Source organism: Canis lupus, chromosome 34 (assembly GCF_003254725.2).
Source record: "Canis lupus dingo isolate Sandy chromosome 34, ASM325472v2, whole genome shotgun sequence".
Lineage (NCBI taxonomy): Eukaryota > Metazoa > Chordata > Mammalia > Carnivora > Canidae > Canis > Canis lupus.
The window spans coordinates 11,039,954-11,110,969 of record NC_064276.1 but is presented as its reverse complement, the minus strand read 5'-3'; the positions used below and the strand labels follow the sequence as shown (position 1 = coordinate 11,110,969).

General features: G+C 52.7%; 1 long non-coding RNA gene across 3 annotated transcripts; it reads left to right on the top strand.

Moving 5' to 3' along the window:
- The first annotated feature begins 17,692 nt into the window (after window positions 1-17,692).
- On the top strand, window positions 17,693-30,669 carry LOC112662777 (uncharacterized). 3 transcript variants are annotated; one of them, XR_003138819.3, is made up of 4 exons: window positions 17,693-17,976; window positions 23,226-23,357; window positions 23,934-24,145; window positions 25,775-30,669. It is a non-coding gene; the product is annotated as an uncharacterized LOC112662777 (long non-coding RNA). The 3 variants fall into 3 exon arrangements; XR_003138820.3 differs by lacking the exon at window positions 23,226-23,357; XR_004812061.2 differs by lacking the exons at window positions 23,226-23,357; window positions 23,934-24,145.
- Window positions 30,670-71,016: the final 40,347 nt, after the last annotated feature.

Sequence of the window (71,016 nt, the reverse complement as noted above, 5' to 3'; positions counted from 1 at the left end):
GTACCTGAGAACAAGCAGGATAACTCAATTATCAAAATATGTCTAGTTGATATCTATGGGATACTGCTCACCAGCTTGCAGGATACATATTCTTGTTAAGGACACTTACTAACATTGATCATAGCCTGGCCCATAAGACAAGTTTCACTATGTTTTAAAAATTCAAATAATAAACATTTTCTGACTACAAGAGAATTAAGATAAAAATAAATAGCAAAAACTCACCTCAAAAAACAACTCTCCAGATATTTGGAAATCAAGCAGTACTCTTCTAAATAACCTGTGCATCAGAGAAGAAATCAAAATTTAGAATGATTGAAATCTAAAACTATTTGGAATTGAATAATATGGAAAATAACAAGATTGTGGGATTCACCTAATGCCACACTTAGAGGAAAATCTATAGCCTTTAATGGATTAGAAAACAAGGGTGTTTGGAAACCAACAATCTGAGTATCCTTCTGGAAAACTCAGAAAACAGAAAGTAAATTCAAAGTAAGCAGAAGGAAGTAAACAATAAAATAAGATAGAAATCAATGAAACAAAAGGCCTGGGCACAGTTCAGCATTCAGAAACCCAATTAACCAAACTGACATAAGAAAAGGAAGAAAACAGGGATGATCCTGCATCTACTAAAAAAGCTGGATCTGTATTTAGAAAGGAGATAGCACATCCATGTGAATTCACTGGTGTAATCCACTAGATACTTAAGAAAGAAACAGCCCAAATATTAAATGAACTCTCAGAGAATAGGAAAGGAGAAAAAAATTCCCATATATATATTTTTTGACACTTACACAAAACTGCTAACAAATCCTCATGAAAATATGAGAGGAAAATTATAGACCAATTTTTCTTGTGAAAAAAGATGCCAAAAAAAAAAAAAAAACCAACCCTTAAAGTCTTAGCCAACTGAAGAAAATGTAGCAATACTAAGTAGAAGAAGCTGGGCTGAAGAGGCTCTGCATGATTCCAACTCTAGGATGTTCTGGAACAGGCACAGCTATGGACACAATAGAAAGATTTTTGGGGGCCGAGAGGGTGGAGACACGAAAAAGGCAGGACATGTAGGATGTCTAGGGCAGTGAAAATACTCTGTGTGATATCACGGTGGTGGATGCATGTCATTCCACATTTGTCTACACCCATACAACGTCCAATGTGAAGAACCTGTCCAAGGGCCAACACGAAGAACCCATATAAGGTCTAACATGAAGAACTCATCCAACATGAAGAACCCCTACAACATCCGACATGAAGAGCCTGTACAAGGTCCAACATGAAGAACCCCTCCAACGTCCAACATGAAGAATGGTGATGTGCACTGCAGAGTTTAGTTAACTCTATTGTGTAAACATTGGCTCAATGACTGTAACAATGCACCACATTAATGCAAGACGTGAGTAACAAGGGAAACAGCTGGTGGAGAAAAAGAGGAGGGTATGGACGGGAACTCTCTGTACTTTCTGCTCAGTTTTTCTGTAGACCTAAATATGTCTTAAAAGATAAACTCTAAAAAATTATTTTTGAAATCTGTTGTCTTTCTATGTATTAGCAACGATCAGAAAAACAGTTTTTTAAAATTATTTTTATTTTTTAAAGATTTTATTTATTTATTCATGAGAGACACAGAGAGAGAGAGAGAGAGAGAGAGACATAGGCAGAGGGAGAAGCAGGCTCCATGCAGGGAGCCTGACATGGGACTTGATCCCTGGATTCCAGGATCATGTCCTGAGCTGAAGGCACTTAACCACTGAGCCACCCAGGCTTCCCAGAAAAAGTTTTTAAATATTTACACCTGCACCAAAAAATGCGAAAATAAGTGAGAACAAAATCAAATCAAAGATGCAGTCTTTTACAAAAATGCACACAACATTGTTCAGAAAGAAATTTAGAAGTTCTAAAGGGTGAGAGATATACCATGGTCATGGATGGGATGCCTAATGTTTAGTGATGTTAATTCTCTCCAGGTGTAACCCAGGTGAGACTCTCAGCAGATCATGTGTGTATGCAGATGTGGAAACATCATTTCCAAAATGTACACAGGAACACAGAGTCAGTAATAGACAAGATAACCTCGAGGAAGAGCAAAGTTGGAGGAGACCCCCACTGGCAATGTGACATATTTAACATTGCGACCATCACCCTGTTGGCTCTTGAAGAAAAACAGGAAGAAAGAGGGGACCTCCAGAAACACATTTGCGTGTAGAGACACTTGACTTACACCCACAAAACGGAAATGCTTGGTGGCAGCATAGATGCAGAGCAGTGTGAGCTGGTCGGCATGCATATGGACACACGGACACCCAGTGACACGCTGCTCAACTCCTGGTGTTCATTGAGCACACGTGTGTAGGTGTGTTCACCAAAGCACACAGGTGGGAATGTTCACAGCCTCATCCCGAGGCTGCATTCTGTCAGTGATGGGGTGGGTAGATGAAGGCGGCGTGTTTCCTTGGTGGAATCCAATAAACAATAATGATAAAGAACTTGCAGCCATGCAGCATCCGGGGAGATGCAGGAGTGAGGTGCAGCGTGGGGAGGGGGAGCCGAGTGTGCACCCCACTCCGCCATGTGCTTGGCAAAGCCGAGTGGTGGTGTCTGGAGGGGCCAGGGTCCCTGCAGGGGTTGTGCAGCAGCTGCCTGGTGCTGTCACTGTTCTGGTTTCGATCTGAGCTCTGGTTATGTTGATAAGGACACACACGGCCACTGTGTATCACAGCTCATAAAAGTTTTCTTAAAAATACAATAATATTTTAAAAACAATTGTGCTTGAATGCACTTGGCAGCTAAATAAGTGTTTCAAAACCTACCATTACTTTAAAACTGCTGTGATTTCCCTCTACTCTGGGTGAAAGTAAACCTGTTTCCATCGATAGCATGATTTGCTAAGCTCTGAATCAATATGGTCTTGCTGCGCGGACCAGCTTCCTGGGTGTCAGGGGCAGATGGGCTGATGAGGCTGTGCATGGCCAACCCCTGCTCCCATGTGATGTGCCAGGACCACATGTGCCCCAACGGCCACCCCTCTGTGGGACCCACGGGGAGCCTGGAGGGCGTCAGGGTGAGATCTGCCTGTGGCACCCAACCTGCAGCAACCTTTGTGAATTTTTGGCAACTTCACCTTCGTTTCCTACAGAACACAACCCAGGGTTTCTGAAAACACAGCCAAGTTCATCCAGCCGAGTGCTCTCACACAGGATCAGTGGTGAGCGGGGCCTGTCATCACTGCAGACAAGGACTGGGTAGCATCCCTGGGCGCTGTGGCTTGCAGTGCAGCCACAGGACGGGTGAGCACAATGTGCAAGTTATATTTTTCCCCTGTTTTTTTTTTTTTTTGTGTGTGTGTGTGTGTGTGTATTTCAGTTGTAACAAGACGTACCACCAGAGAGCACAGGACAAAAGTGTGTGTGCACATGGTCCTGTCCTGATGATGGGCAGACCCGCCCCCCAATGGCTGCTCGTCTTGGGGTAGGGGAAGGTGGCTGGGGGACAGTGACCCTACTGATGTCCGGGCCAGAGAGGAAGGAGCAGCCGAGCTGTCAGTGCACGCACACGTGGGAGCGTTGCTTTAGTGTAAAACAGCGCTCCCACTTGTTACTCAGAAAAGGGAAACGTGTCCAGAAGCCCCCTGGGGTTGTCTCTGCAGGGGTCAGCAAGGTGGGGTGCCTGGGACACTGCAGGGGTCAGCTGGACGCCGAGACCTGCACAGATGCAGGCTCCAGGGGCCTTGTGACTCTGCCTGGGTGTCTCTGTCACCTGGTCCCACCTACTGATCTGCCCCTGCTGCCACCTGCTTCTGCTTGCAACACTCCATGTACATGGGGCATTTGGTGTGTGCAGTTCTTATGACCAGTTCCATCCCCATGTCCTCAACCTCATTACACACAGGTCCACGAGGGAGCCATATGGAGCCATACCTACTGATAGCTGGCCCCTGGGTGCCCAGTGGAGTCTCATGGAGCAGACTCCTGCCCTGGCTCCCCTGGGACCTGGGACACCCTTTGTCTCTTGAACGGTCAGCATTCCCTACCTCCGTGTCCTCTGGCCTCTGTCCCCATGTCCCCTCATCTGTGGACGTGTCAGCCCTGGCCACAAGGTCTGGAACTCCGTGAAGATGGAGTTCTGGCCAGGTTGGGGGCCTGGAAGGTAATGGATGGAAGACACAGAGGAAGAAGGGGACGGAGGGACACTTGGTCCCAGGAGAGGGAATTTGCCGTGGGAATTTGTGGTGGCCTCGGATATTTCATTTAGACCTGGCCGATCTGTCTACAAAGGGGCTGGAATCTGGGCCAGCTCCAGGGAGCATGAGCTTTAGCTGCCCACCTTGGCTGTGCGGGCACTTGCGGCCGTCTTGACCCACGTTTACCTGTCAGGCCTCGGCGCTGGATCTGCTTTCCCACGGGACGTGGTCCTCAGTCCAGGCTTTGGCCCTGAGTCTGGCCTGCTCCTGCCAAAAGCCTGAGGGCATGAGCCCTGATGGCAACAGTGTGAGCAGCAGGTCCAGGGCTGGACAAGGCTGAGTCACTGCAGGACAGTGCTGGCCAGGGGCCTGAAGCCGGTGCTGTTCCTGGGCCCTGAGTTCTGTTGCAAGTAATTTGCACTGTTTAGGAGAAGATCGTTTGAATTGTGAACTCTCTCAAGTGTTCATTTAGTGGAAAATGACCAAGTTGTCCTGCCTTGAGTACACACGGTGGCATAGAACTGGACCAGCCTCCCTCAGCTCTGATAAGAAGATAAATTGCTGGACACCGACATCCAGTGTCTGCTCGGCTCCTTACAGAAGGAAGCTGGGGGGATGCCAGGAGGCACCCAGACCCAAGGCTTGTCTGTGGGAGTGGGCAGGTGCATCCCTGGCCTGGTCCTGAGACCCATAGCAGGGGGAGCAGCCCCCGTTGTTATCCCTCCCTGTCCTCTGCACTGCCACAATTAGCCCACTCACCGACCGCATAAGGGGTGCCGGAAGCCATCCTGATGCCCATCCTTGCCCCACCCACAGCCAAACCCAGATCTCGACTTGAAGGACATCTCCAGTCCACCAGCATCATCACGGTGTTGACTGTGGCCATCGGGGCTGCAGCCAAGTCTGCTGCCCACGAGGACACTTCCAGCCCAACAGAGGGTGGGAAAGCAGGGCTGCTGAGGACTAGGAGGCCACTATCTACATTTTAAATTTAATTCCAAGTACCTCCCTAAATTTTCACTCCTGGCTACATTGAAAGGAGGGCCTGTGGCATAGCCGTGAGGACCCGTTTCAGCTGCAGTGGACAGAAATCCACAGACACCAAGGACTTACCCAGAGATGAAACCTAGCAGATAGTCCTGGCCTAGCTGCTGAAGTGGCTCACAGCCAGGGAGGACCTGCCCCTTGGTTCTGTGGCTCTTCCTCCCCGACTGGGGGGTTGGCTCCATGTTCACGGTGTGGTCCTCATGTCGCTGCAGAAACCACACAATAAAGAGGAGGAAGCTGCATCCCATCCTCCAAGGACACTCACCTGGAGACACATCCTTCCTCTATGTCTCCAGCCCCTGGACGGCACCCAGTCTCTGGCTGAGTAGATGCCTGGTGGCCAGGAAGGAACCTGTCCAGATAAACACTGGGGATTATCTCATAGAGAACAAGGAGGGACACACATTGCTGGACAATTGGGGGTTCGCCACATACCCATTCTCTCCTGCCCCCAAGAAAAGACCCAATGATTGCAATCTGAACATGAGAAATTGTGATTTTAATTTGCATTTTGTTGCTTAGTAAAGCATTTGTGTACTTCCCCACTTGCCATTGGCTATCGGTGATCCCTCCTCTGAAGCTTGTTTTCCTATTGCAGATCTGTTCTGCTTGTTGGATTTTCAGAGTTCTTTACATATGTTGGACCACATTTCTGACTGCCATGTATGTTGCACACTTTCCTAGTCTGGCTACTGCCTTGTAGAAGTTTCCAATTTCCACGTGGTCAACATTATCAGTGGTTTGTTAGGCCTTTTCTTTTAGCATCTTATTTAAGAAGGACCTAATTCCCAAAGATTATAAACCTGCTGTCTTCTATTTGCTTCTAATACAGTTGTAAATGTCTCAGTGTTTAGGCCTGAAAGTATTTGGAGTTTATCTTTGGGATATACTTTTCTCCCCCCAAAGGTACAGTCATTTACCAAATATAATTTATTGAACAATCTATCTTTCCTCCTCCATGGATTTGGAAGTCATGAAATCATGAAATAAATTCTCATATGCACATCAATCTGCTTCACTGATTTGTTTGTTCTACAATTGTACAAACTCCTTAGTTGTCGGTTGGGTACTCTTTATCCCTTCCTGTTTTGCTTTTGTCAAGTATTTCTTGGTTATTTTGTAGCTTATTGTTCTGTGTGAATTTTGGAAATCTCATTCTGTTGAAATTTATGGAATCGACACTTCACATGGCTGAGCATTTCCATTCATGAACATTGTATATCTGTTCAGTTACGGAAGTGCTCATGTCCCAGAATGTACTTTTTCTGTCGTGTTTCACTAAACACATGAATTAAAACCCAAGAGACTGAAAGGGGACTCCTGTTTTACAAATGAGGGAGGAGGTGGTTAAGTAGCAGGTGCAGTGCAGTGGCTGCTTCCTTCAGAGACGACAATCATTGATGCTACCCAAGCTGCTGGTTGTCACTTGTCCCCTGTGTCTTGGGGCTGGCCAGAGTCTTGTCTTCCTGGATCACACTTGTCACACACAGGTGTGTTTCTACTTCCAAGGCCTCACAGTGGCCATTCTGGCAATGCCCAGAGACACACATCAACAGGGACTCAAGCTTTATGAATTTCACAATAAAAAGAAAGCAAACACTATGAATATATGACAGAGGAGCCACAGATGAGAACACATCATCTGAAGATTAGCTTATGGGACACCTGGGTGGCTCAGTGAGTGAGCGTCTGCCTTCAGCTCGGGGCATGATCCTGCCCAGGGTCCTGGGACCCAGTCTTGCATTGGGCTCCCTGCATGGAGCCTGCTTTCCCCTCTGTCTATGTCTCTGCCTCTCTCTGTGTCTCTCATGAATAAATAAATAAAATCTTAAAAGAAAATGAAGATTAGCTCTTCCCTCCCACCTTTGTGGGGAGGCTGCTGGTGGGACCTCGACATTTGTAGCAGATGTTTGTCATTTTGGCTTTTTTTGCATCCAATCCCCTTTCTGCATTTGGGAAACCCAGCCCTGAGGCCTCATGGCACAGGCATCCCCGAGTGGAAACTAGGTCAGCAGATGCTTGCTTTGTACATCCTGGTGGCCTGGGGGTTCCTGGACCCCCACGACTCAGATTCCTGTGGGTTTGTGGTCAGTGGAGGTGAGACGTGCAGACATGAGTTCCAGTAAAGGTAACACCCGGCCAGCTAGGGAAAGGACCCAGGGGTGGCTGGGTGGGTCGGCTCCCTGGAGACCCCTCCCCCTCACTAGCTGCCTTCCTGTGGCATGGCTGGGGTCCCACAGGTAAGGGGTCCTGGAATCTTCATATTTTTGTGGCTTTTATTCCTTATATTTACAACTTCCCCCTACCTGTGCCCTGCCAAGTCGCTGGGGTTTGGGCCCCACATGACCCTGGTCCAGGAAGCTCCCACCCAGGGGCTCCTGCCATGAAGGTCCGGCATGGCCTGGGGCTTTCCAGGTATAGGACGTGCCCCCGCGTCCCCACGTCCCCCGCCCCCTCCCATACACACACCCTGAGATCTGGGCGCAGAGCAGAATCCATTTTAGGAAGGGTGGCTGGGTCACTGGGGGCCCTCAGGGTCCAGGGGCTGAGGCAGGACCTGTCTAAGCAGCTCCTGGACCCAGTCCTGGTTGGCTTTCAGCCTCCCACGTGCTCTTGCATGCTGAACCTCACTTTCCAGTCTTGCCGGAAAACCGGCGGCTACCTGATGTCCTTCGAACGGCTCCAGGGCGTCCGAGTTTGGGCAGAGCTGTCTTTCTGCTGCTCACAGCTGGCAGCTGAGCCACACAGCTGTCCTGAAATCTTGCACGCCCTTGCTGTTGGGTGGGCTGTTGACGGCCGCTGTGTCCACGTCCTGATCCCCGGAAACCATGAAGGTGACCTTTCTTTAAATAGCAGAAATGTGATTCAGCAGCTGTGATTAAGTTAGGGATCTTGAGATGGGAGATAATCCTGGATTACCCCGCTGGCCCCAAATGCATCCCGAGTGCCCTGAGGAGAGAGAGGCAGGAATATCAGGTGCACACACGGGGGAGGCCATGTGACGGTAGGGCAGGAACCGCAGGGACGCGGCCACAGCCCAGGGGCTCCTGGGGCACCAGGAGCTGGAAGAGGCAGGAAGGAGGCTCCGTAGGGCCTTGGAGAGAAGGGGTCTCCAGGTCAGAATGCTGGCCTCCAGGCTGGGAGAAGATAAATCTCCATGGTTTTGAGTCACCAGCACGCAGCCACTTGTCCCTGTGGCCCCAGGATGCTCAGACCCACCCCCTGGAGAGCCTGCCCAGCCCTTAGGAGGGTGACTTCCCCTCTGAGCCCAGCGAGCCCCCACAGCCCGGCATGCCTGCTACCTGGGCTCTTCTGAAATGACATGGGTGCACAGGGTGGGTGTGTTGGGATCCCTGGGCTACAAGGCTAATCACGGTGTTGGTCAGTGTGAGTGGGGGCTCTGCTCCTGACTCCGTGCCCTCAGCACCCCCGTTACTCTCTCCCCATCCATGTCCCAGGGGCCTTGCTCCCACTAGGGCTGGGCTGTCTCGTGAGCCGTGATTCGGGGTGGACACAGGCAGGGTGCTGAAGGGCGGAGGCAGACCTGGCCTCTCCCGCCAGTGGGGTGGTTCACTCAGCCTGTGCCGAGGCCTCACGTTTCTCCAGACAGTGGGTCTCTGAGCGTCAGCTCAGGCCTCCCAGCACCGCTGCTGACATGTGCTGAGAGTGTCATGGTCTCATGGTCTGTGATGCTTGGAGTGGGTCTGGAGAGCCAGCCACACCTTCCTCACTACGGAAGATGCTGCAGATCTACTGGGACCCAGTGGCCGTCAGAGGAGGGCAAGGGTCAATGCTGTGGGCAGCTTCCCCGATGTGGGGACGTTCAACAAGTGCGTCCTGAGTTCCAGGTTTGGGTGGTTCTGGCTCCGGGTCTCTGTGGTGGGGACCAGAGCCCAGCTGGGCTGGAAAAGGGGGCTGGGGCTGAGAGCAGCCAAGGGCTTGTGCTCGGGCTCTCCCGGGGGCCTCCCATGAGCCTTGCCATTCCTCCCAGGCTGGCCTCCTCAGGTCTCAGCCTCTGTCCAACGTCCCTTCATGCGGACTTGTCACAGCACCTTCCACACGGTGTGCTTTCATTCTTAGCTTATGTGGAAGTGTTCTGACGTCTAGACAGTAAAACGCACGGAAAGTAAGTGTTCCGCTCATTTCCTGTGTGTACGTGGACCAACGCCATCACCCCAGGTCACCCCTTGGCTCCAGTAACCACCACCCTCCAGAGGAGCCACTGCTGTAAGCTTGATCACACTAGATCAGTCTGCCCGCGGGCGAGCTCCGGTGGATGGACTCAGGGCATGCACCCCCCCAGCCTCCCGGTGCTCATGCCTCCGAGGCCACTCCCATGGGGAACAGGGCTGACCGTTGTGGCCTGTGTGGGAACGGCTCAGCAGCCAAGGCCCCTGCCAGCAGCCCTGCGTGGTCTGCAGCCCCATGTGGCCCTGGGAGGACGGCAGCCCTGACCAGCTCCTGCCTTACAGCCTCATGAGGGACAGCCAGCTAGAAGCCATCTGCATGCCTGACCCACACAAACTATGGAAGATAATGAATGTTTATTGCTGTTTTGAGCTGCTTTGGGGCAGTTACCTAGCAGTCAGTAACACGGGATTGATGCGCAGTCGGCGGCTGCACGTCTGTGGTGGCTGCTGTGGGCCCTTCTTTCTTCTGCTCCCCCCCCCACCCACCATGTGAATAGATCACAGTGTGCTCACCTACCCTACTGGGGTGTGTCAGGCTTTGGCGATCATGGGTGAGGACGCAGCTATGCACATTCCCCCATAACCTTCCCTCCTCTTGGCTGCATATCTAGGAGCGCGATTGATGGCTCCCAGGTCACGTGTGCTTTTGGTTTTATAAGAAACTATCAGATCCCAAAGAAGATGCACCGCTTGACATTGACACCATCAGGGAGAGAGATCTGGTTGGCGGGACTCAGGGTGTGGTGTCCTCAGTCTCGACTGTTGCAATTCTATGGGGTGTGTGGGAGGACACAGGACGATGCAGGGGCGACAGGCTCTGGAGGCTGTGGAGAGCTACCCTCAGGTGCCAGTGATGTCCCACCAGTGCTGCTCTAGGGCTCCTGCTACATCTGAACCTGAGATTTCCCCTGGGCCTGCCAGGCCGGTGCCTTGGGAGGATGTGGGACAAGACAACCGTGTAGGGTCAGTGGGTGGGGGGCTGCGATGGGGTTGGATCAGCAGGTGCTCGGTGGCCAGGCAGGGAATGACAGGGGGGCAGGTCCGAGGCCACCTCCTCAGGTGCTGAGGGGGGTGGGGACTCGGTCCTGAGAGTCCCTTCGGGGACACGGGAACTCAGCGCTAACCACAGGGCCGCTCCTCCTCGAGGCGGGCTGCAGGGCACGGCACAGCGCGGCAGGCATGCGGAGAACACGCCGGGCGTCCGCTGGGGCTTCCTTCACACCCAGCAGCCCTGCAAACATGTTGTGACAGTACAGTCAGCGCGGAGGGGCCCGTTAAAGATAGAATCGTCCCACAGGAAGGGAGGAGATGAAACGGTGGGTTTTAGGGAGAGTGGACAGTGTCACAAGTTTCCTTATTACAATGGGTTCGGCAATGCACATCTTCCTCTACAAACCCAGCGGGCACTTGTGGTCATTTCTAAATAGTTCAGAAGAAAGAGCAATGAATCAGGGTCACAGACATTTGGAGCTTCCAAAACAGTCGAGTATTATAAATTACAGTCTATTTTAAATAAAAGGAGACGGTTGAACTCAGACGCTTCTCCACGGCGACGTCCCGGCCAATAGAACTTCCTGTCATGGTCAGATGAGCCCCACGTGAGACGGGTACTGAGGTCCTGATCCAGGGCATGGTCTTTAACACAGTGAGTGGACGCAACGAGGCCGGAAGGTCCCAGAGCCTTGTCTTTGCAGAGGACGTTGTGTGGATGCCCCAGGGGCTCCCCTTTAGGGCACAGAACAGCCACACCTGCGGCAGGACGGCCTTGCTGCCCGGCTTGAAGTCTTTACCGTCCTTCCCGCTCGTTCACCAGAAGCGTCAAGGAAGGTCCACTTAAGACGTAGACACAATCGTGCTAAGTGGCTAGCCTGAGACCGTCAGGGCATTGGAAGATTATAAGGCTTTGTAACGTAAGTTCAGACATCGCTAGCACTGTGTCTGCAAGACAAGGGATGGCCCCTGTCCCCTGACACTGACCGCGTGCCTCTGGTCCCCAACTCCTGCCTACTTCTCATGGATATCTGATTTCTCTAGGGAGCAAGCACTTAGAGTCATCTGCAACCCACAGCTCTCGTCATGGGTGCGTTACTTCCCATAGAACGGGTTCATTTTCAAGGAGAGAGAGGATTCCATTCTGACAGTCCGTGTCGTGAGTGACAAGGCAGGTGGCAGGTGGCAGGTGGTGGAAAGTAGCCTGGACAGGATGTGGGAAGCCCAGCCCCCTGCATCCCTGGGAGGTGAGGCCGGAGCCGGGGCCCCGATGATGACCCCACAGACCCCAGATGTCCCTCAGAGACACAGGCGGCCCCTCCTGCCTGGGACTATCTTGGTTTTTCCATGGAAGACCTGCGTCCTGGGAAACCTCCACGTGCGTCAGGCGCAGCAGGACGGCGTCCGGCGCAGCAGGACGGTGGGTCCGACTAGCTCAGAGCCAGCCCGGTCTCGGGGGGGTGGGGGGAAGCATTGCTTCTCTGATGTTGGAACCACCGCTCTGATGCTCTCCGGCCTCCAGAATGGTGAAGCTCCAGAATGGGCCGTTTCCAAGAAGCCTCACGAAGGAAACACTCTGGGACCAGAGTTAAGTGGATTTTAATTAGCCTGAAACCAACAGGGAGCCACTCACTGTGTCAAACGCTCAGTGACCCAAGTGGTCTCATTTGGGGGACGGTCCCCATTTCTTCTGAGATGAGGATGCTCTGCATCTCCTGGAGGGGTCGCTCTGGCTGTCTCGGGGCAAGACCCCACACCCCCTCTCCTGGCCCCAGGACTCTGGGAAGGGTAGGACCCCAGCTCTCCTTGACTCTGCCTGGGGCACTGGTGTGTGAATGCCACCCTGTCCACGGGAAGTGTTCCCAGAACAGCAGGTGTCAGGGCTGCACTGATGGGAAATTCCAGACACACTTGTCGCCCCAAAGCCCTGTATTATAGAGACGTCACTATTGATCTGATGTTTGCAGACGCTAGGCAATCAATGTGTGATATTAAACGGTCAAATGAGACGCCTGCGTCCCCCTGCCCCGAGAACTCATATCTGCAGTGCTGCTTCTTAGGGAATGCAGGGAGAAGAGAGAGGTTGCTCAGGACCCCGTAGACCCCTTAGCTGGCTGCGGGCCTCTTGGAGCTGTAGCACATGCTCGCTTATATTTTCTCTGGAGGATGATACCTTGTCCTAGCCACAAACTTTCTTCCTAAAGTGTTGCAAATAGAATGTTGGGCAAAAGTCAGAGATAACAGGCGCACACGGAGGTGACATCGGGTAACAGATGGAGAGAGCTCCAATAACAAGTTCACACCCAAGTGCGGGACAGGGGTTCCTGGGGGCAGATCTCCATACGACACTTGTGACATGGCTCAGGGGCAGGGAGGATGAAAGAGGCAAGATGGAGAATTCCAGGAGAGAAATAAAAATTACAATAAAGGAAATTCCAAAAAAAAAAAAATCACAAAAAGCACAATTTTTGGACTCAGTGGATGGGTTGGGCGTAGTTGAGACATCTCTGGGAAGACACTGGTGCCCTGGAAGCAGCCAAGGGGAGTTATAGAGACAGAAGACACATGGGGCTTGGGGTTCGGGGAGGGGATGCTTGACTCTCTGGGGTGCCAGGAAGCAGGGAGGATGCAGCAGTGTCTGGAGACAGGAGGGCTGAGGACTCAGCTGGGACAGCAAACAGGTCCCCGCTCCTCACCCTCGGGCATGTCCCCGGCCCTCTGCACAGACCCGGACCCCCTGCAGGTGATCCCTGCTCCCCAGTGGGATGTGGAAGGTCTGGGGGAGGCCACGGTGCTCTGACCCCTCCCTCATTGGTACCGTTAGTGGTGACTGTGCTCTGAATCAGTGGGTTTGCCTCAAAGCTCGGAGTTTGAAACCTAATGCCCTCCCCAGAGATGGTCTCAGGAGTGGCGGCTTTGGGGGTGAGGGGAAGCCTCACTGGGGTTGGGGTGGGGAGACCCCATAGTGCCCCTCGTCCCCCCTGCATGAGGGGACATGGCGAGAGCCTTGCCTGGTGGGCAGGTACCCGTTCCTGATGCCAGCACTCTGGCCTGTGGGGAACAAGGTGAGCTGTCCTCAGGTCTGTGGGTCTATGGGTCTGTGGGTCTGTGGGTCTGTGGGTTTGTGGGTCCATGGAGCTGCGGGGCTGTGGGTCCATGGGGCTGTGGGACTGCAGGGCTGCAGGGCTATGGGGCTGCGGGGCTGCAGGGCTGAGGGGCTGTGGAGCTGCAGGTGCCTGGTTCCAGTGGACGTGTGGCTGCAGAGTCGCTTCAGGCAGCTTTTCCATGAGGAGAAATTTCCCAGAGCCGGGTGCCCTCAGGGTTTGTGTTGTGTCACCCAGGCTGCTTGCTCCTGCTCTTGGTCACCTACACAGCCTGAGGTTGCCTCTGAGTTTGGCAACAGGAGATGGCCAGGCCCGATGCCCCCTGCATGTGACCCGGAGGGCGGCCAGGGGCTCGCACTTGGGGAGACAGGGCTCCTTGCCCCTGCTAGGTAGATGTGAGGTGGCCCAGTGCACATGGAGCGGGGACCCTCCTCTGTCTGGGGGGCATTCAAGGAGCCCATGGCGACCCAGAGAGGTAACTTCCCTCGGGACACAGGGCGTTGAGATTCAAGGCACACTCGACACAGGGACTCTGAGGAGCTCCGCCCAGCTGCCAAGACATGGGTTTGTGCTTTAATTGCTAGAAGGAAGTTCGCGGTAGCGTTTGCCTGGAATCCACGGTGTGCGATGCACATGGGCATCCCGTGCGGTGGATCCTCCCCCTGCACCCTCACGTCTCCTTCTCGGGGGGAAGCCGGCTCCATGCTCCCGCAGTGGCCAAGGGTCTCCCCCGGGACATCTGAAACCAAATCCGAGTGAATTCCACCACTGACCTTTCGGCTTGGGTCTGACTCTCATGTGTCCTGAGGACACAATCCAAGGAGCACGAGGTGCTTGGGTCATGGGGAAAGGCTCTGGGTTTCAGGAGGTTCGCTGGCTGCTCAGAGGGGTCCCTGAATGTGACCAGCTCATTGCCATCCTCGAGGGACTGTGCTGGCCTTCGGGGTGACGGCAGGCAGACTCTGGTCCCACCTGCTACACGCCAGCGGCCCCCATTCCCAGCTTGACGATTTTGGAAGTTGCCGTCCTTGTTGGGGCCGGTCACCCTTCTCTCACCTGGAACCAAGGGGAGCGAGTGTCTCGCATCTGCAGGGAACACCTCCCCCCGTCCCCACCAGAGCCAGCCTCCCGCTGCCCTCTCAAGGGGCTCCCAAGGTCCTCCCTGGGTCACCCCGCTCCATCGCCTCGGCCCTCGGGGCTGCCCGGCTGCCGGCTCTAATGTTCTGGGCATAATCTCCCCACCCGCGGCTGCGCACCAGAACCCTCCCTCCCTGGGAGCATCCTCCCCGTGCTCCAGGCTCTCAGACACCTTCCAGCACACAGCTTCAAGCTGTAAATCACCGGCCCCCACGGTTGGTTTTGGGGATTGCTGGAGACAGCAGTCCTCTGCCTGGGCAGCGACGCCGGCCCCACCCGCTCGAGGCGGCACCTGCTGTGCTGGGCCCCAGCCGCTCCGCGTCCGCGGTAGGCAGGGACGTGGGTGCCGACGATGACAGTTCCTGACGGGGACAGGGTGGGGTCCAGGGCGGCACCACATGCCCTTGGTGACCGGCCAAGGCCCAGCTGTCGGAATCCAGGGCCTGTTGAAACCCGACTTTCCTAACAGTTAATTCTGCTCTGGAGCCTGAGCTTCGGGGCTGTAACTCGGTCCTGGCCTGGACATGTCGTGGTTCTGGTTTATTCCAGTGCAAGAGTGCTGTTAGCAAGTTTTCCAAGTGACAAAGCACAGGACTGTCTGGTGCACACGGTTCTTTAGAGCCAGGGTCCGTGCTCCAGGCACAGCCTCCAAGGTGCGCCCCCTTGCTTCCTGTGATGGGTCTTTCTCCCCTCGGCGACGGCCGAATGCTCGCCTGGCCGTGACACGTTGCTCCAGTTACACTGACTGGCTGTTGTACCAGCCGCTGATCCTTGGCCTGTCAGGACGGGCGCGGTGCGCAGCAAGGCGGCCTGAGTCATGAGTCAGCTCTGGGTGGACGGCGGCCTGTGAGTGATTTAGGGGGACAGCCCCATCCAGCCCTGCACACAAGCACACCCCCCTCAACCCCAGACACACCGTGAGGGTTGACTCCAGCGAGGATGGGAGGCCACGCCCACTGGGCAGAGCGTCGGGGAGCGTGAGGTCCTGCTGGACACTCCTCAGCCCATCCCCGCAGGGCTAGAAGAGGAAGGCGGGTGAAGGAAGGCCGCCGTGGGCCTGGGGCCCTGGACACACGCAGGGGCTGTCCCACCCGGGTCGGCTGCCCCTGCCCACCTGCCTTCGCTCCCTCTCAGTCTCTGTCTGCCTGTGTCTCTGTGAAGCAGGGATGATGGCACCCACCCATCGGGGTGGCTGCGGGCTTTCCCCAGGTTCTCAGGCTTGCTGGGCCCCTGACTTGTCCCTGGTTCCTGAGGCCTTGGGACTCTCAGGGCCTCCGGGCATCCTGACCCCAGTCAGTTCTGCTCATGAAGGCCTAGACTCCAAACCTGGCCCCATGATTTCTCCCATGCCTGAGCCCACGCTCACTTTGCCAGTGTCCATGACACCCAAGGGGGCCGGGTGGGCGGAGAGGGGGCTTTGACACAGCAGAGGAGCAAGAAGCCGCAGCAGAATGACCTAACTGCCCCTGCTTAGGGGGACACAGCTGCCCACTGGGCCACCTGAGGGGGGACACAGACATCCACCCCGGGCTGGACCCTCACCACCTGCAAAATGCAGGTAACCACATCCGCTTGCAGCTCCGCTGTCCCGCCCACCTGAAGGCCCCTCCTCCCGCAGAGGCCCCTGTCTCCCGGTTCCTCCAGGAGGGAGACCCAGCCCGCCCCCAGCCGCGCCCCCAGTGGCTGGGCAAACACATCTGAGAGACAAAGGACTTTGGGTAACCAGGGAAACGCTGTGTCAACACTTTCTCACCTGATTCAAGCTAATGAGCATTTTTCCTTTCTACTTTTTCACTGAAACACTAAAACACCCAAGAAACCAGAACGTGTAGACAAATAAGACTTTGACCCAGGTGCAACATGATGAGGTTTCAGCCCTTAGCAGCAGCCGTGCAGGGACCCCAGGACGGCTGCCCCGGCGGCTCCTGGAAGCAGGGACTCGCGAGGCCTCAGTCTCCCGGCGGGTTCTCCCCTGCTGCATCTCTGGCTGAGCCATCCTTGCCTGGCCTGGGCCCCCCGGTGATGCTGGGGCTGCTCCACCCCAGCTGAGAGGGTCCCTGATGTCATGAAGACGGTTGCGTGGGAGCTTCCACGTGGGGGGGATCTGGCCCATCAGCGTGTCTTCTCGTCTTCTCGCAGCTCTGTTGTCTCTGAGCCACAATGCCGGCTGGCCTCTGGCTCCCAGGTCTTGGGATCCCTGGGCTGCCAGGGCCTGGGGTGCACCCAGCTTGGGTTTCCTGTTCCCGAAAGCCCTCCAGTGACCCCAGGGGGCAGGAGGTGGGGCCCGGGATCTCTCAGTTCACCCAACAGCTCTGCTCATATTTGTGTTGATTTTCACTGATTTTGGATCTCCTGGGGCTGGTCACAGCCGTGCCACACTGCTGCTTAGGATTTTGTTGGGACAAAGGTTTTGGCTGAGAGGGTTGTCGAGGGAAGGGGGGAGGCTCTGTTGTCCGCAGCTTTATTCACCTGGAGCCACTGAACTCTGGTCATCCTTCCTGGGGAGCCACACTGCGTGTCGTCAGCTCAAGGCAGACATCGAAGGCCGCGCAAGAAGGGAGCAGAACAGGCGGTGTGGCCACTGAGGGTGTGAAGGCCCCACAACCCACTGTCCGCAGGCCCTGCCCCTTGTTGATGAGCATCTGCTGAATGGCATTGTGCGCAAGGACAGTTGGTGCTCTTCTCGGGGGCGCCTGGGGGCTCCATCGGTGAAGCGTCTGCCTCTGGCTCAGGTCATGATCCAGGTTCTGGGGTCAAGCCCCGCGTCAGGCTCCCTGCTGCTGCCTCTGCCCCCGCCCCTCCTGCTCATGCTCTATGTCTTTCAAATAAATAAAATATTTAAAAAATGCTAATTATAAATATTATTATTAGGTTCAATTGTCCTCATGTGATTTTATTTTGTTATTTTTTTAAATAAACGGCACCTGAAAAATGACTGTGCTGTTGTGTAACAGAATAACCCACGACAAAGGCATGTAATAAAGGAAATGATGACATAAAGGACAGATTTCTTGGAAATGTTTTCACAACCTGCTGACTGAGCCAAGCAGCGAGGGTGTCCTGAGTGAGAACTCTCTGTCTTCGTGCTCCGTGCCTGGGGTCAGCGGCTGTGAGCAGCTGTGCCTCGATGGCCAGCAGCCTCGGGTGGCGCACCTGCGGCCTCCAGCGGCGGCTGAACCTTCACATTGTGAGGAGATTCCCACTTCTTGGAGGATTCGCGAACTTCCTCAGCATAGGGTAGGGACACGGCCTTTCATCTCTCACTTGGAATCTCCCCCAGAACCAGAAGTGACTCCAGTTAGGAGGACAACTTCTATGCCGGAAGGTGAGAGAAGTTTTCTTTATTAAAGTCATGTGGAAATCTATACAAAAAATAAAAAATAAAATAAAAAAAATAAAAAAGGAAGGAAGGAAGGAGGGAAGGAAATAAGGGCTCTTGTGATGGTGGATTTCCTGTGTCGACCCCACTGAGCCATGGGGCACCCAGATGTTTGGCCATATGTTATTATCCTGGACGTGTCCATGAGGGTGTTTTTGGATGAGGTTAGCATTTGAATCGGTGGACTGAATAAAGCAGATTGGGCTTCCCGGTGTGGGTGGGCCTCATCCAGTCAGGTGAAGGCACACAAGGCGTGAGATGGGGCTCCCCCTGCCTGCCTGCCTTGACCTGGGACACTGGTCCTTTCTGGCCTTTGGAGTTGAAACATCTGGAGCCCGCTGGCGTTCAGACTGGATCCCGTCGCTGGCCCTCCGGGCGCTCCAGGGTGCCGCCTGCGGGCAGTAGGACTCGTCGGCCTCCTCAGCCGGCTCCTACGAGGAATCTCTAGGGGATTCATCCTGTTGCCTCTTGACCGGGGACTCTGACGGACACACTGGCTTTTTCCTGTGCTCGTCGTGAGTGCTTCAGAGAAAACAGCAGAGTCTGCTCCCAGGGAGACAGGAAGCCCACGGGGGATTCAGCGCACCTGCATCAGGCCCCCCGGGGGGGGAGGGAGGTGTGAACGGTGTCAAGTGCCTCATCTATCACCCAGGTGACAGTGTGCCCACCATGGCTCTTCTGAGGATTTTCACCTGGAGGGAAGTGGCGGATGGCCTGGCAGGAGCAGGCAAGTGTTCACCAGCCTGAGGGCTGGTGATGTCTCCTCATTTGTGGGGTGGAGAGGACATGAGATCTCACTCTCACTGGGACCCCAGGGTGGCTCCTGGAGGCCCTAGTCTAGTCCTTCCCTGTTTCCCCTGGTTGGCCTGATGGCCCAGGCAGCAGGTGGACCTGGGGAAAGTCTGCTTGCTCGTTGTCCCAGAGCAGAGCCCTGTGCCATCGGTTTGGCCAGAGACCCTGGGGGGCTGGTGTGAGCAGGGCCTGGGGGACCAGTGGCTTCGAGACTTTGCACACGGGGCTGTGCCTGTGCTCTACACTCAGGGCGTTGCCAGCACGCAGGTGAACAGGACCATGTTATGGTGGAGTCACCCACCTCGGTCTGTAGGCGTTGGGCCTGCCCCCTTCTACCAGCCTTCCTGGAGGTGGGGTGCCCATGCCTGAGCTGCACCTCTACCTGTTCTTGCACCTGCACCTCTACCTGTACCTGTTCCTGCACCTGTAACTGTATCTGCACCTGTACCTCTACCTGTATCTATATCTGCACCTGCACCACTACCTGCACCTGCACCTGTACCTGTTCCTGCATCTGCACCTCAACCTGCACCTGCACCTCTACCTGCACCTGCACCTCTACCCTGTGCCTGCACCTGCACCTCTACCTACACCTGCACCTGTACCTGTGCCTGCACTTGCACCTTTACCTGCACCTGCACCTGTTCCTGCACCTGCACCTGTTCCTGCACCCACACCTATACCTGCACCTGCACCTGTATCTGTGTCTGTATAGGCAGCTGTGTCCGTTCAGCTTCTGTGTCCTAGTGCATCTGTCCCCTCTATGCTCCCCAGATGCTCGCACATATCCACCGCCTGCCCGATGGGTTATCCCCAGCTCTCTTTTCAGAGAAAAGTTCCCGGCCTTTCCCAGTGCAGTGTGTGCCCTGTTGGTCTCATCCTGTGGCATGTGCCTCCTGGTGGCCGGGGACTCTGATGGACACACTAGCTTCGTCCTGTGGCATGTGCGCCTGGAGGCTTGTGCCGTTGGGCAGGTTTCCCTGGGCCTGCAGGCCTTCTCTTTCTTCGAGTTACTTGTTCGTACCTTCTGCTGACTTGTCTGTTTCTTGTTGATCTGTGGGAGTTTTAAAGATGAGGGCAGAGGTACAGACTTGTGTGGAAACTCCGGAAGCCGCTGGTCCTCCGGGGCTTCACTGATGTTCTGTACTTACATTTCCCAGCGTGGTGCTTCTGTTTAATTCTGGCTTCCGCTGAACTATTCAGGTCACTCAGATGTAGGTAAATCTGGTCCCCTCTCATGTTCCTCAATCTGTCAGCACACGGTTCTGCTTTCTGCTCGGGGAGATTCCTGACCTTAGAGGAACCGTGTGTGGAGCCAGGGGGGCGGGACAAGGCGCCACAGCCGGCTCTGGGCTGATGGGGAGAGCAGACTGGTGCGGTCAGCAAGGCCTGCAGATGGTCACCCTCACCCGCCGTGTCTGAATCAACTCCCACCTGCCTCCCCAGCCCCAAACCTCCTTCCATCTCAAACCTGCTGGGGTGGGTAACACGTGTCCCCAGGTTGGCCCCCCATGATGCTCTGCTGTGATCGGCCCAGGCCAGTGGTGACTCGGCCTGATTCAGTGGCCCATCAGTATCTGCTGGGAGGGTCTCAGCAATGACCCCGGGACAGCAGTGTGGGAGAGGGGCTGCTGGCCCCTGGAAATCCCCCTCAGCTCCCCAGAACCCCCACCCACCTGGACCCTCAGGGCCCAGGCATGCCCCCTCTGCCGGCAGGCCTCCCTGGCTCCTCTGAGGTTGTGCTCATGCCCCCAGAGGGCGCAGGGGAGGGTGGGCAGCCCGAGGCAGCTCCGTGACTTATGCAGCCCCCAGCACTGGGGACACAGCCAGCTCCGGGGATGGGAGCCCTGACATACTGTATGTATCTGTCCCTCGACAGGGAGGAGGAGGTGCTGCCCCAGGGGCCTCAGTCCCTCTGGATTGTGGGCCCCCAGGGGGTGTCTCACCTGCCAGCACTTGGGTGGGTCTGAACCCTGGCAGATGTGTGGCAGGCTTGTGTCTCTGCGTCCTTTGTGAAGCAGTTTCTGCTGGCAGTGACCCTAAGATGAGGAGCTGCTGCCGGAGGACCACGGGCCCAGGACCATGCTCTCTATGACCACAAGACCCAGGATGTTCAGTTATGGCCTCAGGGTTGATGGGACCTCAGCCAAAGCCCTGGGCCCCCAGTCCCAGGGGGCGGAGCTGCCCCTGGGCCAGGATGGGGACTGGGTCGGGGAGGAGGCAGGAAGAAGGCCCCCTTGGGCCGGGTCTGCTATCCCCACTGTGGCCCAGAGCAGCAGAGCAGCCCCTGCTCCACCTCCTGCACCCCAGCATCCCGACCCCCCCAGCTCTCCTGGCACCAGTGTCCCTGCCTGGCTGCCGTTTCTGGATGATACAGCTGTTTTGTGCAGGCCCGTCCTCTCTGTTGGAGCTTTTAGGCGGGAGGCCATGTCTTCTTACCTCTGTGGTTGGGGGAGCTCCCGGGACTCACGGGGCCACTCCCCTCACCCTCACCCCTGCCCTGGGTGAGAGTCCACCTGCCCCTGGGTGCCAGGCTGGGTCATCCAATGATGTTCAAGGGGCCCCTCCTGAGCTATTCTGGCTTTTGGGTCCTGGATGCTTCCGAGGTCAGAAGGCCATTTCGGAGCAGCCTCTGCGTGAATTAAATCAGTAGGGAGAGCATCCTGCAGGCTGTGGAGTAGCTGGCTTTGCCTCCGCTGATGCTGGGGCCCACCTGTGCACCCTGGGGCCCCCATCAGCACGGGGTTGGACTTCTGTCTGTGAATAGGGCTTGACCTGCCACAGAGATGTCCCGATGATGGTGAGGACAGCGTCATGCTCCCTGCTGGCCTCCGGCGTCTGTGGTGGCCAACACACAGGAGGAGCGTGACAACGTAAGGCCCCGGTGCCTGCAGGCTTCAGGAACAGTGGATGCCTGCAGGTTGTGAGTGCTCCCTCTCTGATGGATTTGGCCAGGGCCGACTCATCCCTAGTCTGTCACGTGGATGCAGAGCCAGGAGGGACCTGTCTGGGCAGAGGGCACCTGGACGCTGGGCCTCATGCAGGTCTCATTGACTGGTTTGGCTGTCGGCAGCCCTTGGTTCCTTGCTCTGAGCCTGTCCCTGGCTCCTCGATAGCCCTTAGAGCGGTGGCCACTGCAGGCAGGAGGGTGGAGGCCCAGGGTCCTTAGATGGCAGCTGTGAGCAGGATGCCCGCTTTGTCCTCTTCAGGCCAGGCCACAGGGTGCTCGTTCTCCTCAGCAGAGTTGGGCACACGCGGGGTCCCCAGGGCCCACTGGTCCCCTAACAAGCCTGAGGAGACTGTCGTGTGGGTGCAAGCAGGCATCACCCCCGATGACCATCGACAGGTCCCCTGGTGCCGCCCCGGGAGGGGTGCATCCCACCTGCTGCCTGCATCACCGGCTCAGCAAAGTGAAGTGAACCCGGAAGACTCAAGGTGGGGCCAGCCCTGTAGCGGGCTAATGCGCCCTTCAGGCCCCCGGACCCAGCACCAGGCGGCCAGCCTCACTAAGGCGCTGAAGGTGGGGCCTGAAGGTGAGGCTGGACAGTCTGGGCAGGAGGCCACGGTGTGGTCGGCAGCAGGCAACCCATCCGCACTGGGCCCAGGCTGTCGCAGTGCAGGGAAGGTGGCCTGAGGGGTGCAAGTTGGGAAGGAACTGCTGGAACCTTCTGCTGTTGTCCCATCCATGCTCAGGTCAGCCCTGTGGTTACGTGGATGGGGTGCCTGCATGGCCACAGCCCGGCTGCTGTCCCTGGGGGTCCGGCTCTGGCAGGATGGCAGGAGTGAGAGCACCATTCTGGATGGGGCGCCGGGTTCCCCACTGGTGCACTGGGCCTGCCAGGACAGCGTGCTCAGGGCAGGTGCCCCCTATGCGGACATCTCCTGGAGGTGGGAAGTCCCAGGTCAGCTGTCAGGAGCGGCGTCCCCAGCCTGCCTTCTACAGACTACACGTCCCTGGTGTATAGATGGCGGGCTCCTTCTGCCTTCTCTCTGTGTGCTCTTGGGACGCCCCAGTCCTGTGCGATCCGTGCCGCCCTCACGACCTCCCCTTTACCTGATTGCCTCTGCAAAGCCCTTGTCTCCAGGAGATAGGACTTCAGCGTTTGGGGCACACAATTCAACCCATAGCACAGGTTGTGAGAATGTTGAGAAAGAGGAGGTTTTCAGGTGCACTCTCGGGGGTCCTGAGGGTGGGGGAAGCGAGCCCCAGTTGTCCGAGGGCCCTGTGGAGGAGGTACTGGGCTGGCACGGGTCCTCAGCACTAAGTCCTGCCCCTGGCAGCTGAAGACTATCCCCCCTGCCCCCATCACTGCCCCCGCCACCCCAGCATCCTCACGGGCAGGTTCCTTGAAGCCCCCTCTCCCCGCCCCCACTGGGAATGCGCCTTATCCACCCTCATACAGGTCTGGTGTGCTCTGTCCCACGACACGCAAATGGACCTCAGAGGAGCAAAGCAGCCGGGATGGGTTCTCCAAGGCCTCTTCATGACCCCTTGGCCTCTGGGTCCTGGAACCTGACTCTCCGGAGAAGTGAGGGTAGGCAGGTGCCCCGGGGCAGAAGGGTCAGAAGAGGACACACCAAATCTGGGTCCCTGCTTGGCTCTTGCTTCATGATAGCTACGGGAAGCAAGGAGCCTGGAGACACGAGTTTTCTGTGAGCAGACTCCCCAGTCACCAGGCACCAGCCTCCCAAGTCAGGAGCTCTGGCCTGGGCTCCTTCCTCGCGACCCCGTGGTCCTGACACAGCAGCTGTGGACGTGGCTCCAGGCTGCCGGGGGGCAGGGCTGACCTGCTCACAGTTCACAAGCAGGCTTGTCTGCATCATCACTCCCTGGGGGCTTGGGGGGTCTGGAGCCCCAAGAAAATCTCCCAGAGTCACAAAGAAACACACTGGGGTGGGGAACCCAGGTGCCCAGAGCCCCCCGGTGGGCCTCTCTGGAGCAGTTCACCCTGGAAACGAGGGGATCCTCCTGCACGGTAGGCGCTGAGACTCAGGGAGCGGTGGTTCTGTTGAGATGACTCGTAGTACAAAAAACCCTGGAGAATATATATATATATTCATGTTTATTTTTTTTATTTTTTATTTTTTAATTTTTTATTTATTTATGATAGTCACAGAGAGAGAGAGAGAGGCAGAGACACAGGCAGAGGGAGAAGCAGGCTCCATGCACCGGGAGCCCGATGTGGGATTCGATCCCGGGTCTCCAGGATCGCGCCCTGGGCCAAAGGCAGGCGCCAAACTGCTGCGCCACCCAAGGATCCCCTATATTCATGTTTATATTGATGAACGAATCCATAGTCTCCTACCCAGAGAACATTACCAGGTACTAATTTTACTAATTTTTTTTTTAAAAATGGTTTTATCATGTTTTTTAATTTAAAAAAATTTTTTAAAAAAGATTTTACTTGTTTATTCATGAGACACACACACACACACACAGAGAGAGAGAGAGAGAGAGAGAGAGGCAGAGGCACAGGCAGAGAGAAGAGCAGGGTCCATGCAGGGAGCCGGACGTGGGACTCGATCCTGGAACCCCAGGGTAATACCCTAGGCCGAAGGCAGAGGCTTAACTGCTGAGCCACCCAGGTATCCCCCCCACCCCAAAATGGTTTTAAAAAAAATCTTTAAATGGGGTCATGCTGTTCATTCTATTTAGTAAGTCGCAAATTCGCAGGATGTGTCTGCGCATCTCTGTCATTCCGTGTGCGTCTCCTGACCATTTTCAGGTGTAGGTTTAGAATGGGGTGTTGGAGAGGAAGTTTAAGATTTAAAGCAAGCCTTAAACTGTTATGACTGGCTGTCACTCCTCAAAGTTAATTTTTCCCTTAGTTGTAGGGTTTATGGTCCTAATTGATTTCGACTTCAAATCGATGCCACAGAAGCCCCCCACCCCCACCCCAGAACTCACCTTCTTGAGACCCTGGGGAAGCTCTGCTTGTAGCGCCACCACCCGGCCCCAGGATCAGGGGTGAAAAGTGGTTCCATCTCTGCTCCTTCCTGGAAAACAGGCCAGCAGGCCAGCCTGCAGCAGTGACCTTGTTCCCCTGAGCTTGCCTCTGCCCTGGGGTCCCAGGGAGCTCAGGACTCTGGCTGCATAGAGCCTGTTCCTCTGGGCGAGTCTATCCCTGCAGGGCTGCCTCTCCATCCAGGAGACTCCAAGCCTTCCTGTGGGGTGACCAGTGTGCCCGGGCAATCATCTGGGGGCTGGTCACCGGGCTGGACAGGACTCTGGAGGGGAGAGCGGTGAGTAGGGCTTCTTTAGGAACTGTTGGGAGTGAGGGGGTGGGCGGCAGAAGGAAAAAGCTCCATAAATAAGGCTGCTCCATGTCCGGGGTCAGGCACCCAGAGGTGAACAGCGGGCTGAGACTAGGTTTCCCACCCAGGAGGCTGGCTGCATCGAAGCCAGGGGGCAGGGGTTCACTGGGAACTAGGGGCCACCCTCATCTCAGCTTAGCTCATTTGCTCATCTCTCCTGTGGTTGAAAGTGGATTTTATGAGAAATTGTGTTAAAATAGCAAAAGTCATCAAACCCCGTGTAAAGGGGTTGCTGAAAATGGGTGTTTGAGACCCTTCTCCTGGCCTGCCAGCAGCTGAAGTATCCTGTACCATGCGGATGGACTCACGGCCTGCCTGGCTCGGCCCTGACAAAGCCACCCCTATGGGAGATCAGGTCCTAGGGACCCCAGCCTGGCACCCCTGCCCCAAACCCCAACTCTGCATCCACTCTCCTTGGCCTGGTAGGTCAGAATCAGGGTGGGTGGGCCTGCTGGCCCTGCACCCTCTGACACCCCCAGGCTTCCTGGCCCGGAGCCTGGAGCATGTGTGCGGTGGTGGAGGGGTCAGTGCACACATGCAGACATGACACATGGACAAACGTTGCTACGTGCCGTGGGTCAGGAAGCTTCGCTTTGGTTTGATCTTTACTATGGAAACCCTTTGCCCTGCAAAACAGGTGAGAATCTGCGTTCCCTCTGGAGTTTCGGCGGGGTGCTTAGGCTCCCCCCTGGGCGCCCAAACCCACCCCAGGAGCTTCTTTAGACACCCGAGGTCAGAGAGAAAGACGGAGATGAAAACTCTTGGATTTAACAACAGATGCTGGAACCTTTGACAATTCAAGAAATACTGGAGTGAAACGAAGGCAGGCCAGCGGAGCCTGGAACTGCGGGCACACCGTGGGGGAGGGGCAGACAGAGGGCTCATAAACGAGGTGGCCGCACGTCACCCTTCTCGCCAGAACGTGCCCGTGGGGTCACCGCCACCTACAGAGACCTCAGATGGCACCTGCTTCTCCTTGGGAGTTAGTAACACGTCAGCAGAGTGCTGCAAGTCCTTGAGCAAAGGCTGTGTCAGCTGCAGGTAAGAGTCCACATGCCCGTACTCTTTGCTGGAAGGAACTTGGCAAAAGTACAGAAGCCTCGAATGTGCCTACGTATGGCCTGCTGGGAACGTCTGCCTGAGGACGGCCTGGGGGTGGGCAGTGTGGAGACACACCTGCAGCCGCCGAGGGCCCAGGACCCAAGAATACCTTGCCGTTTCAAAGGCTTGTTAGGCCAAAACCGGAGCAGGAGACGGAGACCACATGGGCCGCCAAGCCTACAGCACCTGCTCGCTGGCCGACCCCTAGTTTGTGTGGTGAGTGGACAGCGAGCCCCGCCGAGCACTGAGATGTCACTGCAGCGGGACCACCCAGGGCGCACACGTCACAAACCTCGTGCAAGTCGCTCAATAAATCTTGGCAAATCCACGTCCTGTCACATTTGTCGAGCATTACAAACGGTGTTTCTGAAGACACTCCAATAACTGGGATTGGCACCATGTTAGAGTTAATGCAGAGTCTGAAAATATATTTGAGTTAGAAAACAGCTTCATTCCAATCTTGTGCTGAACGTTTTATGTAAGTGGAAAGTTAGGAAAAAAAATACGTGAAGATGTTAATCATGCTGTTCACCGAGACATTTTCAACCTAATCCCCGTTTCTCAGTTATTTCTCATGTGGGCTCTCTGACCACATGAACCCCGTGTGTGCAGACACGGCACGCCGGGCAGGGCCAGTGGGTCCTCGGGAGGGGGGCACGGGTGTCAGCTCAGCTGGCCGCCGACCCCCCAGAGCCACTGCCCCTAGCGAGAGTGGACCCCCACCCAGCTGGGGCCCTTGCCCCTCCACCTCGCCTTCCTCTGCTCTGCAGAAGGGACACATTTCACGAGGAAAACACTTCTCAAGAGCTTGTCACACCCAAGAAGTGGCTTTGTGGAAAGAAGACAAAGCCCCCAAAGGGCTAGCCTTGGTGGATTTATGTGTTTTGGACAAAGGAGGATACATTTCAAGAGAAGTGACAAAGCAGAGGGAGCGACAGTCCTGGAGGGCACGAGGGCAGGAGCAGGGGGACTGTGTGCTCGGGGACACGGGGACATTGGGGCCTTGATCCCGTGACTGACTCCTCTCTACAGCTGGACAGTGTGGCCGGTCAGAACACCTGTCCTCGGACGAGGAGCCCTACAGGCAGGACCCCTGGTACTGCCCCTTCCTGGCCCCCCAGGCTCCCCGTGGTCACTGCGGCTCCCCAGCCTCATCCCTAACATGGCCCTAAGATTCGGTCAGCTGGGGCCGGGAAGCTGTGTGCCTGCTGGGATGTGCAGAGGCCACCTTTGAATAAGAATGTACTGGAAGGTTACGGGGGACAGGACGTGGTCACTGGGGAGGGCAAGCATGGACGGGGTCCCCACCTCTCCAGGCAGGAACGCAGGTTCCAGTTCTGGAGTTAAGGCGCTGCAGGCCCGGCGCCGCAGCCAACACTCCCCTCTAGTGGACAGCGTCCAGGCTGCACGCGGTGAGGACGCACAGGCTCTCAGGAGGGGCCGGGGGCTTGGCGCCTTCTTCCTCCGAGGCTCCAGGAATAGCCTGCCTGCAGTCGAGGCCACGCCAAGGGGACAAGGGACAGGACGCCAGTGGGGGCTGCCTCCTCTGGCTTTCCTCGCCCAGCTCCATCTGCCAGCAGAGCCCCATCCTCCAGTATGTGTGTGAGCGAGTGTGCACATACCTAAGTGTGTGCAAACATGTGTGTGCACATACCTGTGTGTATGCATGTGTGTGTGCGGGCTTATGTTACTGTGCGTGCATCAAGTGTGTACATGCTTGTGTGTGCTCATGTGCAAGCATGTGTGTGTGGGCTTATGTGGTTGTGCGTGCATCGAGTGTGTACGTGCTCGTGTGTGCTCACGTGCAAGCATGTGTCTGTGCATGCACATGTGTGTGTGCGAGTGTGTTCACAGGTGTGTGTATGTTGCAGGGAGAACACACGAGAGTGGAGGATTTCTGGGGTGCCTGTCCCCCTCACTTTTCACGGCAGGGGCAGGACTCTGGGAGGCCAGCCTCTGGGGTGGGGCTCCGTGCTCCGTCCCCGGGGCAGCAGGGGGCAGCAGGGTCGGGGCCCCCAGAGAAGGGGCCAGAGAAGCCTGGCAAGCGCGGGGCCAGCGTGGTTTCTGGAAGGCCCACCGCCCTCTGCAGGGCTCAGCGGTTCAGTGCGACAGCGGGCCGCCGACGGCCGACAGCGCCCCCTGGTGCCGCCTCCCACCCGCACGGGGCCCACGGCCGCTGGAGCTGGAGAGCCCGGGGAGGGCAGGCGGCCGGGCAGGTAGGTGCTGGGCCCCCGCAGGTGCCTGGACAGGCCCACAGAAGGACAGAGGAACAAACAGACCTCTGGACACAGGGGTCGGCAGACCACGGCTGGAAGCTTTAGTAAGAACGTTCCTCTGTGTCCCAAAGACTTGTCAGCCCCGCGGCCTGCAGTCAGCCCAGGACTCACTGGGGAGGATCGGCCGGAGGCTGCTCCAGACCAGTGAGTCCCGGGGGAGCCGACATGGGGGACAGGCCGCCTGGCCCCAGGAGCCACCAGACCTGCTTCGGTTCAATGCAGGGAGATGAGGAGCTCAGTGATGGGCCAGGCTGGAGTCAACGAGGGTTCGGGGATGGGGACAGACCACCCGGTGCCCATAGGGGAAGGCCAGTGCCATCTTTTGGGGTTTACTTTATAAATAGTGTTGTGCACCCCTGAAGCTGGTAGCCAGGTAAAGTCACAGAAGGTCGCTGGCACCCCAGAAATCGCCATGCTCCCTCCCAGTCTTGGGAGGCACAACTATCATCCTGAGCCCTGTCATCATTGCTGAGCTTTCCCTTCGCTTGTGTCTCCCGCGGAGTCAGATAGCACACACGTGGTGTCATACAGTGTTTGCTCCTTTGCTCTGGCTTTTGTGTGATACTCCGTTCACCAGAGTCTTCTTTCAAGCCAGGTGATCCCAGATGGCCCCCTGCTGCGGGAGTGAGCCGCAGCCACCCCTCTGCTGGGGATGAGCGCTCGAGTTCCTGCTTCTGGCTGAACAATGGTGCTGCGATGGACTTTCCAGCACATCTGTTGCTGGAGTCATTACGTTTTTGTTGGGCATATACTGTGTGGTGGTGGGAATGGTGGCCCCCAAAGATGTCCGTGTCCTGGTCTGGGAGCCTGTGTGTCCCCTTACATGGTAAGGGGCTTTGCAGATGGGCTTCAGCTGAGGCTCTCGAGACGGGCAGTTTGCCCTGGGTTGTCTGAGTGGCGCTGCGGAGAGTCCTCCCAAACGCAAGTCCTTTTGCAAACTCTAGAATGTGACCTTATTTGGAAATATGTACAATGTACATCCTCTCAGATGTCACAGGTTAAGACGCGGTCACACTGGAGTGTGGTGAGCCCCAATTCCCCCATGAGTGGAGTCCTTGTGAGAAGGGGCGCAGAATGCCGTGTGAAGGCACCCACAGGAACAGGGCGGTGGACACAGGGCTCGGCGTCTACACGCCCAAGGCTGCCTCCGGAAGCTGGAGAGATGCCTGCAGCACATTTCCCCTTGGACTTCAGGAGGACCGGGCCTCCGACACACACAGATTCCAGACTCCGGCCTCCAGAACTCTCAGGGGATGAGCGTGTGTTATTTGGGGCTTCCAGCTTCGGGGAGGTCTGGTAGCGCAGCACCAGGGAACTAACAGGCCCTCACCCTGCCCCAGGACGGCGCCGTCACACACAGGCGTGTGTTTCGCTTTTGGCCCTGCCAAGGGGCTCCCTGTACGCAGGGTGGAGGCCGCACGGGGCTGTGTCGGGCTCCCGGACCCGCCGTGGGCAGTGCTCTCCTCCATGCGCTGCTGATGGCTCCAAGGGTGACAGCTTATTAGGCATCCATCAACTATCTCTTTTCAAGGATCTGTTCAAGTTCTTTGCTCATTTTTCTGACTTTTTAACATCCCTGGAGCATCTATGCGTTTTGAAATTTTTTTCTACTTTGGGGACCTCTGTGAAAACTTAGTTGAATTTGGCATTTTGGAATCACCAGGTTTTAGGAACCTTCATGTAGGTCGATGTGTGCAATAGGTAATGTGACTAAAAAAGCAGGCAAAATCCTTCACAGGCTCCCCACGGCAACTTTGGGTCACAGGTCTGTCATCTCTGGCCTGGCCGGCAGGTCCGGGGCACCCAGCTGCTTGCCCACCTCTCCGGGCCCTCCATGGGCCTGTCCTTTCCCAGTCACACCAGTGCTGCTGTTGGTGAGCCCGTGGTGACCAGACCAACTTACCCACTGGACACGCTGGGGCTGGGCCCCATGACACTTTCAGGGGTCCTCTAAAACATTCCAATTTCTTTTAGAATAAGAAAAGAAAGCTAGGGGATCCCTGGGTGGTGCAGCGGTTTGGCACCTGCCTTTGGCCCAGGGCGCGATCCTGGAGACCAGGAATCGAATCCCACGTCGGGCTCCCGGTGCATGGGGCCTGCTTCTCCCTCTGCCTGTGTCTCTGCCTCTCTCTCTCTCTCTCTCTCTCTCTCTGTGACTATCATAAATAAATAAGGATTAAAAAAAAAAGAAAAAAGAAAAGAAAGTGAGCTGTGGGGTCAGCACGGCAGTCTGTCATGGTACTAAAGGCTGTCGAGAAATAGAGCTTTAATGTGCTTCCTTTGCAGGAAGGGAGCACGGAAGTCTTGGCTGTTCACTGGGGGTCCCACATGTCCTCACGTCTCTGTTCCTGAGCCCTGCTCTGGCAGAGGCCCTCTCTGTTCCCAATCACTGAGGCCTCTTGATAAATTAAGTCTGTGTCCTGTGACTGCATCGCCACCTGGGTGGGTGTCTACCCTCCAAGAGCTCTGGAGGTGCAGGTTGTGACCAGGATGTCCCCAGGCTGAGCGTCCTCCGGAGGCTGCTTCCTGCCTCTCCCAGCTCCCGGTGTAGCTGCCAATGCCTGGTGTCCCTGGGCCTGTGGATGCCCTGTCTGACCTCACCTCTGTTACTCAGGGCAGGCCCTCCATCCTGTCTCCACTTGACCTTATGTGGACATTGGGGTCCTACTGGGTTAGGGTCCATCTACTTTGGTAGCCTTGATTCATTACAACTGAAAGGGCCCTTGGGCCCTGTTCCAGGTGAGGCACATTTGCAAGATCTGGGTAGACTGGATCTGGGGACCCTGTTGGCCCCATAGGGTCTCCCTCTGCACCCTGTTGAGGCACCTAAGCTTCCCTGGGTAGCACCTGTCACAGCCTGGGGCACCAGTGGAGGGAGGTCATTGTGTTTACATGCCACGCCAGCCCTGGAGTCCATGGGGAGCTGGATGTGCAGCACGTCTGCTTGCTGACCAAGCTGCACCAGCCTTAGCAGGAGCCAGCAGCCAAGTGGCCTTCAGTCAGGTGCTGTTTGGACAAGTAACTGGAGTGGATGCTTCCCACCCCCAGGTGAAGCCCCTTTCTCACATGCAGCTGATGCGCCAATGCCCTGGGGAAGAAGCCTCCCTTGGAGTTTGCTGACTTGGGTGCCTGCCCCTCTCCTTGTGGGCTCAGCGGAGTCGCTCTGTCTGCAAAGTACCCGGAATGAGCTTGCCCCCTTGTCTACCAGTGGCCGTCCCAGGGCATGCTGGTCTTGTGGACATGCTGTTCCCATGGACGTGCTGTTTCCGTGGTCCATGCTGTTCCTATGGTCCATGCTGTTCCCCTGGATGTGCTGTTCCTGGGACGTGCTGTTCCCCTGGACGTGCTGTTCCCATGGATGTGCTGTTCCCGTGGACGTGCTGTCCCTGGGACGTGCTGTTCCCATGGATGTGCTGTTCCCGTGGACGTGCTGTCCCTGGGACGTGCTGTTCCCGTGGCCCATGCTGTTCCTACGGCCCTTCCTGGTGAGCCGGCTGTCCCAACCTAGGTTCCCGTGCTCATGAACAGGGACTTCCATGATCACACAAAAAAAGCATCAGCAAACGGAAATCCAGCCATATTTTCTTTTAATTTCAGAGTCATCTGTGAAAAGACATTGAGGGACACTGAAGCCGGTAGATAATTAATTCACACGCACCTACGAGAGATGAAAGAATGCACAAATTATTTGTAACATTTTGTAACCAGTGAAATTAATGTAGTGTGAATTTGTCATTTCTACCCAAAGTTACAGATTTTCTATATTATAATTCAATCTTTTTAATGTAAAAAGAATAGGAATTTTGCCCTTTCTGGCCTCTCGGGAAGCAAGAACTAGTGTATCTAATTATCTGAACACATACGAACATAAAGGAATAGCAAGCAGCGAAATTATAAATCGGCCGGAACAACTCCATGTTTTCTGATTAAACTCTCTTTCTGGAGCTCTTAGCAATCATGTTGCCCCTGTGTTCGTAGTAATTGCATGTGTCAAAGCGGAGGCTTTGTGTAAATGGGACTGAGCGAGTTACAATTTTAATTTAGGAGGAGATAACGGCACGCGGCTCCTGGAGGGCGGCGTGGGGAGCCCGGCAGGAGCCGAGGGCAGAGGCCCGGGCAGAGGGGGTGACGGCGCCCCAGCCTCGTCAGGCCCCAGCACAACAGAGGAATTTCTAAAGGAGAGAAAGGCAATTTACCAACACAAAGCCGACCACCTGCTCTCCCCGATTCCGCGTGGGGGGGGGGGTGCCTACTTCTGTGCGTGGCTCGGGGCCATGAATTTCAACGACAGTACAGTGTTGATCATCAAAACGGGACGCACTTAAGTGAGACCTTTCTGATGCACGTGAATGTCCGCAACAAGACAAAATTCAGGTTTTAACTTTTAAAATGCTCTCCAAAGCCAGGGAGGGGGTACTTTGTCCCCTTCCTCATCCCCTGGGAATGCCAGCCTACTTGCTTCTCCGGGCACATTAACGGTCTGTGTCTTTGAAGTGTGTTTCTCCTCAAGGACGAGTCTGATTGCTTCCAAGCGGGGTGCTGGTGCAGTCATCAAAGGGACGGGCCAACCAGAGGCTTCTCTCTCTGGGGGGGACGGGGGACGGCCCTTGTGGTGGAGCCGTCAGGGAGCTTGGACGCGCCCAGACACCGGGGACGGTGGCTCCTGTTCCTGCCCCGCAGCCCTGGTGGCCCAGCCGCTTCCCCTGGGTGCCTTCCTTTGGGCACCGGGACCCCGCAAACCCGGCTCCCTTCGTGTCTGTGTTCTTGCTGCCTCTCCTGCTTGCTCTTACAAGGCTGCTGTTTAAACTACCCTCCCGATCTGATGGGGGATGGGTGGGCAGGGGGCAGAGACCATGGCGGGACATGGAGGGTTTCAGACGCAACGCCCGTCTCCATCTGCCTGGGCCTGGGCCGCCAGAACGGAACCCACAGAGCAAGTGGCCGGGAAACAGGCACTACGCCTCCAGGTCCTGCAGGGGGGGTGTCTAAGACCACCGTGTCTGCGGGGCTGGGCTCTGGCAGGGGCTCTTCTGGCCAGGGCCGGGGGCTGGGGGCCGGGGGCTCCGGGGATGGCCAACAGCTCGCTGTGCCTTTGCCTGGTAGAGAGAGAGAGAGAGGGAGGGAGAGAGAGACAGGGAGAGATGGGGATGGGGAGAGGAGAGAGCACCCTGGCGCCAAGCCCTGCGAGGGCACCGATCCCCTCTTTTCGGAGCCCCACCCGCAGGGCCTCACTGATTGTGGAGGACCTCCTACGTCCACACAGCTATGCTGGGCATTAGGACGGCGTCATGAATTTTTGGGGGAATACTGTTTAGTCCACAGCAGTGACTTTGTGCAGTTAGGGGGAGGCGGGGGTCACATCTGCTGCTTGGGGACTGCTGTGGCGTGCCTGCTGGTCCCCGTGCTGGTGGGGGCCACAGGTCAGAGACCAGTCCTGCCATCTGCAATGTGGGGGTGGCAAGTGCACGCGTCCAGGTCGCCCGGAGGAAGCCACAATGGATGGGGGCCCGTGAGGAGGACAGGGAATGAGCGGATCCCAAGTCTGGCAGGTCCTGGCTTGAAGACAGCCTGTCTGCCATTGTGACCTCCCCCTGCTCACGCTTGCTCCGCACTCGGTGTGTGGGTGGCAGGGGTGCCGGAGGAAGGGCCAGAGTGGACACTGGCCAAGGCTGAGCACACCCGCTGGGACTTGGGGTCGGGCAGGTGCCCACCCACCTGTGCGTGGGTGCCCGAGTGCACGTGTATGCACCTCTGTTGCTCCAATGAAGGAATAGGGTGGGAAACATTGTTAGATTTCCAACAACACAGCTGGAAACACCGTGCAAATGACACAGATTCACATGCCGGTAGGGGATGGGCTTCTGTCACATGTAATGTTTGAGCTGCAATGTTTGCAGATGTGATGAAGAAGGACCGCACGTCAGGGCCATGGAGATGCAAGCCCGTGACCCCCTCCCACACCAGCCCTCACCCTGTTGCCCCCCCTTTGCCACCAGCCACGCAAAGTCCTTTCACGTCAGGTTTTCCCACGTGCCAGTGGCCCCGGGGCATCGGCCGAAAGGACAGGACTGGAAGCAACCAAGCCTTTCATAGCCGAGCAATCAGGGTGACGTGGGTCTGAAACCAAGACTTCCTGGGCCCAGGAGGCTCGCTCAGGAGCTGGTTCCCTCCGGGGTCCACACCACAGCCCTGCCCTGTGGGCCCACCATGTGGATGCCCAGCTCTGCATGTGTGTCTGTGCGGCTCCTCTGGTGGCTCCGTGTCCTCAGTGTCTCCTGGAGGGAGTGAGCGGAGATAAACCAGTTTTGTTCATGGCACTTGGGTTCTGACACGAGTGCCTCGTCTGCAGTAGCCGGACCGAGGGCAATGCCCGCCCCACCCCCAGCTCAAGATCTCCTGGCTGCCGTGTCTCGTGCTCAAGCCACCTCCACCCTCAGCTCACATTTCAGGAGAATTCCTTGACACGGCAGACATGTGGCCGGCTGGCCGGACTGTTGTTGGTGGAGGGCACGCCCTCCTGGCAGCCCCGTGAGAGGAGGTGGCTGAGCAGGGGCTGCTCTGTGTCAGCAGAGTGGCTCCTGCTCCTCCTCCCCCTGCTCCCGGGCTGGCCTTCCGTGGGTCTCCCTTTCATTTGAGCCACCCCTGGCCCCGCAGGATAGGGGTCAGTAAGGCTTGTGACAGTCTGGCCACTACTGGACACCACAGCTGAGCCCCCACTGAGCCCCCGTAGAGCCCGTGGGAGCTGCCGGCAACCCCTCATATTCCTGCCAGCACCACCTGCTGTTGGCAGCCTGTCCACCTCCATGACCATCCCTTGGCAGGGTCAGTGTCCCCTCCTGGGTCTGATGGTGGCAGCTCTCGTGTCCCGGGGATAGGTGATTTCTGGCCCTGTGCTACCTGTGCACCGCCCAGCAGGCTCTGGACGGGGAGAAGGCCCAGCGCCTTGTGGCTGGCACAGACCCAGCACTCAGCCAATGGGCTGAGGGAGGGGCCCACGGCTGCCGGGATGCCTTCACTCCGTGGGGACCCACAAGATACCTCCATTCATCTTCTGTCTGGGGACCTCCCAGATTCTTGGAGATGGCTATTCTGTCCCTGTGTCAGCCTGGAGGGTGGCCTCAGCAGGAGGACGTCCTTGTGCACGCTGTGGCTGCTTCCTGAGGCCCCTCTCCTGGCAGTGTAGACTCCGGCTCCTCCCGTGTCCTCTCAGTGTCCCTCTGCATCCTGACCAACTCTTCTTACAAGGACACCAGTCCTATAGGATCAGGGCCTCCCTGGTGACCTCATTTTACCTTAATCACCTCTGTAAAGATGGTCTGCAAATACAGCCCCGTTCCAAGGTCCTGGGCGTTAGAGTCCGTGTATGAGTTGCGAAGGGACCCAATACGGCGGGGACATCCTCTTGAACCTGCTGGTCTCACAGCTAAATGATCAGTGTTCCTCCGTGGGTCCAGCTCGGCAGCGCTGCCCCCACAGCCTCACGTGGGCTCTCAGGGCATGAAGTGGGCAGTGAAGGGGACTGACGGGGGAGGGGTGGGTGGGTGTGGGGGATGGGCCCCAGGCAGCAGGGTGCTGGTGAGGCCAGCATGCCCCTGGACGGAGAGCCCAGTGATTCCCTATCCCCCAGCGCTGTGCTTTCTCAAGAACATTTAAAACATCCTTTCAAAGTCATGGAAGTGACACATGTGCTTGGGAAACGCGGTCAGCCCTAACGGAGTCCGTGAAATGGATGAAGCCATTCGTGTGCGGTCCCTGCAGCTGACCGGCCGCCCTGAGAGCGAGCACTAGTCACTCTGCCCTGAGCCCCCAGGAGCCCCCTGCCCTCGTGTCCTTCTCTTCAAGGGCTTCCACTTTCTTCCAGAGGGAAGATGGCCAAGGAGCCCACTGTGAGGGCCTGTTTCTGGCCTCACGCCCTCACAGCCCCGTGGGGGTCCCTGTGCCCCTGCCCACCACTGGAGCACAGCTGGGCCTCAGCTCGAGGCCGATGGGAGCGTGGCTCTCCCTTCCCACTCACGTTTGGCCTGGAGACCAATGCCCCCTACACTCTGCCTCATTCCATCTTTTGGTATGGCCACCGCTGGCCCCCACCCAGTCCAGCCAGCACCCCGAGTAGCTCGGCAGCCTCCGGTGACCACCCCCCCCCAAGTCCAGGCCCTGAGCATGAAGGGTCTTTACCTTGATGCTTCCCCGAAGACTTATGGCTGGGAGTACATGGAGATTTCAGGGACTCTGGCAAAATCCAGAGCCGCCCACCCCCCCTTATGCACCAACTGGGTGACGTGGACACACTCAGAGTCTCCGTGTGGGGCCGCGACTTGGAAACACATGTGCAGGTAGGACAGAAGCCCCAGTCATCAAAACCAGATGCACGAAAACCTGTGGAGTGCACCTGAGGAACTCCTAGCTCCTAATGCTTAGAAAAAAGAAACGTAGATTACTCAACAGTATAAGCTTCCCTCTCAGGAAACTAAAAAAAGACCCAGATAGTGAACCCAAAGAGAGCAAAAGAAAAGATGTAATGAAGACCAAAGGAAAAATCAGTGAAATTTTAAAATTCTCATGCAATAGAAAAAGTTCACAACTCTGAGAATGACGTCTGTACACATATTAGTAACACAGATTGATAAATAAAAATAAATAGCAAGGCCATTAAGAACAAAATAAAAGGGGAGCGAACACAAACTACTGTGATCAGGAAAAGGAAAGGGGATGTGGCAACAGATTTTTGTTAAAAAGGTAAAAAGGTGGGGATACCTGGGTGGCTCAGCGGTTAAGCGTCTGCCTACAGCACACGAAGGCAGACACCTACATCGGGCTCCCTGCGCGGAGCCTGCTTCTCCCTCTGCCTGTGTCTCTGCCTCTGTCTCTCTCTGTGTGTGTCTCATGAATAAATAAATAAAATCTTTTAAAAAAGGAAAGGTAAAAATGTGTTATCAACAATTTCATGTCAGTACACTTGATAGAGTATGGGCAAAGTGGTCAAAGTTCTCAAAAAACACAATCTATCCAAACCTACATGAGAGCAAATAGGAAATATGAGAAGCTCTATATCTGTTAATGAAATAAAATATGCAGGTTAATATTTTTACACAAAGAAACGACTTTAGTGATTTCTTCCACATATCTGATAAAGAATACCGATCTTACACAAGTTCCCTTGGAGAACAGAGGATAAGGACCACTTCCTGAATTGTATTCTGCCACCTAATTTAGTAAGAACATGGTCGGGAGTGAAAATGAGAAACCCATCCCACTCATAGACACCAGCCCCAAATTCTGAGCAATCACTGCAAATCCAACACAGCAAAACGTGGAAATGTTGACGTATTTTAACCAAAGTAGGGTTCATTCCAGTAAATTAATCAATGTAAGTCACCAACCTGATCAAATAAAGAGAAAAAAACTTGTGGTCATTTCAATAGATGCCAAAAAAAAATCTTATACAAAAACATTTTTATAAATTCAATTTTTGATCATGGGAAAAACCAAAACCCTGTCATCAAGCAAGCTGCTCCTCTCTCTCAGTCTTTCTCTGTCCCCCCACCCCCTGCCGTGGGTACAGGTGTGCATCACTGCTGAGCTCCATCCTAAGCCCTTGTCTCCTTTTACTGTTTTACTACCACACGTTGGTGTAAGACACAAACCACAGCCTCTTTACTGATGAGGATCCTGCGGCTTGGATGGTGTGGGTGACTTGGCCCCTGGTGCTGACCCTACCCCAAGGCCACTGACCCAGACTTTTGGACTCTACAGACACAGCGTGGGGCAGCTGGACAGTAGCTCTGGGCCAGCGCTTCCCCAGGTGATGCTGGAGCCACTTCCCCTCACCGTTCCTCGCACCATGACTGAGAGCCCAGCCCACCACAGCCTTCCGTGACATCCCGGCCGGGCGGGGCGTGTCAGCGCTGGGGCTCCCCGGGGAGCAGGCGCGGTGGCCGTGGTGATGATGGTTCGTCTGCCTGGTGGCCTCCCCTCTAGAAGATGCCACCTCGAGCCACAGCAGGCGCCATCGGACAATGTAATTTATGATGTGAGTGGCTGACAGGTGGTCACCATCTGATCCCATCCTGCTCCTGTGATTTATGCAGGTGCAGAAGGATGTGGAAGTGGTGCCATTTTGCATGTTACGGCGTTGATTTAGAAGTCATTCGGCTGATTGATGGTTTGTGTCAGTGAAATATAAATCACAGTCTAATTTAGAGATCATTCAATTCCCCTCTCTGTTGGCAATTTTCTTTTCATTATAAGTTTGATTTTGTTTATTTATCTGTAAAAAAGAAAAATTTGAGTTGAATAGATGACATCCCCCATCACAGGGTTCTTTGGGCTCTCCCTAAAGATGCCAGCGATTTATTTCCACACAGCTTTCCTGCTTCACAAATTCACTGCATTTTCTGTGGGCGTCCATGGTACCCATAGTGGGGCGGAACGAGGCGCCCCAGCCAAAGGTAGCATTTTACATTGAACAGGAGCTGGGCCCCTCTCCTTCCTTTCTAGAAGCTAAAACCTGCCACGTTGGGAGAGCGGACTTGAGGCCCTCTGTCCCATGGCAGCCACAGCTGTGCGGTGAGAAGGGCCAGCACCCTAGCCGTTCTGGGGCGCAGAGGTTGGACAGAGGCTGTCTTGGGAACTGCTAAGCTTCTGCAGCAAAGGGTGATGGGTGGCTGGCCGTAGGTTGTCAGAAGCAGACTTCTGAACAAAACGGGCCTGGGCTCCAATCTTCATTCTGCAATTTAGCTGTTGTGCAGCTTTGGAAAGACACTCATTTTCCATGAGCTTCTGCTTCCATACTTGAGATAGGAGGAGCTTCTTTTTCGGGATGACGGAGGACTAGGAACCACATGTGTAACGTAGCTACATACACCAGTATCCAAATAAATAGCAGTTATATATAAATATATATAAATAACTGCTATTTATTATATTATATTTATTATATTATATATAAATATATATAAATATATATAAATAACTGCTATTTATTATAACTATCCCTTAGTTATGGGAGCGTATATGGAACTTCTAAAAATTTACTAAATGTGATTGTGAAATCCTTGGTGGCTAAAATCCTACAACACAAATTATTCAGGAAACCAAGCGCTGGCAGGCAGATGGAGGGGCATCAGCGGGAAGGAGGAGGGAGAGTGGTGTCCTGAGGTGAAGTCCTGCAGACCATCCTGCAGACCCAGCCCTGGAGATGCCTCAGCTCTGGTGATGACCACCCCAGGTAATCCACCCCCCATCTGTGTTCACTCTTCCTGGAAAGTGCCCTGGGGCCACCTCCCCCGGTACTTGGTGTTGACTTACGGGGGGTCCTAGAGTGGAAAGAGGAGGAACACTCAGAAGGCCCATGGGGAGGCATGTCCAGGAGCTGTGAGGTGAGTTCAGAGGGAACAATGAGACCCGTTTTATACCAGGTTTGGTCAGTGCCTACTGTGTGCAGCGCTGACGGACAGGATGTGCCCCCTGGGTCCGTGCTCCTGGACGCCCTCCCTGGGCTGGCCTGCTCCTTCTGGGGACAGCAGGCCCTTGGGATGGAGGGAGGCCCTTCTGCATTCCACAGGGTATTGGCATGACTGGGGGCCTGTCTGGCTTCCCCGGGGCCCCTTCCTCTCGGGGTGGAGGAACAGGCATGTAGGAATCTCACTGGGGGTATCTCCCCTTGCTGCTTCTGGACGGCGGCTCCAGGGGATGTGGACAGCCTCCTGTCCCCTGGGGGTCCGCCTCCTTCCCTCTGCATGGCCTCTGCTTGGCTGCATGGTGCTGAAACGCTGCTGCCGCCCTGGGGCCCCGGGCTCAGACTCCTCCCTGGCCACTGCCCCTCATTCCTCGTTTGACCTCTGGGCTCAGAATGGCTTCCTGCCCTGGGTGTTGTGCAGGCCCCTGGGATGTGTTTAAACAGCCAGAGCCCCACTGTCCCAGACACCCCTGCTCTCCCGGCCCAGGAACATGACTTCAGACATCCCCCTCTCCCATTGCTGGGCCTCATGGGGACGCTCAGGGATGGCGCCCCCCCCCCAGAATGGGGCTCCAGGTATCTCCCTCCTCCCACCAGCTCTAAGCAGCTGGGCAAGTATGGCCCCTTGGGTAACCGTCCCCTCTGAGCCTGGGGTTTCCCCGACCTCAGCAGCTCAGGCCTCTCCTTACTGAGACCCGTGCCTAGTGAGCACCGCAGGTGGGCAGGGGACTCTCTGGAGGTGGGCTTACCTGTGGAGCCAAGGACCCCTCAGGAGACCCAGGCCCAGGTGCTTGGAGGGGGACACCTGAGGCAGGATTCGCAGCCCCACAATGGGAACCAGGGTCTCCTCACCCTCAAAAGAGAGCCACCAGAGGAGACAAGGACCCTGCATCCAGAGGCAGGGGATGCCCCAGGGACCCCTGTAACAAATGCCTTGTGCTGGTGAGCCTTTATCAGGGGCGGGGCTAGGGGGCTTGAGTCCAGCCCTGCACTGACCCTGACCCCACCCCCCAGGTCGGCCTCACCAGCTCCCTGCCTTTGCTGGGACTAGAGATCCGGCAGGTGGTGACTGAGGGTTGTGCCTCTGAGCACCTGCCCAGACCCTGATAGGGGCCACGAGACGGGGGCCCTTCCCTGTGCATGGCACCTTCTGTGAGAGGCTAGGAGACTGCCCCGGACTTCCCGCACAGCCTTCCCGCCACTTGCACCCGCGCCCTGCACCCTGTGCCTCCACGGGCTCCCCTCCCCCATGCAGCACTCCCCCCCACGGCCTCCTGGGGTGCGCTCCCAGCGGTCAGCCCAGCGGTGGCACCATTGCCCTGGAAACCGGGCTACCCAGTGCAGCCCCCCTTTGGGGTGTCATTTCCAGCTGAGACAGGACCCCAGGGCGTCACAGGAGAACAGCGAGTGCGTACGGGGAGACCCAACCTGCAGACCCCACCCCAAGGCCCGGGGGGTTTGTGGAGGCTCCGGGCTGCGGGCCAGGGGTCCCCTGGGGCTCAGGGGTCAGCGGGGGCTGTCCGGGAGCACGGGGCAGGGACTCCCGGGGTCTGGGGTCAGGGTCGGTCCTGGGGACGCTGGATTGGGGCGCAAGGGGTCCTTGTTCCTGCCCCTGGTCCCCGTAGGGGAGTGCAGTCCCATGAGCCAGGCAGTCCTGGGCCCTTGTGTGCTGCCCTCCTGGGCACTCAGACTCTGGGGACCCCGTATCCAGTGTCGGAGAGCTGCCCCCGTCAGTCCCACGGGCCTGTCCTTGCACCCTGGGAGGGTGGGGTACAGGACTGACCTGCTGCCCACAGGGGCTGTGACAGCCACTGTAGGGGAGAGATGACCCACACCCAGGGCTGTGGCCACAGTCCGAGCTTCAGCTAAAATGGAGAAGCCGGAGCCCAGCCCGGAGCCCAGGCCTAAGGACTTGAGTCTACAGGAGCCCATAGCTCAGCTGGCTTCTCCCAATGTGATGTTTCCAATCCCTGAAAAGTATTTGAGGAGATCTTTCTTGAGTGAGTTGTTCATACTCATTCTGCTCTTTCCGTTTGCTTCCCCCCTCAGCCCCAGGTCAGGGGGATGTGACTGACACACAGTGCACAGCAAGCTTGAGCTGAGGGATGCGGGTGCAGGTCTCATAAGTGTTTGTATTGCAAGATGGTGACCAGGGTCAGGGTGTCAACACCTGACTACCCCTCGAGGCCACTGTTTTATGTGTAGTGACAACTTAAAAAAATCTAGTCTCTTGGCACCTTTCAAATACACAAGGTGGTATGTTCGCTGTGGCCCCCAGGCCCAGGACACAGCCTCTTACACCCGGCTCTGTGCTCTGGCCGCCTCTCCTCTGACCTCCCCTACTTGGTTTGTGCACCTGCAGTCCCCACAGGGCTCTTCTTTGCCTGTCTTCGTGTTTCTCTGTCCTCCGTATTTCTCTCCATTTCTTTTTCCACTTTATTTTATTACTTTATTACTCACACATTCCCCCCTTTCAACTGTGAGCTCTCTAGTCATTACTGAACTTAGTCATTTTTATATTCCTTGTATTTTAGCTCATTCTTCTGTCCTGGCATGTCTTCATCCCATTTCTTTTTTTTTTAATTTTTATTTATTTATGATAGAGAGAGAGAGAGAGAGAGAGAGAGAGGCAGAGACACAGGCAGAGGGAGAAGCAGGCTCCATGCACCGGGAGCCCGATGTGGGATTCGATCCTGGGTCTCCAGGATCGCGCCCTGGGCCAGAGGCAGGTGCTAAACCGCTGTGCCACCCAGGGATCCCCTTCATCCCATTTCTTCTTACATCCTGGGCAATACAAGCTGGTTTCCGACGGTTCTGATTTTGAATGATCTTGTCCTCACATTGTGTATCTTTTATCTGTTGCAGTTGGCTGGTTTTGAAGGCAGAGGCTACAATTTTGACCCATTTTGTGAGCACCTCTTTCTGCAGGTTTTCACTGTGGCTCACTGTTACCTTCTCTCTTCTTTTCTTTCCCTTATAATGACTCTGTGAGAAGTTTGACCTTGATCCTCATTTTTTTGTGTGATACAATTTTTTAAAACTGTGTAGAAGGATTTGTGCTCAGCACTTCTGACATCACAGAGTCCCTTCTTGTGCTCTTCATTTCCCAAAGCTGCGGTGGCCCAAGGCTGCCTGAGTGTCCCACTCCCTTAGCCTCTCATGTACACCTGGCTTCCTCTGTTTCGATTATTGCCCGGCACGGGGCCTCATCCTGCAGGAGCGCTTCAGGCACATCTCTTAGTTTGTTTTTTTAAAGTCTGTGAAGGGTACAAGTTGTCTAGGGACACCTGGGTGGCTCAGCAGTTGAGCATCTGCCTTCGGCTCAGGTCATGATCCTGGAGTCCAGGGATCAAGTCCCACATCGGGCTTCCCACAGGAAGCCAGCTTCTCCCTCTGCCTATATCTCTGCCTCTCTCTGTGTGTCTCTCATGAATAAATAAATAAAATATTAAAAAAGAGAAGCTGTATAAGACTGACTTCTGATTCTTACAGTGTTCTTTTCCAAAAATATGTTTGGAGTCTGCGTCTCGAGTACCGTGTCAGCTTACTACATTGCAGACTCCAATCACAGCCTTGTCCTCCTTCTCACGGGGGGCACATGTCCTAAGCAATCTCACCCACATGTACTGGGTTTTCAAGAAGGAACATTCTGGATAGTGTTAATAACTTCCTTGAATGTGGGTCAACATACTTGCCAAATTCCTGGGTACCATCTCCTAGTTATTGCGCTTGTTGGATTTTTCTGTGCGTGTGTTTAATATTCTATTTTCAATTAGTATACTTTGGTGATTAGTTTCCTATGTTCAAGTAGCCAGTTAGCTGACAACTTGCTTTTGTATTAATTTATTTGAAAGATGTTCTATATTATAATTAGTTGTATTAAGGAAAATCACACAAAGCTGAGTGAAGCCAGTAGACGTCATACAGCCTTATCTTTAGGGGAAATACTGTATTGACATTGTGATCATTTACTGAAATAAGTAACAAAGCAATTACATTCACTTTCAGGTTGCCTTTTTTCTTTTTTAAAGTGAACTTTTATTTTGGAATAGTTTTAGATGTCCAGAAAAGCTTCAAAAAGCACCTACGGAGGACTCTCCTACACCCGTCTCCCAGACCCCTTGTTAACACACACGTGTCATGCGTTTGTCACAATGAAGGAACCAGCCTCGCTACACTGTTGTTACCTGATCTCCTGTTTGTTCTGAATTTACCAGTTTTTCCAGAATGTCTTTTCCCCCCCTTTTTTGGTTCCAGGATCTAATCTGGAATCCACATTGTGTTTAAAGTTTTAATTATTTTTGACACGGCATTCGATGAGAGCATGCCTGAGCAGTTAGGAAAGATTTTGTAGGAGAGGAAAAGTGGCTTGGGGTGCTGGCCACATACCTGCGCTACACCTCTGCTGGTTCCCTTTCAGGGCCTGAGCTCCTACAGTGTCAGGCTGATTTTCTTTCTGGGAGAAGAGTAGATATTCATACGATAAACAGTAATCCTGAGCAAGATGTGCCAGAGGGTGCATCTCTTCTTCCAAGAAGCTGCTCCAGGTTTGCACTGAGACAACTGATTCAGCTGGGCAGTCACCTTCCTTGGAGTGTCTTGGCCGTGACCTCTGTGTGCCTGAGGTCACACATGCCCCTGCGTCCCCGTAGGAGGAAACCCTATGGCTTGGCTCTTGCTGGGCCTTCAGGATTACGGTTAATGATGGAGTCCTGTGGAGGCTTTGGGCATCAGCCACTGTCAGCCTGAGAAGGTGATGAGATGGGGCTCATCCTCCATCCCCCCCAATCCCAGTGTCTGCCTTTACCCCAAGCAAGCAGAGTTGGCTGGGGCCCAGGTGGGGGAAAGGGAGGAGGACCTGAGAGCCTGAGTGCGGGAGGGAGCAGCCTATGGAACTCTTCTCTCTGTTCCTGTTGATATGAAAATAAAGACAACTTGGGCTCAGGACACGGTCACGTGGAAAGTTCAAGAGGGAAGAATGTAGGTACCTACCTCTTATTGTATGATCTCATGATGCTGTCTAACAGCAGGAAAGAGAGCTCAGACAGGCTTAGGGCACATTACAGGGAGCAGGAGATGGGAATGAGAGCAGCTTTAATCCATTTTTAATGCTTTTATTAAAAGAAAAGAGATGCAGACAAGCAATAAAGCTGAAGGCATGTCCTCACACAAGTGTGTGGCTCCCACTCGGGCGCTCACCCTTCCCCTGACCAGCCTGACGTTCTGTGCATCTAGGCCACTGTCGATGGCTTACTTACAAGGAGATGATGGTTAATCTCCTTAGTGATGGTGAAGTCTTGACTAGGTGGTGGCTGAAACATTCATGACATACTTCTCCATATTTTCAAATCCATTGTTGTTCATTGCATAATTAATTGTGACATTGCTAACTCTGGGAGAAGTGAGACTTTGCATAATTTGTGTATGAGGAAGAGATGTACTGTGTTGGGAGAGCCTTCATGTGTTGTGTGGGGGGGTTCTCTTCTGAACGACACCTCTACTTCCCAAATATTGGAGAACAAAGCACAATCTTTTCCAATTTGGAAACAGAATCAGACTTAATCGTACCCAAATGTGTTCCCTCTGGGACTAGTGGAGTGACCCAGGTCGTAACAATTAAGGTTTTCTGGGGGTGAGTAGGCCCCTCTGATCCCTGAGAGATGGACAGCAGGTAGGGATAAGGGGCTAGTACATGGGGCACACGTGGGGTGGATAACTGGCTCTCCTGCATCACTTTGGGGGTCCCCCCTTGGGCAGGATTTGGCTCCACATCAGCCTTGTCCTAGGGCCAAGAGAGAGCTCTGTGTTTGGTGTGCAGAGATAGAGGCAGAGGCATTTTGTCGCCATATTATTCAACGAATTGCCCAAGCGTGGGCCGTATGGTCAGAAAAGATAGAGAGGCTTTGAATTCTTCTGTAATGTTGACCAATAATGCTGTGGACCTGAGCTGAAAGATTTTCTTGATTTCATGCTTGAAGGACCAGGCGTGGCCTTTGGCACCAGCACTAAGAGCAGCAGCCATTGCCCAGGCTCCAGTACCTCCCAGGTTGAACTGGAGGAAACGTCTGCTTTCAGGAGCCAACTTCGAGCTCAAGAAATGTAGGGTGGCCAAAGAATCCCATTGGTTGAGCTTCTCTTAAAGCAATAGCTTGAAAGGCTGATGGTGCTTTGTTCACATTGAACACCAGTTTTCCCTGTTCCAAGGGTCTGTCTCCACATGTCCCAGGCCGGTGGTATGGTTACAGAAGCATCAATCCCAACATAAAGCATGAAAAGTGTTCTATCAACGAGGGCACATTCCTGCCACGAGAAGAGGTATAGTTTCACTTTAGAACAGTCTTCTCATTCTTCCACTCATCACCTTTTGTCACATATGTTCCCTCTTGTTATTCTACTTTATTTTTTTCCAATTTCTGGTGAAGATCACCTGAATGATCACTGTATCTTTCTTGGTCTACTTCAGGGATGTGCCTGTAAATGTTCAGCAATTGCAATTTTGGGAAAAATTACCTTGATTTGTAGTTTTTGCTGATTGCTGTGGTGTGAATACTTCCATGATGGCTGGTTTCAAGCTCCTGACATGCTATCCCTGAGTGAGCAGATGAGAAAGGATGTGCTCACCACCTCTCAGGAACCAGATGCGCTGCAGCGTTGAACCTCGCTCACCACTGTGGAGCCTTTCAGACTGGAAGCAGAATGAAAGTCTTGCCTATGACTTCAAGTCCTGAGGGATAGACTACTTTCCTTTTTATTGTCACATATTGGGCTTTACTTTCTGAGAGAGGGCTGATCCCAGGAAATATGGCTGGATCAGCACAAGTGAGCATCACCCTGGGGGTTGGAGGGATGTCCCATGGTGGTGAATCCTGACTATTGAGTGTCAATAAATATTATAATTTTCCTTAGTTTATCCACCATCATTGAAACTTATTATTACTATTTTTTTTGCACATGTTGGATCGCAATGAGTCTAGCGCCTGGAGTCATGCTCCCCAGGATTAAAGTCCTAGCTCTATTTGACCTTGAGGACATTACATGGAGCAAGCTCTGAGCCTGAGAATGTCTACTTCTTTTGGTTTGTGAAGATTTAATAAGGTAATATATGCAAAGCTCCTAGCCCAGGGCCTGTTACACACTCCACGCTGAGTAAGAGCTGGTTCACGTCTATAATCTGCTTTCTTCACAAGGGAATTGGGTAACTGTGGGAATCACTCAGAACATCTAGAAAAGAATGTGAATTCATCCTTCAGGTGCTGATGGTCCAGCAGGGAAGCAGCGGTCAATGGGGTGGCAACCAGTGGGATTAAAGGAGGACTTTCTCCCTGATTGATTCAGAAGAACATTAAAATGAAGGGAGAGTCCTGATTCTATTTTTATGATCTAAAATGACAATACCAGTAGTAATTAACATTTTTTCCTTTTTTATTATTAGTTTCCAAAGTAAGGTTAAGGAATTTGTCAGTATCATGTAACACCCAGTGCTCATCAGGAAAATTTTTTGAACAGCATCACTAATTTGTACAAGAATTAAGTAGAACTTTCAGAAATACAGTATTAAAAAAAAAGAAATTCCCAGTGGACAGATTTAATAGAAAATTAACACTGCAGAAGAGAGAACTAGTAAATTGTAAAACAGGCCCCATGTGTGCCCTGAGCAGAAAGATAAAAAAGGGAAATACAAAACAGGTGAGTTTTCTAGTATGGCTGAGGAAATAAGAGAGTTATTTAATCAAGTTTCTGGAGCACAGAAACTGTGGGAAGGGATGCTGGGCAGGAGTTCCCAGAAATCCTCTGAGATACCAATCTAGAAACTTAAAATCCCATTTAATCTCAAGCACAAAGATTTTGAAGAAAGTGAACTTGAAGCCTGAGGAATAGGAAGTATCCAGACTGGAGCAATGAAAGAAAGTAAACCACCAAGGCTAATAAAAGAGCAGCTCTTCATTGACTCCCGGCTCAATGTCAAGAGCCTAACACAGATGTGATCAGAATGCCGGGAACAGAGGAAGGCCAGAAAAATGTTTGAATGAGTAATGACTGAAATTGAGTAAATCGAGTAAATAGTGACATCAGCAATGAGCTTCCAGAAGTGCGAGGAGACAAGGAGGTGGAGCTACAGGTGAAGGTCGCTCCTTCTTCCTGCGGTGGAGGGCCAGCTGCTGCACAGCAGCAGGTGTACGGCAGAGTGCATGGTGAGAGCACATTGTCAACCTGCCATCCCCAAGGTGCTCCGCTGGACCCAGTGGACCTCAGGACGTGCACCTCCTCGTGGACCGAAGAGGGGTCCATGGGCACCTGGTAACAGGTGTCAACACATGGAGATGGATAGAAATTATACAGTGCGTACCCTCTGACCACTAACTAATAAATTAGAAACCAACAAGCAGTCATTGGAAATTTCTGGGTGACCCTTGTCTCAATGAGGAAATCATGAGAGGAATTAAAAATATTTCATGTGGGTGATAATGAGAGATTCATGATTTGCAGCAAAGCAATGGATGGAAATTACTTTGATGGAAATTTATAACCTTAAATACCTGTATTAGGAAAAATTAAAGGGTTGAAATCAATGCTAAGATTCCGCCTGAAGAATCGGTAAAGGAAAAGAAAATTGAACTAAGTCACAGGAAGGAAATAGTTAAGGTAAAATCAGAAATTGATAGCACAGAACACAGAGAAAATTCATGACAGTACAAGTGGGTTCCTTTGATTAAGCCGAGGGCACAGTGAGGCTCTGGATACAGTGATGGAGAAGAGAGAGGACAGGGTGATGGAGAAGAGAGAGGACAGGGTGATGGAGAAGAGGGAGGACAGGGTGATGGAGAAGAGGGAGGTGGAAGCACTGGTGTCATCTCAGAACAGTAGAAGGCCCCGCAGATACCTCATTAATTAAATGGCCACGAGGGCCCCCTTGGGAAGGTCGCAAGATCACAGAAAGTTTAGCTCTGCGGTGATGGGCACAGAGCCCCCAAGGCAGGAAGCACCAAGGCGACACAGAGACGCAGTCGCTCCTGCAGCCACAGGGAGGAGAAGGCGCCTCCGAGGACTGTGTGGTCCTCTGCTGTCCCTGACAGCCACCACCTCGGCCCGGCCACCACGCCCTCCGCAAACACTGACATCAGATCCAGTTGCCTCATTGCACACTTTCCAGCTGTCGGGATCCTGACCCACAGTCAAGCCAGTCCACCAGAGCGTCCTGTACTCGGTGGAGACGCACTCTCTGTGTGGGTGGCACATGAAACATCATCCTCCTTCCTGGTGTCAGTTGTCAGACAGCCTGAATTTTAAATTTCAGGGTGCAACCCCCCAGGGAAGACGGAGCAAAAGCAGCGAGCGCTCCTGCGGCGTGATAGCACCCTGGGGCGGCTGGGCCTTGGGTGCAGCCAGGGTGTGGCCCATTTGTCACCATCCCTGCCCACCCTAGAAGGACGGAGGGGAAAAAAAAAAAAAAAAAAAAGGACGGAGGGGGCAGTGTCCGAGCCCAGAGGAGCAGCCCCTGTGGACGCCATGGTGGGAGTCAGCCGGGCCTGTTGACACGGGGGCGCAGGGCAGTGCAGGCCTTGGGGTGCCACCGGCTCCTTCATGCGGCCTCACAGTTCTTGGAAAGCGCGTGGGACGCACATCCTGCGTTCATATTTCCCTTCTCTGTTTGCTCTTTCTTTGGACCATTTGCAAAGGTGCTTTCGGTTGATTTTGTGAATCTCTGCAGAGAGGAGGAAACCACATGTAGTGGCTCCCTGGAGGACGGCGGTTTTGCCCCGGCGGTTCTGGGGGGACACCGCGGGAGTTGCACGGGAAGCTGGAACTGTCAGCCTGCATTAGCAATGCCTCTTTTAAATTCTGAATGCTTCCAGGGCCACATGTGACAAGCTTTGTGGAAGCAGGCTCTTCTCCGTGACACTTCACGTCCTAAAACATTCTGTTTTCCGTAAGCACCGCATACAAATGACTAAGATTAAGAGAATGTCAAACAGGAAGAAATGCTGGCTTCAGGAAATAGGCTAGTGAAGCAAGCAGGCAGCTCTGTGAGCCTCCGAGTACTAGTGCCTTGGGCACGGGTGTGCGAGCCTGGGTGTGTGCACCAGGGCAGGGGTGTGCGGCACGCGAGCCTTGGCACATAGCTAGAAAGAAGTGACTCAGTTAAGTGAATTATTTTCCCCATCAGAGAAGTTGGGGGGTTGAGGCCCACATGCCACCGCTGGTGCCACGAAGACCGGCAGCCCGTGGGCTGTTTGCAGGAAGGCACCTTAGCCTTATTCCAGGGACATTCCTGCCATCACCCGTGTCTGCCTATGGCCTGCATGGCTCGACCTCCAGCCCAGGGGAAGGTCGGGGACAGCAGAGTCGTGGATGGGGAAAGGTCGCCTGAGGGCTGCGGGCAGGTGGTGAGCAGCGAGGCCCCGGCGGCCCGCAGTGGGGTCTCCAGGGACCGGCGAGGCGAGTGCTGGGAGGACAGGGACTCAGCCTCCCCGGGGAAGCAGGGTCTGGGGGAAGGGAGCTCTGTGTGTGACCCCAAGCTGGCGGCAGGCAGTGGTGTGTAGCTGTTGGTCATGTGATCAGCAAGGGTGCAAGAGGCCATTTTCAGTGTGCTCAGGGTGACGGTCCCGCCGCTGAGCCTGCGGTGGGAGGAGCGTCTCGATGGCATGACGGCGCCCACAGGCGATGTGCACGTGCTCCAGCTGGGAACCAGCCCCAGGGCCGCTGTGCCAGCACAGGGCAGGGGTGTGGCAGGGCCGGTGGCCCGGGGGCCGGACGGGCACGCGGTGAGGATCTTTGGGGGGTGGTTCAGCCTGTGTGCTGCCCCAACCCCACGCTCCAAGTCCAGGCTGGAAACCACAGCCCTGCTGGCTTGTTCCCCCCACACCCCTACACCCCGACCTCGGCCGGAAGCACCCCAATGGGTGGATGTGGGGGTGGGGACAGCAGCGCGGCCACGGTCACGGCGTGTGCCAGTTCCAGGCCTGGCCTGCTCTCCGGGGAGCCTGCTGCCTGTATGGCATCCTCTCAGACAGCCTTGAGGTGAAGCTAGCAGCTTATAAATAATCCACCAGCCGTCTCTTCTGCTTCATCACCCCGGCCACAAGCAGAGAGGTGACGGGCCTCACAGGAGCGGAGTTCAAGCAGACGCAGACAGCCCGCTGGGCGCTGCGCAGGAAGCTTTTAGTGGTCCTGCTTCCTGGGGCCACCCTGAGAGCCGGGCTGGGACCTGGGGACCCGTGTCCCTCCGGGTTCTCCAGAGGATGGGTGAGGCTGCGTTTTGTAACCCCTAAACCACAACACTTTGTTGGGGGCAGTGGTTTCTCTGCATTGGGGGCACCTTGACTTAGTCACCCTGTCAGAGACCCAGGGCAGCCCCTGAAAGTCCTGGAAGGCCCTGAGGGCCCCTCGCTGCCCATGTCGCCTGCCCACAGCTCACCGCGTGGAGCCTGCCCCTTCTTGAGGCCTCAGGAAGACGCACCGGCCACGAGAGCAGAACACTGCTCTGCAAGGCTCTGGGCGTCACCTCACCGTTTGCCGGGACTGCTGGTCACTCTCCGCTTCCCATTGCAGGAGAGCCCGGGGAACAAGCCCCGGGTCCCACGTGCTGCCTTTGGCTCTCAGGCCGACTAGTGCAGCGCAGTGACCCGTGGGATCAGTCAAGGAGCGCGTCAGCTCCTCAGTGGCCCCCGCTCCTCCTCTGTGAGCACTGTGTCCTTTCTGTCCTTCGTGCCTGGGAACATTTTCAGAACAAAGCCGGGGGCGCCTGCGTGGCTCCATTGGTTAAACGTCTGACTCTTGACTTCGGCTCAGGTCATAATCTCAGGGCTGTGGGATCAAGCCACGCACAGGGCTTTGTGCTGAGTCTGCTTGTCCCTCTCTCTGCTCCTCTTCCACTCTCCTCCTCAAATCAATGAATAAATAAAATCTTTTTTAAAAAAGAACAAAGTTGAGAGGCCATTTTCCCTGCATGATACAGGAGGCAGGTCTCCTAACCTGGAGACCCATCTAGTCCGGGGTGCTGGGGTGCACCTCCTGTTGCAGCCCCCACCCGTGTGCACCTGCTCGGGGCCAGACACACATGTTGCAGGAGCCACTCCTGAAGGACATCCCAAAGTCTACTTTCCTTCTTTCTCTCTTCCAGGGTGAAGTAAGCCCTTCCTACAACTCCTGAGAGGTTTCTTTCTTCCGTGTGTCCCTCTTCTGACATACTTTCTAGGAAACCATAGAGAAGCCCTTACACACCTTGCCTAGGCCTCCAGTATGGGAAAGTTGGGTGAATGGAGATGTTGATCTCAATGGGTCTCGTGTCCTAGAAGATATCAGAGCCTTGCACACATATTCTTCTCGGGGCTTTGTGAACTGTGCAGATATCCCCTGATGCTGGAACATGACTGTCATTCTACCCTGGACTGTGGAGGCAGTGAGGCCAGGTTTATTGCACTCTAACATGGTGTGGTTGGGTGTGGCCCCGTCCCTGAGTGTATGCAAGTGCCTCCGTGTGCCATGACCGTGAGGGACGATGGGGCCACCTGGCTCTACCTGCAGATGGGTTTACCAGGAAGCCAATCCAGCTTAAGCTTGGACCTCTACTTACATGGCCCCTTCCAAGGAAGTCCCTAATCTTCTGTTCATAATTTCTAGAGCTTCCTTTTAAAGAGGGCCCCAAAATGTGTACGTTTCAAGACCTGAGAACCTTGAGCCCACCCTGGCTTCCAACCAAGGGACGTTCATAGCAAGTTAGCTGAGATCGTGTCGTCACGCTGCTGTGAGCTGTACTAGTGCAGCCCTGGAGCACGCACCCCACGTGTGATGCAAGCTGGGTCTTCACGCTGCCCTGATGACCTCAGCTCTCAGCCTGCTGGGAGGCAGACACCTCTACTCAGTCACCAGATATGGGCACTCATCACGGTCCCAGCTCTTCTTCCTGGGCTTCACAATCTCCCCTGGATTCATGGCTTTATCATGGGTCCCTCGACATGTGTCTCACTGCCTATGTGATTCCTCAGTGACACCTGAAAAGTAGCATGTCCTGAGCCCACTGAGAAGGGTCCTTGCCAGTCAGGACAGGGCCTCGGTTCCTCTCTTGGAATCTTTTGGTGCTCAGAAAAGAGATTGCTGACTTTTATCAATTTATTAGTTAGTTTATAGGTCAATAGACTGTCACCTCACTGAGATAATCCATGGCTGACTGGAAGGAGCAGAGAGTAGACATGGATGAACAACATCAGGAAGGAGACATGGAGCATCACTACAGAGCCTATGAACCTTACCCGGATAATAGGAACTGTTATGAATGGTTCCCACGTCCACACTGTCCCTGGTTTCCCCTGGACTACTTACCCCTCTTCCTGCCAGAGTCATGCAGAACTGACTATTGCAGCTTTGTAGTAAGTCTCCAAATCAAGCACCTTAGGGCTTCCAACTTTGCTCCTTTTCTTTAATATGGACATGGTTTTCCAGCTGCCTGCATTTCCGCATAGATTTTGGAATCAGTTTCTCAGTTTCTACAAAAGAATGTGCTGGATGTTGATGGAAATTCCATTCCATCTATAGAGAAATGTAGAGAAACATTAACATCTTAACTTTTTCTTTTCATTTTCCATTCGGTAACTGTGTTATATTATTCCATTTATTTAGGTCACCTTTAATGTTCCTCAGCCGTGCTTGGTTTTAAATGAATAGGTTTTGCATGTATTGCATATATTTTGATGCTATTGGTACTGTTTTAATTTCATTTTCCAGTGACTTGGTTGGTAGCATACAGAAATATTATTAACTGAATTTTGTATATTGGCCCTGTATCCAGTGGCCTTGCAAATTTAATTCTAATATTTTGTAGACTACTTTAGATTTTTATGTACACAAACATATGTGAACAATGTCAATTTTGCTACTTTCCAACTTTACAGTTATGCATGTATTTCTTTATTTAAATTTGTACTTTCTCTTATTGTTCTGGATAGGACACATAGAGGAATTGTTTAATGGAAGTGGTGAGAGCACATTCTTGTCTGTTCCTGACCTCAGGGGGAAACTGTTCAATATTTCACCATTAAGGTTGATGTTAGCTGCTGTGTGTGTGTGTGTGTGTGTGTGTGTGTGTGTGTGTGTGGTGCTCTTTAATTAATGAGGTGCCTTCTATTCCTAGTTTGCTAGGGGTTTGAAATATGAAAGAGTATTGAGTTTTATCTTTTGGCATCTATTGGCATGATTACATGATTTTCTTTATTTTATTAATGGGAACAATTTTTGTTTATATTCCTAATGTTTTGTTGTAAAAATTTTCAAACATAAAAAATGGAAAGACTTGTACAATGAACAACTCACTGCCTAGATTATTTTTCTGGATTTGGTGTATCACATATTTACCCATCTCTCTATCCCACCTACCAGTTTATTGTAAATTTCGATGTACTTCAAGGGAAGTTGACATCAGTCCACTGGATTCTTAAATGTTTCAGTGTGTATATTACTAAGTAGAGTTGGATATTCATGTCTACTTTTGCTTTGAATTAAATGCACAATTTTTGAGTGCACCCTTTAGTAATTTCTGACAAATGCATGTATCTGTATAATGCGAGCCTGTATCAAGAGACAGAAAAATGTCACCACCACAGAGAATTCTCTCCTGCCCCCTTCCAATCACTGCCACCTCCCACTGCTCCCACCATACAGTGTTTGGATTTGTTTTCTCTATAGAACGATTTAGCTTGTTCTACAGCTTTACTTAAATAGCATCATATAGCATGTCCTTTTTGTGTGTGGCTGCTCTCATTTAAGATAATGTTTTTGATATCTATCTGTGTAGTTGTGTTTGTTAGTGATTCATTCCTCTTGTTGCTCAGTATTACTTGTCCTAATATATTACTTTGTTTATCCATTCTCCCGTTGGTGGACACCAAGGCTATATCTAACTGTTTGCTCTTACGAGTGAAGCTGCTGTGAACGTTCGTGGACACATCCTTGTGTGGATGCATGCTCTCATTGTTCTTTGGCGAATACCTCAGAGTGGGTTCCAGGGTCGTAGGGGAGTCACCTGTTTACTTTATAAGATGTGGTCTGACATTCCCCAAACAGTTGTATCAGTTCACATTCCTGTCAATTCTCTTTGCTCTCCATCCCCACGAATGTTTGGCGTTGTCAATCATTTTCATTTTGGCCATTCTGAAGAGTGACTGGTTGTGGTTTGAATTTGCACGTCCTTAGTGAGTAATGAGACTGAAGATTGTGTGACCTGCTTGTTATCTATTCATATATTCTTTAGTGAAAGATTTGTTCAACTGTTTATACTAAATTGCAGAAGATGTTTTCTCTTCATATATTCTGAATCTCAACTCATTGCCAAATCTATAGAGAGACTATATTCTCCCAAAATATGGTTTGATTCTTCAATTGAAAGTTTAAGTTTTGATTATATCTATCAGTTATTAATGGTTATTGCTTCTTGTACTTTGCCTATCTCAGGATGCGAAGTTATGCTTCTAGAAGCTTTATGGCTTTCATTTTTACATTTAGGTCTGTGATTCATCTTCGTTAATTTTTATGTATGCTGTGAGGTCAGACTGAGGTTTATTTTGTTTGTGTAGGGATATCTAGTTGTTCTGGAGCCACATGTTGAAAAGACTTATTTCTCCATGAGATTGTTCTAGTCCTTTGCCCTCAACCAAATGTACTCAGAAATGTAGGTCTATTGAACTACTGTTGTTCTGTGTCAGCACCACACTCTTTTGGTTATGGCAGGCATTGTTAAGTCCTGAGGTCATGTAGTGAGATTCTTGAACTTTGTTCTTTCTCAGTACTTTGTCTATTCTAGGTCCTTTGCTTTTTTTAAATATAAATTTATAATTAATCAATCAATTTCTATAGAGAAGACTGCTGGAATTTTGGAAGAGTTATTTAAAATACAGATACATTTGGGGAGAATAGAAATCTTGCATTTTCTAATCTAGAATGTTCTATATCTATTTATTTGAGTTTTCTTGAATCTGTCTCAGAAATGTTTTGTAGTTTATAATGTGGAAGTTCTGCACATTAAAAAACATATTGCTAATATTTTGGTTTTTTTATGCTATTGTAAATGGAAATTAAAAATTTTTGTTTTCTAATTATTTGCTACTAGCATATAAAACCACAGCTGATTCTGAGTTTTGACCTTGTATCCTAAATTCACCTAAAATTTCTAATGGTTCTTTGAAGGATAGTACAATGTTGAATAGAAGTGGTGAGGATGAACATCTTTGCCTTGTTTCTGAACTTAGTTGGGAAGAATTTTGTCAAATGCATTTTATTTTACTGCCGAAATGATAATGTTTTTTCTTTTCTACTGTTCTAGGATGGTGAACCAAGTTAGTTGAATCTTAAATGTTAAATGTCTTGCATTTCTACTATAAAATCTCTTGATCATGCTGTGTTAACATTAAATGTTGCTGTTAAATTAACCCTATTTGGTATATTCTTTATACTTTGCTGGATTTGATTGCTAATAACTTCTTCATGAGAGATACTGATCTATAGTTTCCCTTTCTTGTAATATTCTTCATCAGGTTATGGTATTAGGATTTTTCTGGCTTTATAAAATGAGTTGGAAGCATTTTCTCTTTCTATATCCTCTGAACGAGTTTGTATAATATGATTATTATTTCTGTCTTAATGGTTTGGAAGATTTTACCAGTGAAGTTATCTGGATCTGGAGTAATTTTGCTAAAAAAATAATTGTTTAATATCTTTAACAGATAATAAGTCTTTGGTATTTTCTATCTTTGTGTCTCTTTTGACAAGTAGCTTACACAATATATTCAATTCTAAGTTACAAAATTAGTGGTATAAACTTGTTCACAGTAGAGGGAGAGAGAGAAGCAGATTCTCTGCTGAGCATGGAGCCTGACATGGGGCTTGATTCCAGGACCCTGAGGTCATGACCCGAGCTGAAGGCAAACGCTTAACCAACTGAGCCACCCAGACACCCTCACAAAGATTTTTTATCATGCTTCCACTCTTGCTTTTTGTGCCATTGTTGTTATATTTTACTTCTTCCTTTTTTAGAAATATTGCAAGATGTCTTTCCTGTTATTGCTTTAAAAGATCAATACCTACTCTGAAATTCATCCTTTCTGGTGCTCTTGATTGCTTCATGTATTTTTATTTTTTAAAGGATTTTATTTATTTATTTGACACACATACACATACAGAGAGCACAAGCAGTGGAAGTGTCAGGCAGAGGGAGAGGGAGAAAGCTCTCGGCTGAGTGGAGAGCCCAATATGAGACTCATTCCCGGACTGTGGGATCATGACCCCAGCTGAAGACAGATGCCTAACCAACCGAGCTCTGCTCATGTATTATTATAATTCCTTTCTTTTCAAGTTTTGCTTTATTATGACTTGTAACACAAGTCTGTTGAAGCTGAATTTTCTTCTTCTTCTTCTTCTTCTTCTTCTTCTTCTTCTTCTTCTTCTTCTTCTTCTTTTTTTGCATGAAGACATCTTTATTTTGACTCCATGATTTAAAAAATATTTTGTTGGGTATGGAATTCTAGGTTAGTAGTTTTTTCCACTTCCTTTCAGCACTCAAAGATAGCATTCCATTGTTTCATGACTTCCATAGTTTCAGGTGAAAGTCATTCATTAGTCTTGTGTTTCTTCTTTGAAAGTAGAAGACTCTATTTTTCTCTGACTCATTATTAGATTTTTTTCTTTATATTTGGTTTTCAACAGTTTCACTGCGACGTGTCCAGACTTGGTTTCTTTTTTCTTTTCTTTTTTAAAAGTTCTTATTTTTAAGTAATCTCTGTACCCATCACGGGCTCAAACTTACAACCCCAGGATCAAGTGACATGCTTCACCAATTAGGTTAGCCAGGCATCTACAAGTATTCTTGTTTGTGAAATATCCATTCATTTTGAAAAAATATTAGCCACTGTACCTGTAAATATAATTCTGTTTCATCCCTTTCTCCATGTAAGATAGGATTTACTTGATAATTAGCTTTTTTGAACATTCTTCACTATCCTTTATACTCTGCTCTGTTCTTTTTATTCTTTCTTGTCTCTGAGTTTAAATTAGGGTATTTTTTATTGACTTGTCATTCAATTAATTCATCATGTTTTTAACTATAGCCAGTCTATTATCAAACCTTCCTGATTAATTCTTAAAATCAAATATTGCTGTTTTCATTTGTAGAATGCCAACTAGATTCTTTTGTATAGATTCCTATTGAAATTTCCTATATTTAATTTATATTATCATTTTGGCTATTTTCTTTATTATATTTATTAGAGTTATTTTAAAGGTTTTGTTTGATAATGTCCAAATCTGAGTAATCTGTAAATGTTTATATTTTCTGTTATCTTTCCATTAACTATCTGTTCATTTTTTTGCCTTTTTATGTTTCTCACAAAATTTGATTGTATGTTGGACCATATGATGAAAACAACTATCAAATCTAAATTTGATGTTATTTTACTCCAGAGATGGCTCATCCACTTTTCTTAGACAAATAGAGTAAAGGATGATTACATCAATCCAACTGGGAATTAAGTGGAATTGGGGTTAGGTTGTAATTATGGCTAGGCTCAATCCACCTTGGATCTCAAAGTCTGGCAAACATCATGATAAGGAGAGCTGCCATGTAAGCTTTAGTCCCATCACTTTAGTGGGACTTTTTCTCTTAAGTACTGTAGAAATACAGGGAATTTCACTTTATCTTTCTGGCCTAGCACTGAAGTTCTAGTTCATCTGGTTCTTACTGCTTTTATTGTTCTCTGAAGTCAGCAAAACTATGATTTTTGTCATTCAGTCCAGTTTTTTTTTCTAGATTTACAGTGATATGTACCCCACTGACATCTACTATATTTTACTCAGGAGTAAAACTCTCAGTGACTTAAAAAAAATCTATTATATTTATTGACTTCCACTGATGAAAAAAGTTAGACTTGAAGCCAGTTGGTGGGATCATTTGATAAGTAAAACCCTGCATTCATGGAGAGGAACTGGAATTTGATAGAGGCTGCATAGGAAAGGCATGTGGGAGGTAGGGCTTTGCTTTGCCTCCTCCATGCCACGTTGATTCGTCCCAATCCTGACTGACTCTTGTACTGTGTTCAGCTGTGGGTGGGGAGAAAGTCTAGGAAGGCGTGGTGGGAGATGCTAAATGAGGAAAAAGGAAAACCCGTTAGTGGGGAGAGAATAAAAGGTGATGGAAGGGCTGTTGTGGACCATTTTCACCACCAGAATTAGACTCAGAATTAGTTTCCTGAGAGAATCCAGAACGTTCCTCTGGCCCCTCTATCTGAGGTCCTGAAAATTGCTCCCCTGTAAGAGTGACTGTGGTCCCCCTTTGCCTGCAGCCCTGGATTGTCCCTCCTGTGCTTTTGGTGCTTGCCCTGAAGGAGGAAGCAGCCGCTGATCTGCACATTCTGTGCATGGTGCCTCTGGAGATGGAAAGATGAGATTCTCACAAACATCGTGTGTGTCTCCTTGCTAACTGATGCAGAGTGGGAGGTCCCCGCCTGGCACTTGTTAAGTGACTGTGCCTTGGGAAGACAAAGGGAAAGCTCAGCTCTGAGGCGTCTGTTTGCCTGTGAACTGTGACAGAGACACGGAGAAGCATTTCCCTGTAATCATCAGCCCAGGGAGAACCATTTGGAGGATGGAAATGCTAACCATCAATCTCCCTGTGCATGCAGTGTCTCTGTTTAATAGCTGATAGAGCGTCTCCAAAGGGCTTTTTTTGCTCTTTGTTTAAAATGACATATAATGGGCCTGGACTTATCAGTGTCTCTGAATGCGTTTTCTCTGCTCTGTCCCCACTGGGGGATTCAGTCCATTCTAATGGATGTGTGCAGGATTGATTTTGAGCTTGGTATAATTTAATCCATCAATTTAACATTAAATGAATATGCAAAGGGAGTCTCTTTGTGGATGAAAAACAGAAGAGGGACATTCTTATTAATTTGAAATGGGCTTGAGAAATGGAAATACTCTGCTGCTATTAGTATCTGCCATAGGGTCTGACAATTGGTCGTCCAGTAGGTGGTGTGACTCTGCAGCAGCTAACACCAGTCCATGGCCAGCGGGGCATTTTTGTGCAGCAGAGCAGGCTCACAGTCCTTAGGAGCGGACAGCTGTGGTTACTCCTCATGCCACGTGCAGGCTTTCCTGGGTGAGGTTAGCTGGCCTGGTGGCTCTGAGTAATGCAGTGGGGAGCCACATGAGAAGCCTGAACCCTGAGGCCGTTACCTCATCTAACATCATATCAGATGCTCGGGATGCGATGACAGGGCTAATTGACTTTGATCCCAAAGATGTGTTGGAGGGTTTGGAGAGTGGAACACCACACAAAGATGGGGGAAACCTAGATTCACTCCAGTCCATGGCGGCCCGGCCGGGGAGAAGCTGAGAGCCTGTGCTGTGCTCTGATGCCTGGAGTTGAGGAAGGTTAACAGCACCGAGGTGGGCCGTGCCCAGAGTCTGGCACCCACGGTGGTTAGGGGTCCTGGCTCCGTCCTTCCCCAGAGTGCTTACAAACAAAGCAACCTCCATCTGGGAAGCCCTGGGGGTCATCACAGTTATGATTCCCTGATTTGCCCTCAGCAGGGGTAGGAGGGCTCCCCTCTCTGTGGCTTTTTACTTTCCGCATGCTGGACCCCTTGAAAGCCTCCCCCTCTTGCTGTGAGTATGAGGACCAGACAGTGGCAATTTTGCTCATGGGAAACTGGCAAGTGTTTCTGGCCTGCGTGATCTTCCATGAGCCTTGTTTGGTTTCATGGCGTAGAGCCAGGTCCTGGCTTGGCCCAGCGATGTGTGGGTTTGCCACAGAAGCCACGCCTCCTCCGAGGGCCTTAACAAGCATCATCTAATGATAGCTGCTCCGCGTGGCCTGGATCCTGACCTTGCAGCAGTAAACATAGTGCACTCGAACCCTGTGCTTTACAAATCACTGTGCTTATACAAACCACTGTTGCACAGATCTGTGGAACCTCCAAGTAAGCCTGCATGTCCCCAGAGGTGCAGGAGGGTCCCATCATTTGGTGCAAAACACTGTTTATTTCTACCACAAAACAACTCAAACGCTGTATCTGACAGCTCTCTTCAGCCCACAGACTGGTGCAGACACCAAGTGGGCCATGGGCCTTCCTCTACCTGCAAGTAGGTAGGAGAGGACCCTTCCTGGGAGGGTGCCCGTTGCAAGCAATTGTTGCTACCCAAGACTCCGTCTAGGTCGAGGAAGGAGGATTTTGGTGGGCAGGTGACCTCAGAGCACGTGGACTCTTATTCTAGTGACATTTACAGGTTACATATTAGGTGTAGAAGGTGTCATAGGAACATCCAGGTTCTTAATTGCCCCCTCCTCTAAATGACTGCTAAAGGGTCTTCATGAATGTTCATATTCAATCAGAAAGCCTTATTTTCCATGAGCACTGACAGAGCCGATGATGCTACTTCTTCTTTGAAGCCACGTTGGGACTGGCCCCAGGGTCTGTTCTCCTGCCTCATCTTGTCACCACTTGGGCCACCACACTGGCAAGCTCCATACCCCTCCCCATACAGTGACCTGCAGGCGCCACAGCCACCTGGTGTGGTGGCAGGACCAGTGTGTGCGGCCTCCCTCTCATAGGGGTCTGCAGCAGCCCCCAGACTCAGCCTGGGCCTCCCAAGCTCTGTGACCCCCAGGTCACATGCTCCCGGGTGTCCAGCCTGGCAGTGGCACGGGCTCCCCACAACCTGAGGGACGAAGTACCCCTGAATGGAGCTTAAGTCCAGGTCTGCTGGGCTGGGCATGGCCTGGCTCAAGGGCCTTGCCTGGACACAGGGATGGGTCACGTGTCATGCAGGCAGCCAGGGGAGTCGTGCTCTCCATCCAGCTGTCACCTCAGGCCAGGCTGCCACTGTGCCAGGAGCCGTGCAGTCTGCCCAGAAGCAATAACACCAACGGCAAAAGCACTTTGCACAATAGTGAACCCTGACCTCTGTGAGCCAGGGTGCCTGCATCTGACAGCAGGGGCAGTGTGTCCAGGCCTGCCATGCCACCTGACTCGGCTCCCAGGACAGTCCACGGGACTCTGTGAGGACAGGGAGCTTCCAGAGGCCCTTCAGTCCTGCAGAACTGGATTTGTTGGGAACCGGGTGTTGCTGCGGTATGAGTGTGCATGGTGGTGACCCATGGGCCCAACACGGACACAGAGGGCCACAGTGGGGGTCGTTACCATTCTCACTAGAGAGTGCAGCCAGGGAGGGAGTACAAGGAAAGCCCATGGAGAGCCATGGACGCACCTCTCCTGGCCATCATTGAGACGGGGACTCACAAGGAAGCACCTGCAACTGCATGTTCTCTAAGGAACATGTCCTGAGCATCCTCCCCTCGTGGGATGTGGCCAACAGAGCTTCTAGGATGCGGTGCAGGGGGTGGGGTGGGGCAGGGCAGGGCGGGGGGGGGCAAGGGGAGTGGTGCAGCATGTGCACTGGGTGCTCTGCTGACCTCCCAGACCCCCTTCCCAGCGGCCGTACCTCCATCTGGGGCCTGGGATGCTGCGCAGACCCTAGGCCCCCCTCAGGCAGCTCCTGCCCCTCCCCACGGAGGAGAGGCCATTAAGGTGCTGGTGGCCAGAGCCCGCGGGCGTTGTCTTTAGGCTGCCGCATTTTTCATGGGACATGGTGCAGAAGCAGGATGGGCGGGAGAGTCCCCCATGGACACTGGACATTCTTCCGCTGTCATCTCCACATTTGCTCCTGGTGAGAATGTGGGCTTCAGCCCTTCCCACGTAGCTGGTAGGCCACAGATGGGCGCCTCTCCCCAGAGCACATGCTGCCTCCTTCCCCTGTGGCCTAGTCAGCTCCTCCGTGTGGGCAGGAGAGCCCCCTGTGCCCATGACCCCACCCAGGAGGCCTCCAGCCAAAGGGCCCATGGAGTTGTCCTACCTGGCACCCGGGAAGCCGGAGCAGCCATGGCTGTATGGTGGCATCTAGAGGTGATGGCTTCTGTTGTCAGTGGGACTCAATGTGGTCAAAGGAGACTTGCTTCTGCCTGAAGTGGGAAGACTGACCTAGGTCCAAGTCAGCTACTGGGGCAACAGGTATATTTCGGATTTCTGGTGTGGTGTCGTTGGCCATAGACACAAATTTCAACATCGTAACAATGGTCTGGGGCATTTGCACAGGTTTGAGTTGTCTTGTGCGTCCTCCTCACACTTCATCTTCCAGTAAAGCCAGACTCTTGCTTCCCTAGTCACAGGCTTGATCTACCCTGACGTTGTGCCCTCTGGGAAAGTATGTGGGGGTCTCATGTTCAGCAGATTGAATAGGTGATCTAACTTCAGCCTTCTGAGACACCAGTGAAACTGCAGTAAAGATAGCTTTGATGACAAGACCTCAACCCACTTGGGTGGAGAGAACAGGAGAGCACACCAAAACACCAGTGTAACGGAGAAGCTGGGGAGAAAGACAAGATGGTTTTTCACTCTGAATCAAGAGGGTGGGGCCTTAGGCTGGGGGGTGGGGAGGTGGAGAACCAGCCCAGTTTCCCCACAGAATCCACTGGGGCTGCGAGATGGGCAGGATTGGCCACTCACGTGGGATTGGATGAAGGTGGACGTGGTCTTAAGAAGAAGACACTGGTGTCTGTTTCCCTGGCAACAGCCCACAGCCTGTGAGACGTGGGTCACCTGTGTGGTGGGGGAGCAGCCAGGGGGGCTCTGCTCCAGAGGGGGAGCCCAGCTGACAGAACACGCTGTCTGTCCCCCCAACCACATTTGAAGGGGTCCCTGGGGCTCTCCGGGCACAGTAGGGGACAGTGCGTCACTGTCAGGAGGCTGCTGTAACAAATCACCATGGAGTGGGTGTTTTAAAGAGCAGGAATGTATTTTCTCATTGTTCTGGAGGCCAGAAATCCAAGTTTCGGGTGTCGGCATGGCTGTGCTCCCTCTGGAGGCTCTGGGGAAGAATCTGTTCTCAGCTTCTGCTACCTCCTGTTGTTCTCTGGTGCTCCCTGTTGTTTTCTGATATTCCCTGGTGTTTCCTAGTCCTCCCTGGTGCTCCCTAATGCTCCCTGGTGTTCCCTGGACTTTGTTAGTGCTACCTGATGCTTTATGGCCATCCTTGATGCTCCCCAGAGTTGTCTGGTGCTCCCTGGTATTCTCTGATGCTTCCTAGTGTTCCTGATGCTCCTCAGAGTTCTCTGGTGCTCTGGTGTTCTCCAGTGCTCCCTGGCATCCCTGCTCCATTATCGTACAGCCTTCTCTATGTGTGTGTCTTCGTCTGCCTCTCCTATAAGGACACTTGTTATGGCATTCATGGCTCACCTACATCACCTAGGATAATGGCTCCATTTCAAGATTCATGACTTAACTGTATCTGAAAAAACCCTATTTCCAAATAAGGTGACGCTTGTGGGTTCTGGGGTCCAGGGTATGAGCGTCCCTTTGGGGGGCCTGCTCAGTTCTGCAGCCAGAAGCATTGTTCTCTGGGGAACGTCTCCAGGGCCCGCCCTACCCCACCCAGAGGAGAGTCTGCAGACCTAACGCCCAGTGCCGCCAGGGGACAGGGCCATTATTCACGAGGCTTCTATTCGCTCCTCACTCTGGATCAAAGCAGACTTTACCAAATATCTGACAAAAATCCGAAAGAGACAAACATGAAAGAGCAACTTGAAGAAAGAGGTCACCTGGGGGGATGGGGTTTTTAAAAAATGAGCAAGTATCAATGAGTTAAGGGACAATACTTGTGGAATGAAAACCATCCTGAAAAGGAATGCTCACCAAGAGAGAAGGCGAAATAGAAGAAACTCCAGCAGCAGAAGTAAAACAAGTGCAATTAGACAATTAGAAGGTGAAGTTGAGGAAGTGTGTGGGAAGTAGAGAACCCCCCAAAAGACAGGAAATAGGACTGACATTTAGATAATAGGAATCCCGAAAAGGAAAAAAACCCAAAAAAACAAAAAAACTAGAGACAGAGAAATCAGACAGAATGAAATTTTTCAGTGAAATAAATCCAGACAAATTTCTAGAACGTTTGCTGCCCAGAACAGCGGGTACAATGGATTCAAATTGAGGCCACTGCAGTGGCTTTCGGCACCTGAGAGCAAGAGGAGCTTTGGTAAAAGAAAGAGCAACGATCAGCGTTGTTTTGGAATCTTTCCACGAGGCACCAGGAAAAATGAGTGGGGGAAACGCTGCAGAAGTCCGCAGGAAGCTGTGCAGCAGCCCTGCTGCCCGCAGGGTAAGCAAGGAGTCAAGACGTTGCCCCTGTGTACGGACGCAACTCGTTTAGATCCTAGTGGCCTCCTGGACCAGCTGCTGCAGGACCCGGGCCCCTGAGACAAGAGGGGACATGACGGGATGGAAATATGTACAGGATCGAGGGCAAAGGACCCCACCCCAGAGAAGGAAGAAGGCTGATCCCAGGATGGCAGGCGTTCCCCAGGTGTGCTGTGACAGTGCAGAAGAAGGAGGAGCACTCCAGAGAGCCCCACTGCCCGCCACCCATCTTCTGATCTGAGGGCAGGAAGCACGGGTGAGGCTGCATACTGTGTGCGATTCCCACGCGTCCCTGCCAGCCTGCTCCTGTGTGGCCCAGGGCCGGACAGCTCCGGGGGGCCATGGCGACCGTGGGGCCTGGTCCACATGAGACCTACATACTCCGACCGCAGTGAGGCCCCAGGTGTACTACTGTGGACACAGGAGGCTCAAGCTGGTGTGGTCCCTTTATGAGCCCGAAACAGGTGTGCATCGTAGTGCATTTCTGTAATGATTACAAAAGTGAGATTTTTGTTTGCTTTCTGAGAGAAAGCAACCCAAACTGTAAGAGTTCAGGTCCCATAGGTCCTGGCTCTGCCTCATGCTGTCTGACTTGCTCTGACCAGCTCCCAGGGAAGCTGCAGCCATATGAGGCATGCGGACCCTTCTCTGGGCCTCATCTTACAAGGAAGCACCAGCCTGGCCATGAACAACTAGGTGCCTGCGTGCCACTCAGAGCTTCAAAACTAAATGACTCACTTTCAGAGATGCATGCACACACAGGTGGTCAGACAATAGGTGACAATTGTGTCCCAGGTAATGTCAATTTTCTGTTTTTTTACCTTAGGTAGTGGGTACATTGGTGTGTGTTTGATGTATAAATTCCACAAACACAGTTGTGTTGAAGACAGCTGCACAGCAAGAAACTCTAAATACCACCCCCAAAATGTGCAGAAATAAAGTGAGCCAGGCAAAGCCCCCTTGGTTGCTAGCCAGATGCCAAGGCCGGCCGCTAAATGAGGCCAGCCCTCTCTAGAAAAGCAGGAAATGCAGCCTCGTGGCGGGCAGATGCACACACAGGCCCCTTTTCCTGGCACGTGCAAGTGGCTTCCAGTGTGTTCAGCATTCAACACTGTGCAGCTGGCTTGGCTCATGTTGACAAGATGGCCAATAACAAGATTTCCTTTCCCTGGAGCTCTCCGGTGTATCCCAGGGAAGTGGCGTGCGTCAACGATCAGTAAGCTCAATCAATGATTTGGGGTGCATGTTCTATTTATTGTTCTGTGAACAGTCTTCACGCATTTTCCTTATGTGGTCCTCATTGTGGGTTGAACATGATGCACAGCGGCCCCATTTATACCCTGTAGTGAGCAATGCAGGGTTCACCGTTTTATTATCATGGACTCTTCTTTAGATTTTTTCCTTTTTGAAATTTTATTTATTGATGCATGAGAGACATAGAGAGAGGCAGAGACACAGGCAGAGGGAGAAGCAGGCTCCATGCAGGGAGCCTGACGTGGGACTTGATCCTGGGTCTCCAGGATCCCGCCCTGGGCCAAAGGTGGCGCTAAACCTCTGAGCCACCCGGGCTGTCCTGACTCCGTTTTTCTGATGCTGAACAGTGGGGGAATGACTTTCACGCTCCAAGCGACACTTTTGCAAAGCCACACGCTGCTCTACGGGGATGGGCGTGTGCTTGAAGATCGTGCAAGGAAGACACTTTGGGGGTTTCGGAGCCCAAACGCTGGCAACACTGGCTTTCACTGCATTGCCTGGTGGAGCAGCAGGATGCGGGGAGCACTGTCTGGTGCTACCATTGGGGCGGGAGTGGGGGCGGCGAGTGTGCAGGAAGGCAGCGGGCTGAGCCTCCGCCAGGGTCAGTAGTCGCTGGGAGAAGCCTGGGGTCCAATGTCTCAGTGGGCATTTGTGGGTGGCAGCGCAGGGAGCCGCCTGGACCCCACGCACCCGGTGTCCTGGGGTCCCCGCAGCCCACACCCAGGCCTGCTGCCTAACTGCGTGTCTCTGCAGCAGTGGCTGAGGAAGGACGAAAGAAGCATTTGCAGGACATCTGATTTATCCTTGGTGTTGTAGCAAATGTCCTTTCTTCCCTCGCGACTGGTTTCCAGTTAGAGCTGGGAGCACAGCACATGTGCTTAGCACTGGCAGGACCCGCGGGCTGGGTGCAAGTGGCTGGAGGATGCTCACTGCCTGGTCTGCCCGTGCTGCTGAGTTTGCAGATCTGGAGATGGACACCGGCCTCTTCAGGGAGCTGAACCTGTCAGGGTGCTGGGGCTCCCACCGCCATCGGGGAAATGAGTCTCCCCTTAGTCCAGCGTGTAGGAGGGACGTTGAATGACCAAGGAAGCTGGTGAGGGCAACGGGCAGGCTGGGAAGTGCTAGGATGGGGAGGGAGGCACTTCCAAGGCTGCACGCTGGCCCAGGGCCCTACACCGCATGATGATGGCATCTGTCGGGGCTTGGGTGCAGGGCAGCAGGTGTGGGTGCCGTGTGCTCAGCGTGGTGGCTGCTGCCACATTACCTCAGGTGCCTACTGTCCACACACGGGGGCCCAGGGCACCAGCACCCCTTCTCCTGCCTTGGGAGGGACACCTAGCCACCGTCACGTTATTTCCTTCTCTTTACCAAGAAAAAAATGTTTACATTATGAGAACTCATGGGAAATCATTTTGGAAGACAAATATATTTGAGGGCTAATTCCTGCAGCTCAGTTTCTTGGATACAAGAATTAGGACCTTCTCTTGATGCGTGGCTGGCAGGTGTATGTGTGCATGTGGGTGTGTGGCGTGTCAGGACATGTGTGGTGTAACTGTGTGTGTATCTGTGTGGGGCGTGTGCATGCTTCATCATGTCTCTGAGAGTGAACATGCATGAAATGTATGCATGTTCTGTGTGTGTTCCCCATATGGGTTGTGGGTGCCTTGTACCCACACGTGATGGGGTATGTGTGCATGCACATGCTGCATACCTGAGTGTGTCTTATGTGCATGTTGTGTGTCATATGTGTCTGTATGTGGAGTTGGGTGAAGTCCAAAGGGCCAAGCTAATCTGGTTACTGTCATTGTTGGATTTGTTGAATGACCAAGGAAGTTTTCGGTGGTGTGGGGAAGATGGGCTGCTAATGCCTGGCTGGGTTTGCCCAGGTCTTAACCAGCTGGCGAGCTGCAGCACAGCATATGATGGATGAACGAGGCATGTGTGGTTTCTGCTGAGTACTTCAGGCATGAAATCCAAACTCAGCAAAAGGTTCCCACCCTTTTGTAAGTTCCTCTTCTGTTGTTCTAACATAATCACCTGTCCCCGGTTCTCCTCAGGAGATTGTAGCACTCACTCGAGTAGGTTATCTGAACAGGCTGATTTTCATCTGGAAGAAGCAAAAGGCTGAGTCAGGTGGAATTGCTGTCATCCATCCGTGCTCGTCAGCGCCAGCCCTGCTGTCTCTGAGCCCCATCCCCGGGCCGCATCCAGGCAGGCAGGGGGACCGGTGATGCTCAAGGATGACCAGAGGACAGCAGGGCAGCTGGGGTGACCATGCACCTGGCTTGGCATTGCTTTGGCCAAAAGCCAGGTCAGGACTTGCTGGTCACAGCCCTTTGTCCTCTTCAGCGAGCGTGATAGTACCCACAGCCCAGGGAGATAGAAGCTCCCCCATCCCCTGCCACTCTGCACACGCAGGAACAGCTCAGATCCGGGCACTCCTACCTGCAGAAGACACCTCCTACCTACACAAGTAACCCTCTGTCACTCGTTTGGTGCTCATCATGTGCCACAGTGGTCCCTCCTTCAAGCATGTGGTGGAAGCAGCACTGATGTCCCTCGAGATTCACACTTGGGGCCCCAACTGGAGGACCTTCTGGTCCCCTGGGAAGGCCGTGAGAACCCAGGCACGTGCAGTAGCCTGGAAGTCCCCTGTCTTGGGGAGGTAAACCCCAGTCCCAGGGCCCTCATGGACCAGTTCATCTACTGGAAGGGGCTCTGTCCTCCCTTCTTTATTTTGCCAACCTGGTTGCTCTGTTCAGGTGCACGATGGCCTCCCTTGCCATGTCTCCATCATCACCAGATAAACTGGAAACAGAATTCCTTCTCATTGGTCTCCAGGTAGGATGAAAGAATTCCAAAGATAACCATGGAAATGGGCACCGCATCTCACACCCAGAGTCAAGAGGGATGACATAGAGCTCAGAGGAGTTGTATCTTGTGTTAGCCTGCCTCTAGCTACTTTTATCTACTTGTTCTGTTTACCTCTAGACACATGAGGCAGGATTTCAAGAAGAATTTTACCAGTAGAATAAATACAGTAATGACTTAGTTACAAAAAAACCTGAAGAATGAATGGTTCTGCATAAATGAATACCCCATAGAACAAAAAATTAACTTCTCTCTTTCTTTGAATGGCTAGTTTCATAACATGCATTATATTTTTACATGGTACTGCCCTACATGGTACTAGATTTTGAAATGCCTCTGGGAAACACCATGGGCTTCGAATATTGAGGTGTACAGAGGGCGATAAAGTGTAACTAGCCACTGCTGGGAACAGTGGCACCAAATGGCTGAGTGACCACAGTAGTTGATTTTCTGATAAAAGTCACTGGTTGAAATGCATTTATGCTTGCTTGCATGTTTCTCCTGAAGAAGGAGCAAGAGATGGAGAGACCCAACACTTCAAAGGCAGGCTGTCTTGGCTGCCTGCGAAGATAACTAGCAGAGATTCTACTTGGAATAGTTCAAAAGAGGACATAAATTTATATACTCTCTTACTTTCAACCAACTAATCCACAAGCAGCCAACTTCCAGACTGGCAAAAGAATAAGAAAATCCTCCAAAGCCAAATGTGGGATGAATCAGTCCTCTGAGAGGTAAACTAGTGTGATTTAGTGCCCGTCCTGAGGTGTCTGTGTGTCTTGGATGGTCTTGAACTTCAAATTTGATAGCCAGGTGAAGTGAGGGGCTTAGAACCTGGAAGGGTGGCATCCCAGTGAGAAGGAGAAGCAGATGAAAAAATTGTCCCATGAGGCAATTTGCCAGACTTGACCTTGATGTTGGGAAAGCAGGACATCCCTGGAATTTTAAACCAGAGGCTAATACTCTTGTGAGTATGTGACTTGAATTCTTATACGTGTGTCTTCTAAAACTTGCAAGCTTGGAACTTAAAGTGGTCCTGGGTTGTTAGCACCCCCAGGGGCTTGGTAGAAACAAAGGAAATACCGTCAAAGGGATGCATTTTTGGCTCATGTCTCAAAGATTTTCTCAGGAAAATTCTACCCATCATGAGATGTATAAAAAGAAAAGCACATAATAAAATGAGGCACCGTCAGTGTGGAGCAGTAGAATTAGAGACATAGTGCAGGTACTGGAATTATCAGACAAAATACAGATGTTTGGTGTGTTTAAGTAAATAAAAATGACTCACAGATGTGAAAAAACAACAAGTAACTACTAAAATGATTTTTAAAATAACCAAATAGAGACTGTCAATTCTGGTGATAAGGAAAGAGTAATGGGAACAAGGTTGAGATGGACACAACAAAACCTGACAGCAGCATGGAAGCAATGGCTTACAAGATGCTAGGCGCTGCGTAATGAGGGCCAGTGATGCATGGGAGACAAGTTGCACATCAACACGCCCTAAAATTCCTCAGACTCCCACCCTGAGACTGCTGCGGACATGCAGAGAGGGGGATCCATGCAGAGGCAGCAGGAGGGACAATGCTGAGTGTGTGCTGGTGGAAGCGCCAAATCTGCAGAAGAGACTCCTGGAGAGACGGGTGGTGGGGAGAGAGCTCCTGAGCTCTCCATTCTGCACTGGTATCCAGCAGGG